Source organism: Solanum dulcamara, chromosome 6 (genome assembly GCF_947179165.1).
Source record: "Solanum dulcamara chromosome 6, daSolDulc1.2, whole genome shotgun sequence".
Classification (NCBI taxonomy): Eukaryota; Viridiplantae; Streptophyta; class Magnoliopsida; order Solanales; family Solanaceae; genus Solanum; species Solanum dulcamara.
Window position 1 is genome coordinate 49,171,723 of NC_077242.1, and position 72,089 is coordinate 49,243,811.

Genomic DNA, 72,089 nt, shown 5'->3' on the forward strand with positions numbered 1-72,089 from the left:
CTCTTTTCTTTTGGGCATGTCTTAGATTTAAGTGACAAATGATATGTGTATGAAGCCTAGGGTAATTATATTCATAAACTCTAAACATGATTCGTGATTCATAATTCGTGCTCACTTCTGAATGTTAAGACTCTTAAAGTAGTTAAGCTCCCATCCCTCAAGTCATCTATATGCTGAAAAGTAGTGTATATAAAGCTAACGTTTCTTTCTTTTGGCATGTCTTCGAGTGAAATAGAGAATGATATAAACTTGAGGGTAAATATACTCATAAATTCCAAGTGTAATTCACAGTTCTTATGTACTCTATAATGAAAGCACTCTTACAGTAATTGAACTAGGGCTTCTCAAGCCTTCCATATGTTAGAAAGGGATGAGTATGTGAAGCTACCTTTTATTCTCTTTTGGCATGACTTAGATGTAAGTATAATGTATAGGAAATTTGGAGTTATTCCACTCTTAAAACTCTTAGTGTGAGTTAAGGCTCTTGTTCACTTCCTACTGGTTAGAACTCCTGTAACAAGTTGAGTCAATACTTTTCAAGTCTTCCATGTGATAGAAAGTGGTACATGTAAAGCTTGTCTTTTCCTACTTCTAGGAAGACTGGACTATAGGTACTATAGAACATGGATTTGGAGATAGCTCCATTTATAAATTCTGGATGTAGCTCATGACTTATACCCACTTTTGAATAATAAGGGCCTTGAAGTGGTTGAACTACGACCCTTGAGCCTACTATAGGTTGAATAGTATTGGGTTGTGTAAGCTCCTATAACTAGGGGCTCTTGAATATGCTTTATGGTGATATCTAAGGGATGTTTGATATGTTGCAGAGTTTTATGTGCAAGTATATGCATTATGATATATATGGATCAGGCCGAACGTACCTCAACATATCTTGCTATGTAAGGATCGGGTTGTACGTTCCATGGCATGTTGTGCTATTTACAAATTAGGCCATCATACCTCAGCATTATTACATAATATAAAGATCAGGCTGTTATTCCTTGGCATTATTATACGATATATGGATTAGGCCGTCATTCCTCAGCATTTTTATAAGATATGTGGATCGAGGCGTCATTCCTCGGCATGTACTTTATATATACATGGATCGGGCTATACATTCCATAGGGCTAATGGTATATATGTTCTTATGATGACAAAAGGATGTAGTTATTACACAAGTCCCCGAACGGTCCGTATACAATACATGATGATAGCACATATGCCTTTTTTTAAAAATACAGGTACGGTAGATAGCTAAATGTTATACTTACCCCCTGTATCCCTATTTCAGTTGTTGTCTCAGTTATGATGTTTTATTCTTTATATACTCAGTACATATATCATACTGAACCCCCTTTCTTCGGAGGGCTGCATTTCATGCCCGCAGGTACAAATGCTCATTTTAGGGATCCGCCAGCTTAGGATTTCCACTCAACTATATCAGAAGTACTCCACTTTTCTAGAGCCTAACTTTTGGTGCTGATATTCTAATGTATATATTTGTTTATTCAGGGGTACGGTGGGGGCCCTGTCCCATTATATATTACTATTAATGTTCTTAGAGGTCTGTAGACATGTGTGTGGGTTATACGTGTAAGTTTTGTTAAGTTATGTCTACGTGATATATTGCAAATATCAAGATACTATGGTAGCCTTGTCGTCTTGCACGCCCTTTCATGACAAGACACAAATGAAAGAGGCTACAGGCATATGAAAATGCTATGACCCACTAGGGTTCTTATGTATAGTTCTTATATTGATTGTTACATCTGTTAATTAACTATACGGGAGTCCAGGTCGAACGTCAGTCGCTGCCTACGGGGTTGGGTCGTGACATCTTTCTCAAGTTTAAGGTTCCTCTTCTCTCTTTTTCTTTCTAGACTTTTCTTCTTTTTTCCTTTGCCTAGATATTGTTGTGGAAGAATGACTTTTTGTTTGGAGATAAGGATGACTTATAATATATATACATATATTCCACCTTATAGGGGGAGTGACATGTGTCAACCCCTAAGTGGTGACACGTGTCGATCCCTTATTTTCCTAATAGACCATGCCTTCCAACCACAGGCTGCCACATGGCAGGTGGGGTCCACCATCCTTACTCCTGCTGCTGCCACGTATCACTCTCTCATGTTGCTATGTGGAACTCTCTTTTCCCCCTCGTGGGTTCTTAATCTTGCCTTACCTTACGAACCTATGTAATCCTTGCTACGTAAGCTTGGTATGCACTCAAGTAGCTTAAGTATGTAAGATTTCTAAATTTTTAGCTTACTTAAATAAGTCTAGTCCTACGACTCATTATTCGGTCTCCAACTTCTTTCGGATTCTTATAACTCTATTTCCAATCTTCTCTACTATAGGGTATCTCATTCTCATTTCTTTAGAGTTGTTTAATAGCGGCATAGATTATCCGGCTCACATGGTAACTCTTAAGAAGCTTAAGAGTTCTTAAGAAGGCTTAAGAAGATTTAAAAAGCTTTAAGAAACTTTAGGAAACCTTAAGAAACTTAAGAGGCTTACGATCCTTCCAAGAACTTAAGAGACTTTTAAGAGACTTAAGAACGCGTTCCAAAGTACAAAAGTACAGGGTGTAACACCATATCATAGAATTTCCGAACCCCTCCACCTCTAAAAGATTTTAGAAGGGAAGCAGCACATCGAGAATGCCCTATTAATACTACTGATCAAGATTTAAAGAATACAGTCTAATTATTGACACATATAGTTATTGGTTAAGGCCAAAGGAAAGAAGGTACGGTTAAAGGAACTAGTGGTGCAGATAGGGCAGCTAGCACGCAGATACGTGATTTTCTTAATTTGGATCCCCTATCATTCACCGAGTCAGATCCTAAGGAAAATTCACAAGACTTTATTGATCAAATCCAATGGACTTTGGACGTTATGTATGTAAGTTGTAGAGAAACAGTTGAGCTAGCAACATATAGATTAAAGGGTGTTGATATATTGTGTTAGAAAGCATGGAAGCAATCTAGGGGTACAAATGCACCTTCAGCTAATTAGGAAGCATTCAGAAAGGCATTCTGAGAGGCTCATATTGATCAGTTCTTAAATCTCTACCAAGGGAATATGAACTTGAGAGAGTATAGTCTTCAATTTAATTTATTGGCTAGGTATGCTCCTAATAAAGTAGCTACTATGGAGGATAGAGTGCATCGATACCTGGACAAATTGGATTCATATCTGGTTAGAGATTATACCATTTCTTCGTTGAATAAAGACATGGATATAGCAAGGATGTAAGCTTTTTCACAAAAGCTAGCATCAAAGGCAAAGAAGAAGGACACAAGAGTCAGTAACTGGGCAGTCCAAGAGGGCCAGATCTATGGGGTAGTTTTCACCATCCCAAGGTGAGTTTATGCCTCGAGTTTTTAATATACCACCTAGGACATCATTTTCCTACTCTATAGCTAGGGATGAAAGAGAAGGTTCATGAATAGTGGGACAACAAGAGTAGGGAAGTATGATCCAGCAAAGACCTCCTCGGCAATCTTGTAAACAATATGGAAGGAATCATCTAGGTGCATGTTGGTTTGAGATAGATGCTTGTTTTTGGTGTGGTAGAATGAGACATATGATGAGAAATTACCCACAAAGGTCCATGGGTGGTATGGCACAGCCTACGAGATCATTTGTTGCATCATCATCATCATCAGTGCCTTTTTTAGGTAGGGGTCTACAAATGCCTATAGGTCATGGTAGGGGTTTTATAAGAGCATCTAGTTCTATGACCCATAGAACTTTCTATCAATTATAGATAGGGTTCCGTAGAAACTAAGCCCTTTTTAGTCAAATTCTATGATTGGTATTCTATGACTCATAGAAGACTCTATGACTCATAGAAATGACCTGTAAACGACCAAAGCCATTTTAATAAAGGGTAGTTTGGTGTTTTCCCACTACTCCTAAACCAAAACCCTAACATTTTAGGACTATTTTGAGTCTCTTATCAGTACCTATATGCTTAAACTCTCACTAACACTTAGAATTATTTGGGAGCAAAGATTGGAGAGGAGAAAGAGCTAGTGTTCAAGGTTTTCAGGTGACGTCTTCTAGTTTCAATCTTTTGTTTTTGATTTCCTAGTATGTAAGGCAACCTATAATATGGATTAAGTTCATCCACGTATCCTATATCTTTAGTTCTTCTAGTTGAGTTGAGTTTTGAGGTTCCATGAATTCAGTTCTTGAGAGTTAAGTTGAGTTTTTAGGTCCCATAAATTGAGCTCTTGAGTTAATGATAATTCCTATTGAGTTTGTACATAAATTACATTGTGTTCTTGCATATATTTCCATATTCCTTGATGAGTTTCTTGAGTTGAATCTTGTTGAGAGTGTGGATTCATGTGTGCATTCACAAGAATCTTAATTGTGATTTCAATTGTATTTTTGGCATTGATGGAGTTTTAAAGAATGATTTGTGAAAGTTTTTAATTAATCATGTTATGCACTATTTTGAGTTTTAATAGTGACCATTTTTATCTTTGATAGATAAACAGTTGAGCAAGTGATGATTTTGAGAAATCTCTTAATTACTATTTGATTATAAATGCGTTTATTGTTACATTAAAACATCTATTGTGAGGTTGAGTGGAGGAGTTAATTTATGCTTTAAATGTATTATGTGAGTTTACATGAGTTGAGTTTGGAGCTAAATCCAAAAAGAGGCAAAATGAGTTAATTAAGTATTTTATTTATTATATGAGAATAATAAAGTATTTTTGAAAGTAGTATTGAGCACCGATTTGGGTAACAGTAGAGGTAAATCAAACCCTATAAACTACATAGCCATCCTAAGATAGAAGTTATGCCTCTCTAAGTCCCCAAATGATGGACTTTGAGTAATTTGGATCTAGTGAGATTTTGCGTCCTTTACCCTGGCAAAGTATTGGATAGTTGTGGCAATGGCAGTTTTAAGCATTGTATCATCACTAGCTCATAAGTGATGGTTGCCGATTACAGAAACTTCCCAAGAGTAAAATATATTTTTCATACATTAAATTGCATCCCTTATTGCATATTATTTAAAGCACTGAATTATTTTACATCATTCTTTATTGAGCTAACTTACTTCATAGTGAGTCCCTTGAGTTGAGTTGCATGAGGTTTATTATTGTTGAATGTGTTCCTTTCCAGTTATTTTACATAATCGTACACTCCATGTACTGACGCCATTTGGACTGAATCATTTTATGATACAAATACATACTCTATAAATCATTAACAGGCTCTCCATTTATGATCTATTTCCCTTCCTCTGTTAGTGGTGAGATCTCCTTGATTTAGGAGGAATCGCATTTACTTAATTTATTACATATGAGTATTTCTTTTTTGAGGTAGTTGTGGGCTTGTTTCATCACCTTCTTTATTGGTTTGATAGAGGCTTCATGGACATAGTCATAGTTGAGTAGATGTTTATTTCTAGTTTCTCTTTAAAAACAATCATACTTTGATATTGAGATATGAGAATTGAGTTCAATCTTAATATTTTGTATTTAAATTATTCTTTTATTACGTTGTTGAGTTGTTATCCCACTTGAGTATCTTATCTCATTTGATATATCCAAGTCTTCCCTGATTAGTTTGAATGAGTGAATAGAACAAATGGTTCGCTCGAAGACAGGAATGTTCTTCGAGAGACAACTACGCTGAGGGTACCCTCTCGGGGCGGCGCAAACTTGGTATCAGAATATAGAGTTCAAGATCCCTAGTGTGTTTATCAAGCCGTTTTTAGTAGAGTCTTGCTTATGGGTGTGTTTTGCACCATACTTATAATCAGGAGGCTATAGGACATTAGGAAATTATTTCACTTCTTCATATTCTGATTCATGCGAATGAGTTTAATTCTAAAAGTTACTTCCTAATTTTTTCATCTACGCATTTGTAGATAATGCCTCCATAACGTATCGACAGCCAGAGGAATGCCTCCAGCACTAAGGTTCCACAATCGGAGATACCCCCACCTTCTAGAGTGGGAAGCAGGGGTTGACCTACCTAATCTATAGAGGAAACCCAGATGCCTACTACTCAGTTAGCTCCGACTTTAAAGGCTGAATTTAGAAGTCCTATTTCTATTCTCATTCAATTGGTAGCTGCCTAAAGGGGTAACTAGAGTTCACCATCTCCTAGCTCTAGCTCTCAAGAACCATCAGCTTCTGTGCGGATCCGAGATTTCTTGAGGATGAACCCACTAGTCTTCATGGGTTCTAGGGTTGAGGAGGACCCCCAGAACTTCATTGACAAAATGTGGAAGATTCTAAAAACAATGCATGTTACTGAGATTAAAGTGGTTGAGTTGGTGTCTTATCATCTCAAGGACATTAAGAATGTTTGGTATAACTAGTAGGAGAAAGGTAGAGGTAAGGATGCTGAGCCTGCTATTTGGTATAAATTCGAGGGTGCTTTCCTTGACAACTTCTTTCCCAGAGATTTGAGGGAAGCAAAGGTAGAGGAGTTTGTGAATCTAAAACAAGAGGGGTTGACTGTGAAGGAACACATCCTTAAGTTCTTTCAGCTATCTAGATATGCTCTTGAAATGGTTTCAAACATTAGGTCTAAGATGAGGAAGTTTGTCTACAAATTAGGCACACATATAAAGGAGTAAAAGGCATCATTTTTGATTTATGACATGGATATTTCTAGGCTTGTATATGCTCAATAGGTTAAGGATGATAAGATGAAAGATAGAGAGGAGCACTTGAGCAAGAAATCCAAGTCAGTGGGGCATGAGAATGAGTAGAAACAAGATACAAGCAATAAGTCATTCTTTCTAAAGAGGTCATCTAACTATTTTCCATCATCGACAAATGCACCTACGCACAGCTACAAGTATGATCAGAATTTCCAAAGTCACCAGAATTTCAAATCTCAAGATTCCTAATCCCAAAGAAGTATAGTTGAAGGTCCAAAGAGGAAACCGCCCTGCAGCAAGTGTGGTACACTGTATTTAGAAGAGTGCTGAGAGGGCACCATGGGTCGCTATAACTATGGTAAATTGGGTCATCTTCATAGAGAGTATCCGATGTTGTGCAGGACCAATCTTTTTCTATGGCACAATAAGGTCGAGGTAATCAGATGGTTACTACTTCAGGTGTAGGAGGAGGTTCAAATGTCTGTATACTATGGCGAGTCGCCAAGAGTAGGAGAACTCACCAAATATTGTCACTAGTATTCTTCGAGTCTTTTCTTATGATAATTATTGTTTTCCTAATCTGGGTTCCGACTTGTCTTTTGTGACCCTTTGTGTGGCTATTAAGTTTGACATCCTTCCATTGCGTCTTCTTGAGCCTTTCAGTATTTCTACACCTATTGATCAGTCTATTCTAGCAGAGAGGATCTATAGAGATTGCCCTGTGTCCATCTATCACAGATAAACCATGGCTGACTTAGTTGTCATACACATGGTTAATTTTGATGTTATTATTCGCATGGACTGGCTTTATGCCTGTTATGCCTAAATAGATTGTAGAACTCGAGTTTTCAAGTTCTAGTTTTCTAAAGAATATGTCATAGAGTGGAAGGGTAGTCTAGAAATGCCTAAGATAATCTTATTTCAAACCTTAGAGATAGGAACTTAATCTCTAAGGGTTGCATCTATCATATAGTTTGAGTTAGATATGATAGTTTAATGGCTTTATCCATTAAGTCTTTCTCATTATTAATGAGTTTCTTGAAGTCTTTCCTAAGGATCTTTCTGGAGTCCCTCCTGATTGGGACATTGATTTTAGGATTGATGTTCTTCCTGATAAACAATCTATATCTATTACTCCATATAGAATGGCTCCTACTAAGTTGAAAGAGTTGAAAGAGCAGGTAACAGATCTCTTAGATAAAGGATTTATTAGGCCGAGTGTCTCACTGTAGGGTACTTCTGTCTTATTTATGCGGAAGAAAAGTGGATTATTGAGAATGTGCATTGACTATCTTCAACTAAATAAGGTTACCATCAAGAAAAAGTATCCCCTTCCCAAGATATATGACCTATTTGACAAACTTCAGGGTGCCACTTGTTTCTCAAAGATAGACCTCAAATCAGGCTATCATCACTTGAAAGTGAGAGAGTGTGACAACCAAAAGGCCGTTTTATGGATTTGATATGGTCACTTTGAATTTATTGTTATGTCATTTGGCTTGACTAATACTACTGCAACATTTATGGAATTATGATAGTATTTATCAACGACATACTAATCTATTCAAGGAATGAGGAAGAGTATGCTAATCATCTAAGAATTATTCTTCAAACTCTTAAGAAGAAGAAGTTATATGTTAAACTTTCCAAGTTTGAGTTCTAGATTGCGTCTCTAGCATTCTTAGGCCATATTATTTCCGGAGATGGTATCCGAGTTGACTCACAGAAGATTAAAGCGGTCCCTGACTAACATAAGAATCTTCTTGGGTTTGGCTGGATATTGCAGAAGATTTGTTATGGAGTTTTCATGTATATCTTTTCCATTGACTAAATTTACTCAAAATAAGACTAAGTTTCAATGGTATGATTCTTGTGAGAAGAGTTTTAAAGAGTTGAAAACAAGATTCACTAATGCTCTAGTTTTTTTCCTACAAGAGGGAACTGATGGTTTTGTTATTTATTGTGATGCGTTCATCGGTTTATTGGGTTGTGTATTGATGAAAGGGTAAGTTTATTGCATATATTTCCATAAAACATAAGATTTATGAGAGGAACTACCCAAATCACGACCTTGAGTTGGCAGCCATATATTCGCTACAAGATTTGGTGCCATTATGTCTATGGCATGCATGTTGATGTATTTACTAACCACAAGAGCTTGGAGTATGTGTTTACCAAGAATGAGTTGAACCTTAGGTAGATGATATGGCTTGAGCTGCTTAAGGACTATGATATGAACATTCTCTACCATCCAAGTAAGGCTAATATTGTAGCTAACGCTCTTAGTAGGTTATCTGTGGGGAGCACTATCCATTTAAAGAAGGGAAAGAAAGAGTTGGCTAAAAAGGTACATAGGAATGCATGTTTGGGAGTTCAACTTATTGAATCTAGTAAGGGTGGCGCTATTGTTCAGAATGGGGATGAATCATGTCTAGTTGCATAGGTGAAGGAAAAGCAAGATCAAGATCCCATTCTCCTCCAACTAAAAGATGATGTTCACAAGAAAAAGTAATGACTTTTGCCAAAGGGGGAGATGGAGTGTTAAAGTATCACGAGAGATTGTGTGTTCCAAATGTTATAGCATTTGATAAAGAATCATGGTCGAGGCCCATAACTCCAGGTATTCCATTTATCTAGGTTCTACAAAGATATATCACAACTTGAGAGAAGTATATTGGTTGAGTGGAATGATGAGAGATATAGCAGAGTTTGTATCACAGTGATCGAACTACCAACAAGTCAAAGTTGGGCACCAAAGGCCTTGTAGAGTTGCTTAGAACATTGAGATTCTAGAATAGAAGTGGGAGATTGCAAGTTGACTCTTTTGGGTGATTGTGAATAGGATGACCAAATTATCCCATTTCTTATCGGTTAAAACTACAGACACCACAGAGGACTATGCCATATTATATCTTTATGAAATTGTCAGACTTCATGGGGTTCCTTTCTCCATCGTCTTAAATAGGGGAGCATAATTTGCTGATCAGTTTTGAAAGTCATTCCAGAAAGGTTTGGGTTCAAAAGTGAACCTTAGCACTTCTTTCCATTAGCAGATAGATGTCCAGGCAGAGTATACAATTCATACTTTGGAGGATATGTTGTGAGCCTGTTTCATCGACTTCAAAGGTAACTTGGATGATCATTTGCCTCTTATTAAGTTTGAGTATAATAATAGCTTCTATTCGAGTATTCGAATGGCTTCTTATGAATATATGTATGGGAGGAGATATAGATCCCCAATAGATTGGTTCGAAGTTGATGAAGCTGAGTTGATTGGATCAAACTTAGTTCACCAGGCCATGGAAAGGTGAAAATCATCCAAGAGAGGTTGAGGACTTTTCAGAGTCGCCAGAAATCCTACACTAATATTATGTTATCTAAAAAAACCTTTCTGGTTTTTTTTCCTTAGATTAATAATGGTACAAATGTTGTCATTTTGATAATTGTACATGGCCATTGCATTGTTTGCTAGATGATACATCACAATCCTTAATTACTACCTTGAACTTTTTTTCTTCTTTGATCTTTATTTCAAATTTTAAAATTGCATTTATACTTCATGTTGGCAGAAAATTGTTACATCTCTACATGTGAATTTCAATCAATATTTTCTAAATTTGTTCGCTTTATAATTATCTCTTGTATTGTAATAAAAAATAAAAAGGTCTACTTTCGTTTGTTACAAACATGCAACTAGTTTACATGGTAAACAACTTCCAATAACATGTTCATCTATTTCATCTTTCTCCAGAGTAAAAAACATACACAATTTTCTAATTTGGGGTTTATTTTGGGAAGTAACTTACATTTATATTATGATATTAATCCATTGATCTTTTAGTCCATAATATTCCACATAGAAGAGCCAGAAAATTTTATTAGATTTCTTAGAATTCTCCTATGACGATAAATTGTCTATCAGGTCAAAATCTTTGGTTCAATTTAGTACACTAACTCCAATAGTAATATTTTTCCTTCCACTCTCTCTTGAGACTTCCTTGCTTCAATAAACAACAAAAACTTATCATCTATATATAGGAAAACTGAAAAGTCTAAAGTAATCCATCATTGTGGGAGTTGCTTACTTTTTGTTCCTAGTTGGTGTGCAGGGTAATGAAAAGAAGAGACAACACTTGTACTAGGAGTGCAAAAGTAATACCCATCCATAATACCTATTTTTAATTTGAAATAAAAGGTAATATTAATCAAATATTCATGATATTGAAGTAATAAACAAAAGTTATATGCACGAAAAGCATAAATAATAATAGCACATGTTCATGACCCGCCTAGTGGGGTAGAGTCTACATCGGCAACTAGATTCTCCTTTCTTCCGTTGTATGGGGAGACATCGAGATTCTATATTATAACTCTCATGGTCTTATTTTCGATTATGGTTTTATCCCACATATTTATACTCTCTTTATGTACTCTTATGATCTCATGTATGTCTTTCAAATTCTTTTATCAACTATGGTTTTATCATGACTCTACTTATCATCTTATATGGTATGTATATAATTTGATCAATGAATATTATATTTATATTGCATAGTATACCCACATACTTAGTACAATCAAACTTACTAACACATACTTTATTGCCTATATTGTATCAAAATATAGGAGTTGACTATCATATTCATTCTCCACGTGGCTAGATTGAGTTTCTATGCTCCATCATTGGTAAGTCCTCATCTATTCAAGGGCAAGATTGTGAGTTCTTCTCATTTGTTTTATTTTGAAAGACTTGTTTATGTTACATTGAGGGAGATCTAAGTATATGTCTTATGCCCCACCCCTATTAACTAGTAGAGGCTTGTTGGACACAAATGTAGAGTCTATATTTTCATATTTTTGTACTTCATATGATACATTTTGTTGAGACTTTCATATGTTGTTTCAACTTTATTACACCTTATGCATACTTACAATATGTCAAGAGGATTAGTTGGAGCCCTTGAGGGTTTCAATTATTGTGTCACGCCTAGGACCTATCTTGGGTCATGACAAACTTGGTATCAGAGAACAAGGTTTAAGAGTGTCCTAGGGAGTCCAATATTTCGTATCAAGTAGAGTGTTATTCATGGGTGTGAAATATTCCACATCAATGAATAGGAGGCTATAAGGCATTTTAGGAAATCCTCACTTCTTTCATTATCTATGTCGTGCAATATAGTATACTCTAAGACTTTCCCTTCCTAACAATTGTTCTTTGAGATTTTTAGAAAATTCCTCAAAGAAAAGCACTTATGCAAAGAGGGGTCAATGCTAATGGAGACCAAGCTCCTCTGATCCCTCAAACAATGGTCTCCAACCCAATCAAGTGACTAATGCAGAGTTCTGAACTGTTATTACTATGCTAGCCCAAGTTGTGGCCAACTATAAGACCCCATAATTCGAAAATTCTAAACAAAGGAAAATCTTAAGAGCATTTGACTGACCTTGAGTTTAAGAGTTAGTCTATGCCATCTAGGAACTTTTACGAGTCATAGGACCGACTCATAAAAGGGATGGTTGAGGTAGAGAAGTTGGTTAATTCATGAATAGGGTTAACGAGTCATTGGCCAACCTGTAGAAGTGATGACGACTAATAGAAATAAGTCATCACTGCAGTATTTGAGTTCATGCATATGACAAGTCTCAGTTCCCACTCTACAACTCAACAAGATAATTCTTAATAAGAATGAAGACTCATAAGAATGAGTCAATGATAAACATCAAAGACTTAGTTCTCAGGGTTTTCTTAGACTTTGCAGGACAAGTTCTTTCTACAATTCGTATAAAAGGTCTATGATTCGTAAGGATGCTTTATAGGGTCTGTCCAACAAGTTTTTAAGTAGGGTATTTTGGTCCTTTCCTATGTTTTATCAGTAAAATGTGGGTATTTTGGGACAAAATCTACCCTATCTAATGTCCCTATGCCTTCCCAAACCCCTCATTCTCACATTAACTCCACTACACAAAACCCTTTCCTATCAATATTTTCTCAAGGCTTCCTCCATCACCAATATGATATCTAGGGTTCCTAAAGATGAATTTATCCTTTCAATCTCAAGTCAATTCTATCAAGGTATGTGGGTGCTTATCCATGGGTTTTTTACCCATAATGCCCAAAACCCCTTTCAAACTAAATCTTTAGATTTCAAATAAGAATTTCTTAGAGTTTACTCTACCGTGTACTTAATAGCATAAATCATGATTAAACCATTGATTATTGGTGTAATTTGATGTAATGTGATTTCAAATGCATGTATTGATTGATTACAAGTGTCTTCTCTCTTTGGTTTCTTGAAATCTTTCTTGAGATTCATGGTGGGGTATACAAAGCATAATTTTAAATTGATGAATTCCTTAGTTTTTATGCATAATTTCCATTACTCGCATATTGAAAGTTGAATTGACTTGAACCCACATAGTTTCACTCTATTTTCATGAAAGTATGACTTTAAAGTTATGGACTCCATTTAAATATTTATGAAATCTAATGAGTTAGGTTATGGGAGTTGTTGAATGAAAGAATGAATGTTGGTGTGAGGCCTTCTCACCTAATTAATGGATTTTTTATGCGATAAGGACAATTCTTGCATACTTGAATCACTAAACGTTTTAAGGAGCTATTTTACCGAATGATAATTTGATATCTCAAAGTATATGTGTATATATATATATATATGTTTATGTTAATAATATATGATATTCTATGTGATTTGAGTTGGCACTGAATGAGGCTTGAGGTAGGCTTCAATAAGGGAATCCTAGTAGCAACCTCTAGTTTTTTGAACTACGTACCAACATAGGAGCCCTTGTAGGCTAGGCTAGTGGATCCACAAAAGTCCATTAAATGTTAAAGAAATGAATGTTGAAAAAGTTCTACTTGTCTAGTAGTCTCCCCTTCCAATGTAGGGGTTACGATGGATTCCATGTTATAGCTCACATGGTCTTAATGTCGGTTATAGTCATCTTCCCATAAATGAATGTTTCAAATGCTATTTAATTGATTACTCATACATGTACTCACTTATGTACTTTGCTTTATAAATGTCTTAATGTTTTCCATCATGTTGCATGCCTATATACTTAGTACATTCAAACTACTAAAGCATAATCTTTTGCCTACATAATATCACCCTGTAGAGACCAATGTTCCTCCTTTTTCTCCTCCATGTGGCTAGTTGGGATCATTGAAGGCTACTACTTGGTGAGTTCCCATGTTTCGAGAAAATATTCCTTCCTTTCTAGCTTATAATATGTAAAGACATTTGGATATCTTCATGGTACTTTATTTCCATTTATATTGAGGGTGAGATAGGGACATGCATTAGACCCTATCATGTCTAAAACTAGAGGTATTATTGGACAAATATAAGATTCATCATGACTTCTGATTGTTGCTATAATGTTTTTCTCATAGTCCCACTTTCCCATGTTTTTTCCACTCTATATCGCTTATCATTACCTATGAAAGGCTAAGTTAATGCTAAATGTCTTGGGAGAGGTATGTTCGAGTCCCTCATTAGCCATGTCACATCTAGGCCCTCGGCTTGGGTCGTGAAAAACATAGTAATAGAGCTTCAGATTTTGAATGATCCTTGGAGTCCAACATACTGCGTCGAATATGGTCTTATTGAAGCTTGTGATATGCGCCACAATAATGAATAGGAGATTATAAGGCATTTAGGAAACTTTCCCTTCTTTCATGATTCATATCGTGACCTATAGCTATTTTAAGACTCTCTCTAACTAACAAATAATTTTATGTTCTCTAGACAATGCTTCCAAGAAGGGTACCTCCACCTTGAGCAATGGATGCTAACAAGCACCAAGATCCTTCAGTTCCCAAGGATCCACATAATAAGGAAGGAGTTACACGTGCAGAGTTTTGGAATATCATCACCTTATTGACCCAAGCCATAGCCAACTAAATAAATCAAGGAATTTCTCATCCTTCTTCTCAAATGCCTACTTCTCCTTCTATGTTTTAGGACTTCAAGAGGATGAATCCACCTAAATTAGATAGTTCTAAGGTAGATGAAGACCCAATGTAGTTTATTGAGGAAGTCTATGAGATTGTGGCTATTATGGGGGTACCTCCAAATGAAAAGGTCGAGCTAGTAGCCTATTAACTCAAAGGTATAACAAAGGTTTGGTATGAGCAATGGGCTTTTGAGAGGGGTGATGATATGGAACCCATAGAATAGGAAGAGTTCAAGGGTGCCTTCCTAGATCTCTTCTTTCTTTTGGAGCTAAGGGAGGCAAAGATTCAAGAGTTCATCAATCTTCATCAAGATAGCATGAGTGTGAGAGAGTATACCATCAAATTTACCAAATTATCTAAGTATGCTCTGTTCATAGTGTCCGACCCAAGGGCAAGAATGAGCAAATTCATATTTGGTATTTCTAGTTTGGTGTCCAAAGAATGTAAGATGGCCATATTGGTCAAAGAGATGGACATCTCTCGACTTATGACTTATGCAAAACAAATTGAGGAGGAGAAGTTGAGGGGGAGATCAATAGGGTTTAAGAAGGCTAGAGTTGATGGTGGAGGGTTCAATTACCAAAGGTTCGGTTATAGTGGTTGTGGAAAGGGCCAAAGTGGGCAACAATTCATGGGGCAAGGTCCCACCAACACTCCTCCTCCAAGGTTCAATAAGGACAAGGGTGCTAATTTGATGGTTTCAAGAGAGAATGCAGGTGCTCAAGCTTTCCTAGATTGCAAAAATTATGGGGGAAATCACAAAGGAGAATGCTTTGCCGGCTCTAATGCATGCTTCAAGTATGGTAAACCAAGTCACCAAGCTAGAGATGTTATAGGTGGTAGTGGTATGCTTCAAGGAAAAATTATCCATGGTCAACAAGCTCAAGGGAGTGTCCAACACACTAACCGATTTTAGGCCTTGCATGGAAGATAAGAAGTTGAGGAAGCGCCCAATGTTGTTACCCGTATGTTAAATGTCTTTGATTTTGACATGTATGCATTATTAGACCCGGGTGCCAATTTTTTGTTTATTACTCCATTCCTTTCTAATAGATTTTATGTGTTACCTGAAATGTTGTTAGAACCCTATTTGGTATCTACCCCTATTGGTGAGTCACTTGTTGCAACAAAGGTCTATAAGGGTTTTCCCATGTCTTTCTTGCACAAAGTTGTTCCTTGTGATCTCACTGAGCTTGACATGGTAGATTTTGATGTTATTCTTGGGATGGATTGGTTGCATGTGTCTTATGCTTCTATAGATTGTAGAACTCGTAGTGTCAAGTTTCAATTTCCAAGTTAGCCTATTCTTCAATGGAAGGGTCATGATTCAGTAGTTAAGGGTAGATTCATTTCTTATCTTAGGGCCCAAAAGGTTATTTCTCTATCAATCTCCCCCCCCCCAATACCTAACCGATCTGTATTCCTTCCTACCGAATTAAAGGAGTTAAAGGAAAAATTAAAGGACTTGTTGGAAAAAGGATTTATAAGGCCAATCATTTTACTAGGGGGTGCTCCCGTGTTGTTTAGGATAAAGAAGGATATGTCACTTCGAATGTGCATAGACTATCATTAATTGAATAAGGTGACCATTAAGAAGAAATATCTGATTCCTAGGATAGATGACCTATTTGACCAATTGCAATGGGAAAGTCATTTCTCAAAGATTGATCTCCGGCTCAGCTATCACCAATTAAGGATAAGGGAGTGTGACATTCCAAAGATGGCATTTCAAATAATGTATGGTCACTTAGAGTTTTTTGTGATATCATTAGGATTGATGAATACATCGGCAGTGTTCATGGATCTAATGAATCGGGTGTTCAAACCCTACCTTGATACTTTTATGGGTGTGTTCATTTGATATTTTGATTTACTCTCATGGTGGGGAAGAACATAAGATTCATTTGAGAATAAACTTTGAGGGATAGGCAATTGTTTGCCAACTTTAGTAAGTGCGAATTTTAGTTGAAAGAGGTGTCTTTCCTTGGTGACATAGTGTCCTGAAAGGGAATTAAGGTTGATCCTAAGAAGATGGAGGTGGTAAGAAATTGGCATAGACCATTGTCTACTTAGGACATTAAGAGCTTTTTGGATCTAGTCGGTTACTATAGAAGGTTTGTTGAAGCGTTCTCTTTCATTTCATCTCTAATGATGAAATTGACCTAAAAGAAGCAAGGTTCCTATGGATGGATGACTTTGGAAACAGTTTCCAAACATTGAAATATTGACTTACTTCCTCTACTATGTTGACTCTATCTGGAAGGATTAGAAGGGTTTGTGGTGTATTGTGGTGCTTCATGGTTTGGTTTGTGTTGTGTCTTGATACAAAATAGCAAGTATATAGCATATGCTTCTAGGCAATTGAATATGCACGAGCGTAACTACCCTACCCATGACCTTGAGTTAACAACCATAGTATTTTCTCTAAAGATTTGGAGGCATTACCTCTATTGGGTACATATAGATGTATTTACCGACCACAAAAGTCTTCAATATGTGTTCACCCAAAGAGACCTCAATCTAAGGCAAAAAAGTGGATTAACTCTTCAAGGACTATGATATGAGTGTGAATTATCACTTGATTAAAGCCAATGTTAGTGCCGATACACTTTGTAGGGTGGCTATGGGGAGTGTGGCTCATGTTGATAAAGGGAAAAGGGAGTTGGTAAGGGATGTTCATCGGTTGGCTAGATTGGGGGTGAAGTTGAGTGGTTCTGATAATGGTGGTGTATTTGTGAAAAATGGGTATGAATCATCTTTGATAGTAGATGTTAATTCAAAACAAGACCTTAACTCGACATTGGTGGAGTTAAAGAAACTCGTGAAAGAAAAGAAAGTAGAATTCTTTCCACAAGAGAGAGATGGGGTACCTCACTATCAAGGTTGATTATGTGTTCCGGATGTGGATGGCCTAAGGGTTTGATCTTGAAGGAGGCTCATAATTCTTCATATTCTATTTACCCCAGTTTGACTAAAATGTAACAAGACATAAAGGAGATTTATTGGTGGGGTGGCATAAAAAGGGAAATAGCAAGGTTTGTGGCCGAATGCCCAAATTGTAAATATGTCAAGGCCATACACCAAACTCTAGGTAGCAAAAAATACATTGAAATCCCCACTTGGAAGTGGAAGGATGTGAACATGGACTTTGTAGTAGGTTTGCCTCAAACTCAGAAACATCACGACTCAATTTTGGTGATTGTTGATACAATGATGAAGTCGGCTCACTTTTTATTAATCAAGACTTCTGATAGAGCTGAGGATTATGCTAAATTGTATATTTGGGAATTCTTAAGGTTGCATGGTATTCCTCTATCAAATATTTCAGATCATGGTACCCAATTCACTTATTATTTTTGGAAATCATTCTAAAGGGGGCTTGCTACCAAAGTGAAGCTAAGTACCACATTCCATCCTCAAACCAATGGACAACACAATCAGACAATTCAAACACTAGAGGATATGTTTAGGGCTTGTGTGTTGGAGTTCAAAGGGGTTTGGGATTACCATCTACCGTTTATTGAGTTCACATACAATAATAGCTACCACTCAAGCATCGAGATGGCATTACCTATGAAAGGCCAAAAGAATGATAAGAGGCTTGTTTGAGGTACTTTCGGGTTCCTCATTTTCCAAGTCACGTCTAGGCCCTAGACTTGGGTCATGACATTATCAAAGGAAATCAAAATGAGAAGTCCACTCCCAAGCTTCCTCCAAACGAAGGAGGTAACTCTTCTAAACCTCTTTAATGTTATAAATGTAAAGGATTTGGCCATAGAATATGTGAGTGTCCCAACCGGACGACATTCATTAGGTTGAATCTATTTCTAGTGTTGATGATGTGAATCTTCTTGAGGGGGTTGATAATGAGGGTTCTTAATAGGGTGAGGTAGATGATACGGAGGAGAGTGAGTACTATGGGGATGTTGTCGTTCCTTGTGGGTTAGCTCAAAGGGCCTTGGTAATCAATTATATGCCTCAGGGAGGGGAGCTCACCATTCCAAACTATGTAGTGAGGAGGACTATGATAAGCAAGGCTATGGATGATCCAAGTCAACGGGAAAATCTCTTCCATTCTAAGTGCCTCATCAAGGAAAATGTATATTCTTTGATTATTGATGGAGGGAGTTGTGCCAATGTTACAAGTACTTCCTTAGTCGAATTTGTTCACCTTCCCACCACCAAAAACTCTTCCCCTTACAAACTTCAATGGTTGATTGAATTTGGGAAATTGCGAGTCAATAGACAAGTTGTGATCAATTTTAAGGTTGAAACATACCAAGATGAAGTCTTATGTGATGTGGTACCGATGCAAGCTTGTCACCTCTTACATGGGATGCCTTGGCAACATGATCAAGAGAAAAACCATAATGGTCTCACCAATTGATACTTATTTGAGAATGAAGGGCACAAACATATTCTATACCCTATGACACCGGTGCAAGTTAGTGATATATTGTCATGACCCAACATAGGATCTAGTCATAACACGATGATTGAAACTCCGAGGGGATCCAACCAAGTCTCTTGTACATATCATAAGCATACATAAGGTAGTGAAAAAGCAGAAATATCATAAGAGAGTCTAAACTTTGAATAAAAATTTAAGAATGTCATATGACAACATAAACTCGAAATATTTGTCCAACTAGATGCCTCTACTCATGAATATGGGCGGGGGCTATGACATGTATCTATATCACTCTCAATATGAAACATACCAAAGGTCTTTGAAAATAATAACTAACTCTATAACTAGTTCCCGATAAATAAGGACTCACCACAAACACCGTTGTATAGGAAAGCTTAGCTAGCCACGTAGATGAGTATGATCTTCAACCTCAACCCCAACATTATGAGACAATGTAGGCAAAAAGTATGTATTAGTATATTGGAATGTACAAAGAATGAGGGCATGACATGCAACATAAATCAGGGAATGCAATGGTCAAGTAAATCACATGATAAGATGAGGTAAGTAATGTCATGAGAAAATCATATTGACCAAAGCATTTAAAAATCATAATTTAAAATCATAGCATATATAAGAGATCATACATATGTAGGATAGGAACCATAACCGACAATAAGACCATATGAGCTATAATATGGAATCCCATTGTCTCCCCATACAATGAAGAAAAAGAGGAATCTACTTGCCAAGGTAGACTCTACCCCGCTAGGTGGGTCATACATACGCTATATGTGGATCCAATCGCTAGGCCACGAAGGAAACCTATGGTGGGGAATAGTTTATGGGATATGAAGCTGCTACTAAGTGTTTTCGTAGGGCCCCCACCTCAAGTCTACTCAGTGCTAAGTCAAATCCCATGGAATACATGCATAGCATAGAAATCAAAATTACATATATCATAGCCATGATTATAGATCTGAAATCATAGAGTAGCTTATTTTCATAACATACTTGTAATGTGAAAATTGTCCTTTCATCATTACAATCATATTTGTATAATTCATATTGTTAGGCCTTAGGTTACCACATAGGGCCCTAAGTCACCTTACTTCATAACTTGCATAAAATTTATACCTTGAACTTAGAGCAGAACTCAATTACATAATCAATTGATTTTGAAAGTCATGTAATTGACTTGAAAACATGCATGATCATAAACTTTATGTCATCCCATACATAATTCATATAGATAATATCCATTGGAAGTATAATTTAAAATATTCATAATTTACATCATGAACCCTAGAGAATAAATTGGAGAATTCATGGAAAAACTATTCAATAACCATCAATTTATATCAAAATAGAATCATGCTCATACTTTGAATCATAATTCATGCAATAGGAATAGAGATCATAAAATCCATAAAATATCATACTTTAATTTGATAGTAAACCTTGAATAATTGATTGGGCTTCATGGATGAAAGAATCCATAAATCAATACCCACATATGTTAAGTGAGAAAATCAAATAATTTTGAAGAACTTGAGTGTTTTGATGGAGAGCTTGAGTGAATTTACTTCAAGTCTTCAATGGAGCCCTTGAGAGTCTTTTGTAGAAAGAGAAATATTTGAGTAGGTAAATTGTAAAAGAATGAATAGAGTTAGAGGTTTTATGTCAATTTATAGAGCTGAATTAGGTCCTAAAAATGTCTAGGTTCATTAGCTAACAATTAGAGAAAAGTCTAAAAATGCCCTTACTAAAAGCTAAATTCGGCCAGAAAACCATTGTCAGGTTTGCAAATGTGGACTTTCCGCGCTCCTTACTGGTTTGCACAGTTCCTTTGAAAAATATATCTTTTGATCTATGGGTCCTAAAAATCCACTAAGACTATTTTATGAAGGTTTTGACCCCCTAATCGATATTCTGAACTCAAATTTTCTAGAAAGGTTAAGGATAATGCATTAAATGAGCGGCCAATTCTCAAGGTATTCTTAAGGAAGTTAAGAGCATTTTGAGAAAATTGGTCCTCGAATGAGATTCAACTAATATATAAAGGACATAGAAAAAGTACTAGCAACCTAACATGATTATGGAGACACTTTTAAATAAAAAATGCATAGAACATGTAAACTTCATACTTAACATAAAACATAGTCCTTGAGAAAAATCATTTTCATGAATCATGCATGCATATGAATGACATATGGAACGAAAATGTAGAAGTTTAATCGATTTGATCATGAACAACTTAGTACCTTTAGGCTCGAGTGAAAGGAAAGAGATACGGACAACGATTCATCATTTCTGATTCTTCTTCCCACGTAGCGCTCTCTACTTCTTGATTCCTCCATAAAACTTTGACGGATGCAACATCTTTATTTCTTAACCTCTTAACTTGCTGGTCTAAAATCTCAATAGGGACATCCTCATAAGTCAAATTCTCTTCAATACTTACATTCTCCATTGGCATAATAGAATTTGGATCACCCACAAACTTCCTCAATGTTGATACATGAAATACCGAATGAACAAAAGCCAACTCAAGTGGAAAGTCTAACTCATATGCTACTTTGCCAATGCGCTTCAATATCCTATAGGGTCCTATATATCTAGGTATCAACTTCCCTTTCTTACCAAACTGCATTACCCCTTTCATAGGTGAAATCTGCAAATATACCATATCATCGATATCAAATTCAAGCTTTCTCCTCCTAATGTCCGAATAAGACTTTTGATGATTTTAAGCTATTTTCAATATTTATCTTATGAGCCTTACTTTATCAATTGCATAAACTACCAAATATCGACCAATCAATGCCATCTTATCTACTTCAAACCACCCCACCAGAGACCTACATCTTCTCACGTATAAGGCTTCAAAAGGAGCCATTTGGATATTAGATAATAACTATTATTATAGGCAAACTCAATCAATGGAAAATGGTCATCCCAACTTCCTCTAAGATCAATAACACATGCCCTTAACATATCCTCCAAGGTTTGAATTGTTCTTTCGGCTTGTCCATCGATTTGAGGATTGAAAGCGGTACTTAGTTTGACTTTAGTGCCAAGACCTTTCTAAAATGACTTCGAAAAATGTGAACTAAATTGAGTAACTATATCCAATATAATCGACAAAGGAACACCATGAAGTTTCACAAGTTCAAGAATATACAACTTAGCATAGTCTTCGTCACCATAAAAAGTCTTGATCGGTGGAAAATGTGCCGATTTGGTCATTCGGTCCACAATGGCCCAAATATAATCATGTTGTCTTCCAGTACGAGGAAAATCCATGACAAAGTTCATATTCACATCTTCCCACTTCCATGTAGGAATTTCCATTTCTTGAGCTAGACCTCCCGGCCTTTGATGTTCAATTTTCACTTGTTGACAATTAGGAAACTTAGCCATGAACTTCGCTATGTCCTCTTCATGCCATTCCACCAATACACCTTAGGACCCTCTACCTCTATAGGAAATTCTATCCCAAGAGTACTAACCCTTACTACCATATTCAACAAACCTCGAGACCTAATAAAAAAACCCAATACATCGTACATTCACCCCTATGCCATCAACACTATGTTCAAGCCTAGTTCTATAACCACTCTAATACAATCACTTGAAACCCTTAACAAAAATCTTCAATAGCCTACTACAATCACTCACATATCTACAACTACGCATTCAAGCCTACCATTCTAACCACTTTATGGGTCCCTTGAAGTCAACATCACTTATTAATTGTTGTGTCTACCTTAGTATCTCTATATCCTCACTGGTATTCACTCCTACCAAAGGTCACACTAATATACTCTTACGTATCTATTGCACACAATGAGATCTCATCTAGCTCTTCCTCCATGTTTATAACCTTAAATGGACCAAGCATACCACTCTTCCCCCAATCTTCCCTAACTCATCCATCGAGAGCTATGAACTTTACTCAATATCATTTCTCTTAGTCCATCTACATTGGGACACATAAGCAATATTAGTAATGAAATACTCCATCTCCCCCTTGTGAGAGAACCCCGATGTTCTCATAAACCATCAATTTCTCATGCATTACAATCATAATTTTGGACCATTTCAAACAAAAACACCACACTCAATAAAATCACTCAATCTTACCCCCAAACAAGCCAATCAGTGAACATCTCTAACAAACTTTCTTGTCATCTTCCCCACGAATAACATTATTCATAAATAAGCAACTAAGAGCATCGGCTACAACATTTGCCTTATCCGGATGGTACAATACACTCATGTCATAGTCTCTTACGAGTTAAAGCCACCTTCTTTGCCTAAGGTTCAAGTTCCATTGACTAAACACATATTGCAAGCTTTTTTGGTCAGTAAGCACATCAACATGCACCCTATAAAGATAATAGTGCAAAATTTTCAAAGCAAATACAACCACCGCAAGTTCAAGATTATGGGTTGGATAGTTCCTTTCATGCACATTAAGATGCCTAGAGGCATAGGCTATAACCTTACAATATTGTATCAAGACACAACCCATACCAATACACGAAGCATCAGAATAAACAACAAACCCATCCGAACCTTCGAGCAATGTCAAAGTAGGAGCCGACGTTAGACGATCCTTTAATATTTGGAAACTTTTATCACATTCTTCCGACCATTGGAATTTTGTCTTGTTTTGTGTCAACTTAGTTAAAGGCGAAGCAATAGATGAGAACCCTTCGACAAACCTTCTGTAGTATGTAGCTAGCCTAAAAAGATTCTAATGTCCGAAGAAGATAATGGCCTGGGGTAATTCTTAACCGCCCCTATTTTCTTTGGATCTACTTTAATCCCATCACTAAACGCCACATGGACATGAAATGCAACTTTCCTCAGCTAAAACTCAGACATACTAAATTTAGCAAATAATTGTTTTTCTCTCAATATTTGCAACACAATCCTCAAGTGAACCATATGATCTTTCTCATTTCGAGAATAAATCAAGATATCATCACTGAATACCACTACAAACATGTCCAAATATGGCTTAAAAATATGATTCATCAATTCCATGAATATAGCAGAAGCATTAGTCAAACCAAACAATATTACTACAAATTCAAAATGACCATACCTTGTCTGGAAAGACTTTTTGGGAATATCACACTCCCTTACCCTCAATTGATGATAATCAGAATGGAGGTCAAACTTAGAAAAGTAGCTTGCTCCTTGTAATTGATCAAACAAGTCATCTATCCTTGGAATTGGATATTTGTTCTTTATAGGGACCTTATTCAATTGCCGGTAGTCTACACATATTTGAAGTAACCCATCTTTCTTTCTAACAAATAACACGGGAGCACCCCATGGTGAAATACTCAGTCTTATAAAACCTTTATCCAACAAGTCCTTTAATTGTTCTTTCAAATCCTTAAGTTCCGCTGGAGCCATACGGTAAGAAGGAATAGAAATAGGTTGGGTATCGGAAAAGATATCTATGCCAAAGTCAATTTCCCTTTTGGGAGGAAAAATCGGGAAAATCATCACGAAACACATCAAAGAACTCATTAACTATAGGAAAAGACTGAAGAGTAAGAGTTTTGTAATCCATGTCCTTAACTCGCACAATATGATAAATGCACCTTTTGGAAATCATTTTTCTGGCCTTAATACATGAGATGAATCGACCCTTAATGACTGAATCAATACCCTTCCATTCATGAATAGGCTCATTAGGAAAGTAAAACTTAACCATATAAGTCCTACAACATATAGATGCGTAAGCGGCATACAACCAATCCATACCAAGAATGATGTCAAAATCAATCATATCAAATTCAACAAGGTCACATGGAATAACTCTATGCAAGACCCATATGGGATAATTTTTATAAGCTCTCTTAGCTAATACCAAATCAAAAATGGGAGTATAGAATCGATTGTTGCATTAGCCACCCTTAGGTTGAGCTTGGGTACCTTGTTGTACTTGGCCTCCTAGAGAATGACCTTCTCCACCCTTGTTGGCAACAAAAGGGCACTTGGATCACTTATGACCCATCTTTCCACATCCATAGAAAGCACCCGTGCCCACCAATCACTTTCCTCCATGATTCTTTCCCCACTTTGAACACTTAGAAAAAGAAGGGTTACTAGAATTTACACCTACTTCTCCTTGAGCTTTAGGGTATGGTATCCTATCCTTAGAAAACTTCTTCCTTGAGCTTTAGCCTTATTGAGAGTATCCACTACTACAAACGGTCCTAGCATTGACCTACACTCATACTAGGCCCTCTCAGAATCCCTCATACTCATTTGCTTGAGCTTTACTCATTCAATTTGTTCAGAAAAAGTCATGAGCCGAGATATGTCCATCTTCTTAACAAGCATAGCGATATGACATTCCTTAGAAACCAAGTTGGATACCCCCGATATGAATTTACTCATTCGAGCATATGGATCGGCAACCAATAAAGGAGCATAATTAGATAGCTTAGTAAAGTTGAGGGCATAGTCCCTCATCCCCATATTACCTTGTCGAAGATTTATGAACTTCAACAGTTTAGCCTACCTTAACTCAAGACGGAAAAAATGATCAAGGAAAGAATGTTTGAAAGCTTCCCATTCAATAGGACCTTCATCCACACTCTCCAACTTCCATTAAGTGTACTATGTTTGAGCAACACCCTTACGTTGGTAAGATGCCAACTCTGCTTTTTCTTTCAAAGTCACCCTCATAATACTGACTATCTTATAGACCTTATTAATGATCTCTTGAGGATGCTCATCAACTTTTGAGCCATGAAACTTTGGAGGATTCATTCGTGCAAAGTCCCTTACTCTTAAGGCTAGAGTAGGAACATTAGGAGGAGTCAAAACACCTTAGTTGGTCACCACTCTGGCTAGCATAGAAATGGTGGTTCAGAACTCTACATTAGTCACGTGGTCCAGTATGGGACTATTGTGTTGAGGAGCTAGGGGATCTTGGGCTTCATTAGCATTATTTCCCCTTGAAAATAGTTGTCTTCTTGGAGCCATCTTTCTAAAAATCACAATGAAAGACCATTAGGGAAAAGAAGTCTTACGGTAAAGTCTATATCACAACATGGATAATAAAAGAAGTGAGAATTCCTAAAATGTCTCATAGCCTCCTACTCATAAGTGTGGCCTACTTCACACCCATGAATAAGATTCTACTTGACGCGGCATGTTTGATACCTTAGGAAACTTGATAAACCTTGTACTCTGATACCAAGTATTTCACGACTCAACCTAGGGCCTAGTCATAACATAGAAATTGAAACCCCAAGGGGCTCTAACCAAGCCTCATATATATATCGGAAGTATACATAAGGTAAATAAAAAAAAGAAACATCATAACAGATTCTAAACTATGAATAAAAATTTAAGAATGTTACATAACAACATAAACTCAAAAACAATTTCCAACTAGATGTCTCTACTCATGAATATGGGTGGGAGATAAGACATTGTTATACCCTGCACTTTTGTACCTTGAAACGTGTTCCTAACCTTCTTGAAAAATAGCCATGTGACCCCTACTCTCCACACACATCAAATACCTCTAAGGAAGGTAGGAGGTGATGCTCCATAATAGGAAAGGTTGGAAATAGGTTATAAGAATTCGAAAGGAATTAGAAGCCAAGAAATGGGTCGTAGGACTCGACTTACTTATGGAAGTTACCAACTCGGAAGTATTATAAAGCTAAACTACTTGAATTCAAGTCGAGCTTATGTAGAAAGGAGTACATGGGTTCTTAAAGTAAGACAAGATCACGAACCCACGAAGAGGGAGAAGAGCAACATGTGGCAGCAAGAGGAGGCGCCACATGGCAGCGTGGGGAAGTGACATGTGGAAGCAGGTGACCCACCTACTTAGGGTCAAGTAGGTGACCCACCTTCTTAGAGGTGGGCCCCACTAAGGACATGTGGCAGCATGAGATTGGTTGTATAAGATGACGTGGTTGCCTAAGGGCATGACATGTGTCACTCTTAGGGGTTACCATGTGTCACTATCCAAAAATGGATATAAATATGTGTTGATGACTAATTCCTCATTTCATCAACTTAAACTTAGCCAAAGTTGAGAGAAAACCCCAAGGAACTAGAGATAGAGCTACGACCAAGGCCAATTTGAGGTAAGTCTCCATTTTTTCTCCATGAATTAATTATCTAAGGTATTCCTCACTCACGTAGAGGTTTATATAGGTACCTTATGATGACTAAGGAGTCATTTCTTCAGCTTTACACTTACAAAAATAAGAGAAAGTTGAGAGAAAAATGTTAGGAGCAAGAAGATGAGGGCTACGGATTTTGTTCCAAAAAGGTAAGCCTCCGACTTTCATTTCGTGAATTAATTATTTAAGGTATCCCAAGGTTACAAAATGGTGTTTAATAGAATAAAATCACTATTTGTGGTAGCGAAGAAGTGATACAAATAGTCCACTTCATTTCAACACATCAACAGATTTCTTAGGCGGGTTTTGGCGAGTTTTGGCCAATTTCGGGTAAGGTAATGTCTTTGTTATCAATTTGGAGTTTATTGTGTTTTTATAAAGTGTATTACACGTATTTTATGTGGATGGAAATATGAAAATTTCATAAATATGCTTGACATTAGAAATAATCTAAATTGAAGTCGTTATAGTTAAATTGAAGTCGAGTAGGGTATTGTGTTTGTGGTGCTGTGGCTGTAGGTGGTATGGTTGTGTGTTGTAGGGATGTAAAGTATTCTAAAAGAGGTGTGGGATATTCTAGTTTTATCCACATGACCCTCCATTATGTATGGTTAAAATTTTTGTGAAATAGAGACTAGAAACCCTATTTTGTGTATCGTAATTTTGAGCGAGTCATTTGGAGTTTGTATTATGTAATGTTGATGTGAATTTCTTGTATATATGCTGAAGGTTGTTTTTGTTTGTTTTGTTTAATAATTAGGGATGTAATTGTAAATTCGGATAGGGCATATTATAGGGGAGGTACTGCCTGATTTCCTTTAACTCCTTAACTAATTAAAGAACTAGTCGAGGAGACGAGCGAGGAAATGAATTCTATGAATACTCATGTGCAACTTAAGATTATGAAAATTCAAGAGTTTTTGATATTCGTATTACTTCCCTTTTGAATAGGTTCAAAGAACTACGAGGCAAACGTGACAAAGAGTAACGCATAAGAGGTATGTAAAGTTATCTCTCTTTCCTTTTGGCATTTCAGAGCCTTAAGTGAGTTGTATGTGAAATGTGGGGATAATTCCATTCCCAAAACTCCAAGTACGCCTCATAATCCCTACCCACTGCTTGATGTTGGAACCCCTGCAAGAATTGAGTATTGCCTTTCAAGGCTTTTACGTGTTAAAAAGTAGTGTATGCAAAGTTATCCCTTCTTTCTCTTTATATGTACTTGGCATGAATATGATGTTATGATGCCATGGTTGTTCACCAAGCCCCATGATAGGCCGGTTACAAAATATGTATATGATGACTACGTGAAGGAAGGCACAAACTATGTAAAACATATTTTTTTCTTCTTTGGGCATGTTTTAGACGTAAGAAGAACATGATACAACCTCTAGGTAATTCGATTCTTAAGCATCTCCTATTTACTTCTGGATATCAAACTCTCATAATAGTCCCACTTCCCCTGAAACTCCTTTATGTTAAAGAGGTAACAAATGTACATGCCCTTAGTCTTAAAGACTATATGATAACAAGTGGTTCTGGTTCTACCAGCGATTAGGCTTACTTTAATAGTGGTCTAGGATCCCCGAGATTCTAAGTGATATACCCCCTAATGGAATTTAGAGAGAACTTAAGAGGACTACACTACTACTCGGGTTCTCAGACGATAACTTAATTTGCTTATACGATCGAGTCTCTGATAATTATTTAAATTGCATATAGTTACTCACTACTCTACTCGTGTATACTGTAACACTTCTTTTACTGAGTTCCAGGCTAGGTATGTAATCATGCACAGTTCACTACATTATCAACTAAGTCTCTCACTAAAGGGTCGGGTATACTATATGAAGACATGATATTGCAGTGACATGAACAACTCACTGAGTCCCTCACTAGAAGGCTGGGTACGTATGTATATATATGATGATGTGATGTGATAAGGTGGTGATGGCACTGGGCCCTATGATGGTCCTATAGATATGATTCACCGTGTCCCTGAAATGGCCGGTTATATTGTATAATTTGAGCATGCATACTTTTATGATTCACAGGGTACAGGTACAGAGGTTTTTTATATGATATTTTATCCCCTGCTTCTCTTTTTCAGATATGCTTCCCATTGTACTATATTATGTTTTACATACTAAGTACATATGTTGTACTGACTCCCTTTCTTTGGGGGGTTGTATTTCATATCCGCACATACAAATATAGGTTTTGGGAGTCCATCAGCTTAGGATGCCGTTCAGCTTAGCTAGAAGCGGCTCCATTGTATTGGAGCCTAGTTTTTGGTACTGACCGCTGATGTATATAATTGTTTTTATTTACTCAGGGGTACGGCGGAGGCCCTGTCTTGCCATGTGTTGTCGTTAAATTTTTTAGAGGTCTACAGATATGTATATGTGGGTTGTGTATGTTATTTTTGTTCAGCTGGGTCTACATGATATATGGTACATGTTATTATGTTATGGCAGCCTTGTCGACTTGCGTTCCCTATCATGATGTGATACAAATTGAAGAGGCTATAAGTTTATTAAAATATTATAACCCATTACGGTTCTGATGTATGGTATTATGTTGCCTATAGTTTGACTTGACCACAGCTGATAGATATGTATACAGGGGTCTAGGTTGGACCCCAGTCGCGGCCTACAGGGTTGGGTCATGATAGAAGTGGTATTAGAGAAGTTCATCCTTGGAGTGTCTACAGACCAAGTCTAGTAGAGTCTTGATTATCGATGTGTTGCACACCACATCTATAAATAGGAGGATATAAGACATTTAGGATATTACCTTTCCTTCACATATGAGATCATGCTATAGACCTGAGTCATAGGAAACCTCCTTATACTAACCTTGGATCTTAATAGAAGGACAACATCAACGGAAGGAAGTGACTGACGATATTGGAAGTCACAAAGCACGTGATAAGTATAGGAATGAAAGATATCTGTTGGGTAAGGTATTGAAGTACAATTGAAATATAAAGTCGAAAACTGAAGGGAAAAGTAGACAGGGAAGTGCAACAGATGCAGTTCAAAGTTAGACATACGAGGTAAGTCCATTATTTTTATATTATTATTGATATTAAAAGCCCTGTGTGGCTGCGATAAGAGATAATATTAAAAGCCCTGTGTGGCTGTGATATGATATGAATATATATATATTGTCCCTGTGAGGCATTGTTGATATTTTCTGCGTGTAAGTTTTGGGATAGTAAGAAGTATAAAGGAAACTCTGCCAAAATTTTCCCAGAATAAGAAAAAGGGAATGAAACATAGATTCTTAATATGTCTTGGAAGTTGATACCGAGTACCCCTATCATGTTTAACTGAAGTTGTAGGAGGTACTCTCCATGTCGTCGATAAGGGGCACCCTTTTTACTCGAGGAATTTTTATTTCGGAAAAACAAAAGCCTATCTAAGAAGTAAAGTTCAGACCATGGTATCTCCAGCCGTATTTGTGCTGTAGGAAACAAAAAGGCTCCAGTTGAAGGGTAAGATGTCCAGCAATTTAGTTTCACTTTTCTTAAAAAGTACCAAGCCCCCAACTCCTAGTTGTAAATTAGATAAGTTGTTCATGACTCGAGGATAAACTCAGAGGGAGAACATGTGGGTCAAGTGTTAAGAAGTACTATGGTGTTTAAGAGATTCTAGTTTTCTTCTAACGATGGTTGGAAAGTGCTCTATGATAACAGTTTATTAGTTCTCCACCGACTAATTGGAGAAAGAAATTTTAATAAAAGCACCCCAGGGAGATGTCATGAACTAAATATGAGTATGAACTAAAAAAGGGATATGTAAGTATGAATTTAAAGGTGTGGTACAATAATACGGGGATAGAGTAAGACCGCTAGTAAAGCGCAATTGGTATATATTGACTAAGTTAAAAGTCTATATTGGGTACACAGTAAGGACAAGGGGAATAAGGTATAAAGGAATGATGCGTGTACACAACACCGCCCCGAAAATAATGGAACCCTTAAAAGACAAAGGCGGTAAACTTAAGGAATAATGGGCGCAACTTCCATTCACCCCAAGAAATAAAGGATATAGGTGGGGATAAATCTACTACTCCGAGAGAACCTTGGACAATCATCGTCGGAATACAAGTGTTGCCTAGTTAAAATTGGAACGACTACAAGTGTGTATTAACCTTTCATAAAGATAAGTAGAATATGGCCTTGGATGAGTTGTTTCCTGGGTCACATTATTCAAGTACAGCTTAGGAGATGAGATATTACATTATGTATGGGAAGTCTCTCATCGCTTTATGATTTAGCCAAGGTTCCATACATGGATAATCAGGTTAAAAAAATATACAGAAAGATGGGGACATGATACAGTACCAAGTAATTTGGAAAGGAGGTTGGATGAATTTGAGACTGGACATAGATACATAGCGCAAGGTATAAGAAGATAACGATATAAGTACCCCCTAAAGGGGGGGAGCAAGTGGAAAAAAACTGCAAGGGTAAGGTGGAGGCAATTGATATAGCAACATGTTTGAGATAGATGTTTAAATTTCAATAAGAACCATGGCTGAACCAAGTTAGTAAGATCTGGAATCCAGCAATAATTGGATAGAAATCAGAATGTTATGTAAGGTAGTGTTAAGAAGTTTTTAACAAGACCTTGAATGACATAACGCTAGAAGGTGGGTGCGTATAAAAAGAAAAGGGTATAACAATGAAGGGATATCAAATAACTCAAGAGACACTACGAAGGATAACGACATCATGCTATACCAAAAGCCAAAATGTTGGCTATAGAGTTGGTCACAAATGATGTTGCGATAGATAAATAACCAAGGAAAAGGAATACAAAGCCTCATACAGTAGGAGATAAAAAGTGCAAAGAGTGAATAAGGGAAAAGAAAGAAGTGCGACAAGGTGGGATGAGCAAGTTTCAAAGTGAATAAAATAAATACAGCAAAATAAACCAGGAGACAAAAAGACTACATCCACCTCATACATGCTCTATTAGAATGGTTAGACAACCTATGATTGTATATGTTAAGTATAGGTCCAAGTAAGGAAGTGCATGATAGAAGAAGTTAGGATATTTTTTATATGTTGTAGAAAGGTGCAAAGACGGGTTAAGTCAACTACCAAGAGGGAACTAGTACTATGGGAAGAACAGGACATGGCCATGGTTGGACCAAAGTTCTATCCCGATACTGATTGTAGAATATGGGAGGATAAGGCAAGGTAAAACATGAGAACTAGAGAGACAATGCTAAGGTATTTCTTGCACCCTCTCATATTCTTGTAAAGGTAAAGAATGACACGAGATAACATGTCTATAGGGTTACAAGAGGGGGTAAGGAAAATTGTGAAATGGTTTAAGTAAGACGGGCAGAACTAGCTAGTTACTATACGATGGCGAGTTTATATGCCAAATTCCTTCGTAATTATGCCAGCTAATGATAGATATAACTCAAAGTAGCTATAAAGGTCAATGTATGACGAACTTTAGCTCTACTCAATAGCCAACCCTAAGGATAGGAAAAAAAAAGAAGAAACCCAAAGGGTAAAGTACCAGTTAAAGTCTTCTAAGGAAGTTGAGGAGTAATATATAAGGTCCCCACAGCTATTGTCTTGAGTAGAGAGGCTTAAAGTACAGCTAGCACTTGAATATCAGTCCAAGAAGAGATCGGGAACACAGATAGGTCTTAGTACCGCCTTTCACCCTCAAAACTGATAAACAGGCTAAGCATACAACTTAAACGCTAGAAGATATGTCGTGAGCTGGTGTTGTTAACTTTAAAGGTAGCTGGGAGGATTATCTATCACTTATCAAGTTGCCTACAATAATAACTACCACACCAGTATCCCAATGACCCTGTATAAGACTAGTAGGGCAGGCCGTGTAAGTCTCCTATTGGCTGGGTCAATGCTAAAATGACTAAGCTAGTAGGCCCAGACATGATTGAGCAAGCTATTGACTAGTAGCCTAGAGTCGGCAGAAATGATATACATATAATCGATATCGACATTCAGAGTTCAAATTGATGAGTGGGTATTCGTAACAGGGTCACCCAGGAAAGAAGTAATAAGATTCGGCGAGAAAAGGAAACTTAGCCCAAAATATATTAGACCTTATCAAGTTACTCATAAGATGGAAAAAGTTGTCTATAAGTTAAACTTACCACCTGATTTGGAAACTATACACCCAGTCCATCAGATAGGGATGCTTTTTAAGGGTACTAGTGATCCACCCAGAGTATGTCCCATAAATGATGTCCATGAATTGGAATCCTGCGAGGAACAACCTATCGCCACCTTGTATCTGAAAATTAGGACATTGCAAACTAAGGACGTAACTTTTGTCAAGATATTGTGGCAAAACCAAAACTAGAGAGTGATGACCTGGGGTGCCAAAAGAGAGGTAGAGAAGATATATCGTACTTGTTCCCCATACCCAAAGGTAATCTAAACTCCTAGATTGAGTGGATGGCAACTGTTATAAAGAACACCCGTAATCCTTGTAAAACCCTATGAGACAAGTTAACATTCGAGGAAGAATGTTCTAAAAGGGGGGAAGGATGTTATACCCCTCACTTTAATACCTTGAAATGTATTCCTAACCTTCTTGAAAATTTCCATGTGACCTCTACTCTCCACTCATATCAAATACCTCTAAGAAAGGGAGGAGGTGATGCTCTATAACATGGAAGGTTGGAAATAGGTTATAAGAATTCGAAAGGAATTGCAAGACAAGAAATAGGTTGTAGGACTCGAATTACTTATGGACGCTACCAACTTGGAAGTCTTAAAAAGTTAAGATACTTGAATGCAATTCGAGCTTAGGTAGCAAGGAGTACACGGGTTTTTAAAGTAAGACGAGATCATGAACCCATGAAGAGGGAGAAGAGCTACATGTGGCAGAAAGAGGAGGTGCCACATGGCAGCATAGGGAAATGACACATGGAAGAAGGTGACCCACCTTCTTGGGGGTGGTCCCCACCAAAGACACGTGGCAGTGTGTGATTGGTTGCATGAGATGACATGGCTGCCTAAGGGCGTGACACATGTCATCCTTAGAGATTAACATGTATCACTATCCAAAAAGGGATATAAGTATGTGTTGATGACTAATTCTGCATTTCATCAACTTAAACTTAGCCAAAGTTGAGAGAAAACCCTAAGGAACTAGAGAGAGAGCTACAGCAAAGGCCAATTTGAGGTAAGTCTATATTCTTTCTCCGTGAGTTAATTATCTAAGCTGTTACTCGATCATGTGGAGGTATATATAGGTACCTTATGATGACTAAGGAGTCATTTATTCATCTTTACACTTAGAAAAATAAGATAAAGTTGAGAGAAAAACGTTAGGAGCAAGAAAAAGAGGGCTACGGGTTTGGTCCCAAAAAGGTAAGCCTCCGACTTTCATTCTGTAAATTAATTATTTAAGGTATCCCATGGTTACATAAAGGTTTTTAATAGCATAAAATAACTATTTGGGGAAGCAAAGAAGTGACACAAATAGTCCACTTCATTTCAGCACATCAAGAGATTTTTGAGGTGGGTTTTGGCGTGTTTTGGCCAATTTCTGGTGAGGTAAGGTCTTTTCTCTCAATTTGGAGTTTATGGTACTGTTATGGAGTGTATTAAACGTCTTGTATGAGGTTGTAAATATGAAAATTTCATAAATATGCTTGACATTAGAAACAATCTAAATTAAAGTTGTTATAGTTAAAATGAAGTGGAGTAGGGTGTTGTGTTTGTGGTGCTGCGGCTATAGGTGGTTTGGTGGTGTGTTGCACTGATGAAAAGTATTCTAAAATAGGTTTGCGAGCTTCTGTTTTCATCCACATGACCCTCTATTTTGTATGGATAAAGGTTTTGCAAAATAGAGACTAGAAACCCTATTTTGGGTATCGTAATTTTGAGCAAGTCGTTTGGAGTTTGTATTGTGTAATGTTGATGTGAATTGCTTATATATATGATGCAGGTTGTTGTTTTTGGTTGTTTTTAATGATTAGAGATATAATTGGAAATTCGGATAGGGCATGTTATAGGAGAGGTGCTGCCCGATTTCCATTAACTCCTTAACTAACTAAAGAACTAGTCGAGGAGACGAGCGAGGAAATGAGTTCTATGAATACTCGTATGCAACTTAAGATGCTTAAATATCAAGGGTTTTTGATAGTCATATTTCTTCCATGTTGAATAGGTTCAAAGAACGATGAGGCAAACGTGACAAAGAGTAACCCGTAAGAAGTATGTAAAGCTATCTCTCTTTCCTTTAGGCAAGTCTTAGCCTTAAGTGAGTTCAATGTGAAATGTGGGGATAATTCAATTCCTAGAACTCCAATTACTCCTCATAATCCCTATATACTGATTGATGTTGGAACCTCTACAAGAATTGAGTATTGCCTTTCAAGGCTTCTGCATGTTAAAAAGTAGTCTATGTAAAGGTATCCCTCATTTTTTCTTGATATGTACTTGGCATGAATATGATATTATGATGTCATGGTTGTTCACCAAGCCCCATGATGTGCCGGGTAAGAAATATGTATATGATGACTACATGAAGAAAGGTACAGACTATGTAAAACTTATCCTCTTTCTTCTGTTGGCATGTCTTAGACGTAAGTAGAACAAAATACAGCCATGGGGTAATTCCATTCTTAAGCATCTCTTATTTACTTCTGGATATCGAACTCTCATACTAGTCCCATTTCCCCTGAAACTCTTGTGTGTTAAAGAGGTAATAAATGTACAGGCCCTTAGCCTTGAAGACTATAATAACAAGTGGTTCTAGTTCCACCAATGATTAGCCTTACTTTAATACATGTATAGGGTCCCCAAGATTCTAAGTGATATATCCCCTAATGGCATTTAGAGAGCACTTGAGAGGACTACACTACCACTCGGGTTCTCAGACGATAGCTTAATTTTCTTATACGGTCGAGTCTTTGATAATGATTTAAATTGCATATAGTTACTCACTACTCTACTCGTGTATACTGTAACACTTCTTTCACAGAGTCCTGAGCCAGGTATGTAATCGTGCACAGTTTACTGCATTATCAACCAAATCCCTTATTAAAGGGTCAGGTATAGTATATGAAGACATGATACTGCAGTGACATGAATAACTCACTGAGTCCCTCACTAGAAGGCCGGGTACATACGTATATATATGATATGATTTGATATATTGGTGATGGCATCGGGCCCTATAATGGTCCTACAGATATGATTCATTGGGTTCCTTAAAGGGTCGGCTATATTGTATAATTTGAGCATGCATGCTTTTATGATTCACAGGGTACAGGTACAGAGGTTTCTTATATGATATTTTATCCCCTGCTTATCTTTTTCAGATATGCTTCCCATTGTACTATGTTATGTTTTACATACTCAGTACATATGTGGTACTGACCCCCTTTCTTCGGGGGGCTGTATTTCATGCCCGTAGGTATAGATACAGGTTTTGGGAGTCCATCAGCTTAGGATTCCACTCAGCTCAGCTCAAAGGGGCTCTATTGTATTGAAGCCTAGTTTTTGGTACTGACCACTTATATATATAATTGCTTTTGCTTACTCAGGGGTACGGCGGGGGCCCTATCCCTCTATGTGTTATCGTTAATATTTTTAGAGGTCTGCAGATATGTATATGTGGGTTGTGTATGTTGGTTTGGTTCAGCTGGGTCTACATGATATATGGTATGTATTATTATGTTATGGTAGCCTTGTCGGCTTGTGTGCCTTTTCATGATGTGATACAAATAGAAGAGGCTACAGGTTTATAAAAATGTTATAACCCATTAGGGTTTTGATGCATGGTATTACGTTGTCCATAGTTTGACTTGAGTACAGCTGATAGATATGTATACGGGGGTCTAGGTTGGACCACAGTCGCGGCCTACAGGGTTGGGTCATGACAGACATGTCCCTAGCTCACCCTCAATATAAAACATAACAAAAGTCATTGAAAATAATAACTAACTCGATAACTAGTCCCAGATAAATGAGGACTCACCACAAACACTGTTGGGTAGGAAAACTTAACTACCCATGTAGATGAGTATGATCTTCAACCTTAATTCCTACATTATGAGATAATATAGGCAAAAAGTATGCACTAGTATGTTGAAATTTACTAAGTATGAGGGTGTGACATGCAACGTAAATCATAGAATGCTATGGTAAAGTAAATCACATGATAATACTCGTAAGTAAAGTCATGAGAAAATCATATTGACCAAAGCATTTAAAAAGCATAATTTAAAATCATAGCATACATAAGAGATCATACATATGTGGGATAGAAACCATAACCGACAATAAGACCATGCGAGCTATAATATGGAATCCCGTTATCTCCCCATACAATGAAGAAAAAGGAGAATCTACTTGCCAAGGTAGACTCTACCCCGCTAGGCGGGTTATACATATGCTATATGTGGATCCAATAGCTAGGCCATGAAGGCAACCTACGATCGTACGTAGTTTATGGGACATGAGGTTGCTACTAAAGCTTTTGGTAGGGCCCCCACCTCAAGTCCACTCGATGCTAAGTTAAATATCGTGGAATAAATGCATAGCATAAAAATCATAATTATATATATCATAGTTATGATCATAGGTTTGAAATCATAGAATAGCTCATTTTCATAACATACTTATAATGTGAGAATTGTTCTTTCATCATTACAATTATATTTGCATAATTCATATTGTTAGGCCTTAGGTCACCACATAGGTACCTAAGTCACTTTTTAGGCCTTAGGTCACCACATAAGGCCCTAAGTCACCTTACTTTATAACTTGCATGAAATTCATATCTTGAACTTAGAGTAGAACTCAATTGCATAATAAATTAACTTTGAAATTCATGTAATTGACTTGAAAACATGCATGATCATAAACTTTATATAATCCCATACATAATTCATATAGATAATATCCTTTGGAAGTATAATTCTAAATACTCATAATTTACGTCATGAACCCTAGAGATTAAAATAGGAGAATTCATGGAAAAACTCTTCAATAACCATTAATTTATATCAAAATAGACTCATGATCATACTTTTGAATCATAATTCATGCAATAGAAATAGAGATCATAAAACCCATAAAATACCATATTTTAATTTGATAAAAAACCTTGAGAAATTGATTGGGGCTTCTTGGATGAATGAATCCATAAATCCATACCCACATATGTTAAGTGAGAAAACCAAATAATTTAGAAGAACGTGAGAGTTTTGATGAATACATTGAGTGAATTTACTTGAAACCTTCAATGGAGCCCTTGAGAGTATTTTGTAGAGAGAGAAATAATTGAGTAGGTGAATTATAGAAGAATGAATAAAGTTAGAGGTTTTAGGTCAATTTATAGAGCTGAATTAGATCCTAAAAATGTCTAGTTCATTAGCTAACAATTAGGTAAAAGTCTAAAGTGCCCTTACTAAAAACTAAATTCGTCCAGAAAACCATTGCTAGGTTCGCGACGCAGAGGCTAGCAAGTCCACGATGCAGACTTTCCGCACACCTTACTGGTTTGCGTAGTTCCTTTGAGAAATCTATATTTTGATCTACAATTCCTAAATATCCACCAAGACTACTTTCTGCAGGTTTTGACCCCCTATTGATATTCTGAACTCGAATTTTCTAAAAAAATTAAGGATAATGCATTACATGAGAGGCCTATTCCCAAGGCATTCTTAAGGAACTTATGAGCATTTTGAGGGATATTACATATATACCACTAGTTGAGAGAGTTGAAAGAGAAAATCAAGGGTGTGGATGCTAGAAATGGAGTCAATGGCACCATGCAGGATAGTGCAAGAGGAAATAATTCTAAAGGGAAAGAGAAGATGGCTCTTTTGGTAAGCTTTAAAGAAGTTATGGAGGAGTTGGAGGAGAGACATCTGGTGGTCCTTATCATGCATAGGGACTATTCTTTGCTTACTAATGAACTAACCTCTTCTTTTCCTAGTTCTATTTTTCCTCTTTGGTAGGACTATGAAGATTTATTTCCCCCAAAACTTCCAAAGGGATTACCCCCTTTAAGGGGAATTGAGCACCAAATTGATTTTATCCCAGGGTCTCAATTTCCAAACAAACCGGCCTATAGCTCCAACCCAGAGGACATCAAAGAACTTTAAAGGCAAGTGGATGAACTTCTTGAAAAAGGGATGCGGGAGAGCATGAGCCCATGTGTGGTTCTAGTGATCTTGGTTCCAAAGAAGTATGACACATGGTGCATGTGGGTAGATTGTTGAGCAACCAACAAAATAACGGCAAAGTATCGCCATCCCATTCCTTGACTTGATGATATGCTTGATGAATTGAGTGATTTTGTATATTCTCTAAAGTAGACCTTAGGAGTGGTTACCATCAAATTTGGATAAAATCTAGAGATGAGTGGAAAATGGAATTAAAGACCAAATTTGGTCTATATGAATGGTTGGTGATGCCTTTTGGTCTCACTAGTTCTCCTAGCACTTTCATGCGTTTAATGAATCATGTCATCAAACCTTTTATTGGTAAATTTGTTGTTGTATACTTTGATGATGTTTTGGTGTATAGAAAGACCATGGATGAACACATGGCTCATTTGAAATGTGTATTTAAAGTGATTAGGTAAGAACAACTTATGCTAATGTGTTTAAATGCTCTTTTGGTGTTGATGAAGTTGTTTTCTTGGGTTTTGTTGTGAGTTCAAGGGGTGTTGAGGTTGATGAATCCAAAATCGCCGCTATTAAGAATTGGACAACTCCTATATTTATTGGTGATGTATGTAGTTTTGATGGATTGGCTAGTTTTTATAGGAGGTTTGTTAAGGAATTTAGCACCATAGACGCCCCTTTGACAAAGGTAATCTGAAAGGATACACCTTTCTACTAGGGTAAAGAACAAGCAATGAATTTTGATACCTTGAAGCAAGATCTTAGTTCCGCATAATTATTGCAATTCCCTAATTTTGATAAGATCTTTGAAATTGAATGTCATGCTAGTAAAGTACATATTGGGGCTATTTTGATTCAAGACTCAAAACACATTGCTTACTTTAGTGAGAGGCTTAGAGGTGTGACATTGAATTACTCCACCTATGACCTTGAGATTTATGCTTTGATTAGGTCTTTGGATAATTGGAAACACTATGTGTGGCCTAAAGAGTTTGTTATTAGGACTGATCATGAGTCCTTGAAACATTTAGGGCTAAGTCAAGTTGAACAAGCGGCATGCCAAATAGGTTAAATACCTCGAAACTTTCCCCTATGTAATCCAATACAAAAGGGTTAAGGATAATGTTGTGGCAGATGCCTTGTCTAGAAAACATGTGTTAGGTACTACTTATCTTCCAAATTGTTGGGTTTTGAAAGCTTGAAATCATTGTATCCCGAGGACCCCAATTTTGCTCAAATCTATAAAGATTGTGAAGCATGGTAAAGGGACCTTAGGATTAAGGATAAATCTCATATTCCTTTTGCTAGATTTGATGGTTACTTTTTCAAGAACAAGCACCTATGTATGCCCATGAGCTCTTGGTGGGAACTTTTTGTGAGGGAGGCACATGATGGGGGTTTGATGTGGTATTTTTGTATTGATAAAACCTTGGGCATTATTGAATAATAATTTTATTAGCCTAAAATGCATAGTGATGTTGCCAAAGTTTGTGGCCAATGTGTTGAATGTGATAGTGCTAAATCTAGACTACTTCCCCATGGATTCTATACCCCTCTCCCCACTCATAAAAGACCTTGGTTTGACATTTCTATGGATTTTGTGTTGGGTTTGCCAAGGACTAGAAGGGTAAAGGATAGTACTTTCGTGGTTGTTGATAAATTCTCCAAAATAGCTCATTTTATTTCATGTCATAAGTGTGATGATGCTTCCTATGTTGCATATTTGTTTTTTGAGCATATGGTCATGTTGCATGGTATTCCTAAGTCCATAGTGAGTGATAGGGATCCTACATTCCTTAGCCACTTTTGGAGGAAATTGTGGGGTCGACTTGGAACAAAATTATTATTTTCTACATCTTGTCATCCTCAAACTGATCATCAAACCGAGGTTGTGAATCAAACTCTTGGTTCTATGGTTTGGTCTATGGTTAAAGGAAAAGTCATATCTTGGGAAGATTAGTTACCTTTAATTGAATTTGCATCTAATCAAGTTATCCATAGTCCTATTGGCTTATCTCCATTTGAGGTAGTTTATGGATTTAACCCCCTAACCCCTCTTGATCTAACCTCTTTGTCTCAAGATGTTGTTTTGAGTTTATATGGTTACAAAAGGTCTAAGACCATGAAGGTCTTGCATGAGAAAGTGAGACTTCAAATTAAGAAGAAGAATCAAGAAACGGCCAAGAAAGTCAATAAGGGCTGAAAAGGGAGGTGTTCGAACAGGGTGATTGGGTTTGGGTCCATTTCCAAAAAGAGAGGTTTCCCAACAAAAGAAAGACAAATCTAATGCCAAGAGGATATGTTCATTTGAGGTTCTTCAAAGGCTAAATGATAATGCATACAAAGTTGATCTTCCCCCGGAATACCTTGTTCAGAACACATTGAAGGTGTGTGATCTTTATCCTATGGTTGTACTTGATGGTGATTCTTTAAATTTGAGGACAAATTTTATTCATGAAGGGGAGAATGATGCAGCCCAAGGTGCCTCGAGGCCTTTCACAAGGAGACAAGCACGTGAGCTCCAAGTGTTACAAGGCTTATACATAAAAAGATATGTACTTGAGTGCATTATAGAACCATCCCGAGGATTCCATTTATTTATGATAGCTTGGAATGATGAACGAAAGGAGAAGGAACAAGTTGGCCATGATACTTTATGAATTTTAATTAATTTATCCCAAAGAAAGATAACCAAACTAGGCCTTTGCTTCATTAAGAGTAAAATTATAATAGCTATTATCTTTGTTTTTCTATCCTAGTATAAGTAGTAGTTCTTATTATTTGGAAGGGAGATTATCATCAAACATAAAGATTATTACACTTTGAGAGATTTGAGTGCTTTCTTTAAGCTATTGATTGTTTTAAAGATTAGAAAGAAGGGTTTCTTGGGAATTCTAGTTCCCTTGAGGTCTTTCTAATAGGTTAGGTGTTTTGATAGGATATTCAAAGGAGGTCATTTTGATATTGAATTTGTTGTCTTTGATTCCTTTCTTGTCTCTACCCTTCTATCTTATTTTCTTTTATTTTATTTTCTTCTTATTATTTTTAATTTTGTCCTTAGAGTTGCATAATACTTGATGCTGTGGAGAAGGTGAGGGTCATTAGAGAAAGATTGAAGACTTCTCAAAGTTGCCAAAAGTCCTATTCCGATACTAGAACAAAGGACCTTGAGTTTAGTGCTAGTGATTAGGTATACCTAAAGGTTTCACCCATGAAAGCATAAGTCAGTTTGGTAAAAAGGGAAAGTTAAGCCCTAGATATGTGTCCTTATAGAATCTTGAGACTGTTGGCAAAGTTTCTTATGAGTTGGATTGCCTTTGGAAATGGCTATAATTCATCCGGTATTCCATGCGTTTATGTTGAGAGAATGTGTAGGTGATCCAAGTTCCATTATGCCTTTGAAAGTAGTGAATGTTGAAGAAAAATTGACCTATGAAGAGGTCTCGATAGAAATCTTGGATCATCAATTCAAAAGATTGAGGAACAAGGAAGTTTCATCTATCAAATTCCTTTGGAGGAATCAATAAGTTGAAAGTCCTACATGGAAAATAGAAGCAGATATGATGAAGTGATATGCTCATCTTTTCACTCTACTCAATCTTAAGGTACTAAGTTATTCATGCTCAAATCATTTAATACTCGTACATTTTAGCTTTCAAAAGTCTTTAATATGCATGCATGTTCATGAAGTTGGTTTTAAAGTCACATTTTAAAGTATGAGAATCTCTTGGTTTATGCATTCTATGTGTCTTTGTTTTCATGTTGGGTTGCTAGTCCTCATTTTGTGTCCTTTCTATGCTAGTTGAATCTCATTTGAGGATGAATGTTCAAAAGGTGGAGATACTGTAAGACTCTAAAAGTCAAAAGGTCAAAATTAAGGAAACTCTCAAGAGAATTGGATTGACCCTAAGTTTACGAGTTGTTCTATGACTCGTAGGAACATTTATGAGTCGTAGGACTGACTCGTACAAGGAAAGGCTGAGGTAGAGAAATTAGTTAAGTCAAGAAGAGGGTTGACAAGTCATTGGAAGACTTATAAAAGTGATGAAGACTCTAGAAATAAGTAGTTGAAGTGTTTGAGTTCCTGAACATGACAAATCTCAGAACCCACTCTATGACTCAATAGGATGAGTCGTAGTGAGGATGATGACTCGTTAGAATGAGTCGTAGACAAATTTCATATACCTAGTTCTCAGGGTTTTCTCAGACCCTGTTGGATGAGTCCTTTCTATGAATTGTATAAAGGTCTATGATTTGTAAGGACAATTCGTAGGGTCTATCTAAAAAGTTTTTAACAAGGGCATTTTGTTCCTTTCCTATGTTTTATCTGTAAAAATATGGTTATTTTGGGACTAACTCAACCCTATATAATGAACCTAAGTCTTCCCAAACCTTTCATGCTCACATTAACTCCCCTACACAAAACTCTTTCCTCTCAAGATTTTCTCAAGGCTTCCTCCATCACCAAGTTGATATCTAGGGTTCTTCAAGATCAAGTTCTCCTTTCAATCTCAAGTCAATTCTATCAAGGTATGTGGGTCCTTTCTTATCCATGGGTTCTTTTATCCATGATGTCCAAAACCCTTTTCAAACTAATTTTTTTGATTTCAAGTAAGAATTTCTTAAAGTTTACTCTATCGTGTACTTAATAACATGAATCATGATTAAACTATTGATTATTGGAATAATTTGATGTAATGTGATTTCAAATGCATGGATTGATTGATTACAAGTGTCTTGTCTATTTGGTTTCTTGAAATATTTCTTGATATTCATGGTGGGGTATACAAAGCATGATTTTAAATTGATGAATTCCATAGTTTTTATGCATGATTTCATTACTCGCATATTGAAAGTTGAATTAACTTGAACCCACCTACTTTCACTATATTTTCATGAAAGTATGATTTTAAAGTTATGGACTCCATTTAAATATTTATGAAAGCTAATGACTAAGGTTATAGGAGTCTTTGAATGAAAGAATGAATGTTGGTGTGAGGCCTTCTCACCTAAATTAATGGATTTTTATGCGATAAGAATAATTCTTGCATACTTGAATCACTAAATGTTTTAAGGAGCTATTCTACCGAAAGATGATTTGATGTCTCAAAGTATATGTATATATATGTTTATGTTACTAATATAAGCTATTTCATGGGATTAGGATTAGCCCTGAATGTGGCTTGAGGTAGGGTTCGGTAAGATAATCCTAGTAGCAACCTCTAGTTTCTTGAACTATGCACCAACACAGGAGCCCCTGTAGGATAGGCTAGTGGATCCACAAATGGCCATTAAATGTTTAATAAATAAATGGTGATGGAGTTTTACTTGGAAAGTAGTCTCCCCTTCCAATGTAGAGGGTTATGTTGGATTCCATGTTATAGCTCACATGGTCTTAATGTCAGTTATAGTCATCTTCCCACAAAATAAATGTTTCAAATACTATTTACTTGATTACTCATGCGTGCACTCACTTATGTAATTTACTTCATAAATGTCTTAATTTTTTCCATCATGTTGCATGCCTATATACTTAGTACATTCAAAGTACTAACTCATATTCTTTTACATACATGATATGACCACGTAGAGACCGATATTTCTCCTTGTTCTCCTCCATGTGGCTAGTTAGGATCGTTGAAGGCTACTACTTGGTGAGTTCCCATGTTTTGGGAACAATATTCCTTTCCTTTATAGATTATAATATATAAAGACCTTTTGATATCTTCTTAGTACTTTATTTCCATTTTGATTGAGGGTGAGCTAGGGGCCATAGCCCCTGTCAAGTCTAAAACTAGAGGTATTATTGAACAAATGTAAGACAAACTGTTACTTTTGATATTTTCTATAATGTCTTTCCCATTGTCCCACCTTATCATTTTTCTTCTACTTGATATCACTTCTCATACGTATGAAAGGCTAAATAAATGTTAAAGAATCTTGGGTGAGATGTCTTCGGGTCCCTAATTCCCCATATTATATCTAGGTTCTAGGCTTGGGTTGTGACACCAACCAATGAGTTGTTGCTTCTCCTAATGCTCCTACTTCTGCTTTTAGAGTGAGAGATTTTGCAAGGATGAACCTTTTGAAATTCCATGGTTCAAGAGTTGATGGGGATCCCCAAGAGTTTATGAGGTATTGAAGGTGGTGGATAGTATAAGGGTGATTTCGGAGGAAAAAGAGGAATTGTTAGCCTACCAATTCAAGGGTATTTCCCAAGTATGGTACAACCAATGGAAGTCCGAAAGAGTTGACGAGGGTCCTATTGGTTGACAAGCTTTCAAGTTTGCCTTTATTGATGGTTTCTTCTTATTTGAGCTAAGAGAGGCAAAGGTGTTGGAGTTCATAAATCTCAAACAAGGCAACATGGGTATAAGGGATTATTCCCTCAAGTTCACCAAGCAATCGAAGTATGTTGCTTCTTTGGTTGCTGATCCACAAGCTCGAATGAGCTAATTCATATTAGGGGTGTCTTACTTGGTTGCAAAGGAATGTCGAACCTCCATTCTTGTTAAGGAAATGGACATAACTTGGCTCATGAAATTTGCCATACAAATTAAAGGAGAGAAACTCAAGGAGATGAGGATGAGAGACTCTAAGAGAGCTTGATTTGAAGGTGGGTTCTTGAATGCCAAGATCGGTGGTGGTAATAGTCATTTCCAACAAGTCTAGAGTTCACAAGGCCAAGGTTCTTCTAAAGATTTATGGAAGAGGTTTGACAAAAATAGGGTGGAATACCCTAAGGTTCAAGGTGGAGGTGTGAATACTAGTGGTACTACCTTTCCCATGTGTGCTAATTGTGGGAAAATCATAGAAGAAGGTGTTTGATGGGAACTGTTGCTTGCTATGGATGTGGTAATATGGACCCCAAATAATCTGAATTCTCAAATGTTGCTAATAGAAGTAGAGAAGGTCGTCCTCAAGGCCAAGTTGCTCAAGGAGGGAAAGTACAACAAGGTACCTAAACTCAACAAAAAGATAGTCAACGTAATAATTGACTCTATACTTTTCATGCTTGGCAAAATGTGGATGAGACAACAGATGTTGTTACAGCTATGTTACGGGTATTTAACTTTGATGTCTATGCATTGCTTGATTTGAGTGCCAACTTATCTTTTGTTACTATTTACCTTTCTATATGATTTGATGTGTGCCCCAAAATTTTTGGTGATTCAGTGCTAGCCAAAAGAGTTTATAAATATTTTCTTGTGTTAGTTTTGTAAAATGTTATTCCTTGTGATCTTGTTAAACTTAACATGACCGATTTTGACATTATTCTTGGTATGGACTGGTTGCATACCTCATCTTCATCTAGTGATTGTAGAACTCGTAGGTTCAAGTTTCAATTTCCTAATAAACCGATTCTTGAATAGAAGGGTAACAATTAGGTAGTTAAGAGTCGATTCATCTCATTTCTTAAGGCATGAAAAATGATTTCCAAAGGGTGCATCTATCATATAGTTCGGGTTAGGAATGTTGATTCCAAAACTCCTACTCTTGAGTCACTCCCTATTGTAAATGAATTTCCCTATGTGTTTCCCGATGATTTGTCCGGTATTCCTACCAAAAGGGAAATCAACTTTGGCATAGATCTTTTTTCTGATACTCAACCCATTTTTGTTCCTCCTTACCATATGGATCCAGCAGAACTTAAGGAGTTGAAGGAGAAATTAAAGGATATATAAGGTACGGGTTTCCTAAGGCCAAGTATTTCACCATGGGGTTCTCCCATACTATTTGTTAGGAAGAAGGATAGCTCACTCCGAATGTGTATAAACTACTGGCAATTGAATAAGGTCACCATAAAGAACAAGTATCGAATTCTGAGAATAGATGAATTGTTTGACCAATTTCAAGGGGAAAACTACTTCTCAAAGATTGATCTCCATTCTGATTATCACCAAGTAAGGGTAAAGGAGTGTGATATTCCCAAGATGGCCTTTTGAACAAGGTATGACCATTTTGAATTTCTAGTAATGTCATTTAGGTTGACTAATGCTACCGGTATCTTCACAGATTTAATAAATCAGATTTTTAGCCCACATGTAGATATGTTTGTGGTGGTGTTTATTGATGATATCTTGATTTACTCTCGAAATGAGAAAGATCATGTGGGTCACTTGAGGATTATGTTGCAAACTTTAAGGACAAGAAACTATTTTCAAAGTTTATTAAGTGCGAATTTGGCTAAGATAAGTTTTATTTCTTTTCCATGTGGTTTCCAGTGATGGAATTAAGGTTGATGTAATAAAAATAAAGGTGGTGAATAATTGGCCTAGACCATTGTCTCCTTCGGATATAAGAAGCTTGTTGAGCTTGGCTGGATACTATAGAAGGTTTGTTGAAGGATTCTCGTGTATTGCTTCACCTTTGACAAAGTTGACCCAAAAGAAAGTGAAATTTCAATGGTCAGACAAATATGAGAAGAGTTTCTAATTATTGAATGATCGTCTTATGTCGTCTCCTATTTAGACATTGCCCAAAGGTTCGAATGGGTTTGTTGTCTGTTGTGATGCCTCATGTATTGGTTTGGGTTCTGTCTTGTTGCAACATGGTAAGTTTATAGCATATGCCTCAATAAAACTCAAGGTGCATGAAAGAAACTATCCAATATATGATCTTGAACTTGTGGCGGTTGTGTTTGTATTAAAAATTTGGCTTCCTTATATGTATGGGGTGCATGTTGATGTGTTCACCGATCATAAAAGCTTGTAATATGTATTTAGCCAAGAGGATTCAAACATTAGGAAAAGAAGGTAGCTTGAGCTACTAAAAGACTATGATATGAGTGTGTTGTACCATCTAGGAAAAGAAAATATTGTAGACGATGCTCTTAGTCAGTTATGCATGAATAGTGTTTCCCATGTGGAGGAAGGTAAGAAAGAGTTGGTTAAATAGGTGCATAGATTGACTCGTTTAGGTGTGCATTTAGTTGATTCTTAGGATGGGGTGTTCTTGTGCATAATGGCTAACAATTGTCTCTTTAGAGGAAGTTAAGCCTAAACAAGAACATGATCTAGTTGTCGTTGAATTGAAGAAGTCAATTACCAAAAAAGCCATTGAGACTTTCTCCCAAGGGGGAAGATGGAGTACTTTGTTACCTAGGTCGTTTGTGTTTGTCTAATGTGGATGGTCTAAGGGAATTAATATTGGTTGAGTCCCATAGTTCTCGGTATTTGATTCATCTAGGATCCACCAAGATGTAATATGATGTGAGAGAAGTGTATTGGTAGAATGGCATGAAGAAGGACATAGCGGAGTTTGTGGTTGTGTCCAAATTGTCGACAAGTGAAAGTTCAGCATCAAAAACTGGGAGATTTAGCTCATGACATTTAAATTCCTCCTTGGAAGTAGAAAGACGTGAATATGGACTTTCTGATGGGTTTGCCTCATACTAGAAGGCAACATGATTCTATTTGGGTTGGTGTAGACCGAATGAATAAGTCGGCACATTTTCTACCATTTAAGACTTCTTATAATGCCAAAGACTATGCTAAGTTGTATATTAGTGATTTGGTAAAGCTTCATGGTGTTCCTATGCCTATTATATTGGATCGAGGTACTCAACTCACTTCATATTTTTGGAAGTCATTCCAAAAGGGTCTTAGTATGAAAGTTAAGTTAAATACTTGTTACACCCCACACTCTTGATCTTGAAATGTTTCTTAAGCTTCTTAGAAGTATCATGTGGTTCAGATAATCTACGATACTATCAAATAATTCTAAGGAAAGAAGAATGATATACCCCATAATAGGGAAGAGTGGAAATAGGGTTATAAGAATTTAGAAGGAGTTAGAGGCCAAGTAATGGGTCGTAGGACTCAACTTGCTTGCATAAGCTACTGACTTGGACATCATACATAACTAAGATACTTGAGTACACGTCGAGCTTAAGTAGCAAGGAATGTATAGGCTCTTGAAGTAAGACGAGATTACGAACTCACGAAAGAGAAAAAAGGAAATGACGCACCTACTCAAAGCAAGTAGGTGATGCACCTACTTGGAAAAGTAGGTGATGCACCTACTTAGGTTCAAGTAGGTGATGCAGCAGCTTAGGGTGGACCCCACTACCACATGGCAGCATGTGATTGGCCACATGGGTTAAGGTGGCAACTTAGGAGGCTTCCACGTGTCACCCCTATGGGGATACCATGTGTGACCTTCTAAAGAGGTATATATATGTTATGTGACTCTTAAGTTCAGTTTTTATCCAAAACATCAGCCAAAGGATAAGGAAAAAAATGTGGAGAACAAAAAAAGGAAGGCAGCCATGGTTTGGAAAAATTAAAGGTAAGTTCTTCAAATGTTCCTCCATGAATTAATTATCTATGGTGTTACTCAACCACATGGATGTGTATATTTTTACCTTATGATGTCTACGGAACCATATCTTCAGCTTTACACTTGGAACAAATAAGAGAAAGTTGAAGAAACACGTTAGATGCAAGAAGAAAGGGGCTACGGGTTTGGCCCTTTGGAGGTGAGCCTCCTACTTTAGTTTTGTGAATTAATTATTTAAGGTATCCCATGGTTATATAACGGTGTTTAATAGCATAAAATCACAATTTGGGGCAGCGAAGAAGTGTCACAAATAGTCCACTCCATTTCAGCACATCAAGAGATTTCCGGGTAAGGTAAGACCTTTCCTTTCAATTTGGAGTTTATGGTGTTGTTATGAAGTGTATTATATGTTGTTTAAGTGTCTGGAAATGCAAAAACATCATAGAGATGCTTGACTTTAGAAATAACCTAATTTAAAGTCGCTATAGTTAAATTGTAGTCGAAATAAGGTGTTGTCCGTGTGAGGTGCTGCTGCAGGTGTGTGGTGTTGTGTTACAGGGACTAAAAGTATTATAAAAGGGGTGTGGGAGCTTCTGGTTTCAGCAATCTGACCCTCCGTTTCATATAGTTAAAGGTTTTGCAAAATGGAAACTAGAAACCCTATTTTGGTATCGTGGTTTCGAGCGAGTCATTTGCAGTTTGTGTTGTATTATGTTGGTGTGAACTTCTTATACATGTGCTGCAGGTTGTTGTTGTTGGTTGTCTGTATTTATTAGGAGTGTAATTGGAAATTTGTATAGGGCATATTATAGGGGAGGTGCTTCCCGATTTCTGTTAACTCCTTAACTAGTTAAGGAATTAGTCAAGAAGGCGAGCGAGGGGTTGAGTTCTATGAATACTCATATGTATTCTAACATGATGGAAATATAAGGATTGTTGATAATTTTATTACTTTCATGTTACTTACGTTCAAGGAACGACGAGGCGAATGGGATAAAGAGTAACCCATAAGAGGTATGTAAAGCTAACGTTTCCTTCTTTTGGCATGTTTTGACATAAGTATGTAAAGCCTGTCTCTATTTTCTTTTGGGCATGTCTTAGATTTAAGTGAAAAATTATATGTGTATGAATCCTAGGGTAATTCTATTCATGAGCTCTGAACATGATTCATGATTCATAATTCGTGGTCACTTCTGAATGTTAAAACTCTTAAAGTAGTTAAGCTACCATCCCTCAAGTCTTCTATATGCTGGAAAGTAGTGTATGTAAATCTAACATTTCCTTCTTTGATAAATGCCAAGTGTAATTCACAATTCTTATGTACTCCTTGATGAAAGCACTCTTACAGTAATCGAACTAGGGCTTCTCAAGCCTTCCATACGTTAGAAAGGGATGAGTATGTGAAGCTACCCTTTCTTCTCTTTTGGCATGACTTAGATGTAAGTATTATGTATATGAAATTGGGAGTTATTCCACTCTTAAAACTCTGAGTGTGATTTAAGGCTCTTGTTCACTTCTTACTGATTAGAACTCCTGTAACAAGTTGAGTCATTACTTTTCAAGTCTTCTATATGATAGAAAGTGGTACATGTAAAGCTTGTATTTTCCTACTTCTAGAAAGACTGCACTATAGGTACTATAAGACATGGATTTGGAGATAGCTCCATTTATAGATTATGGATGTAGCTCATGACTTATACCCAACTTTGAATGATAAGGGCCTTGAAGTAGTTTAACTATGACTCTTGAGCCTACTATAGGTTGAATAGTATTGGGTTGTGTAAGCTCTTATACCTAGGGGCTCTTGAACATGCTTTATGGTGATATCTAAGGGATGTTTGATATATTGCAGAGTTTTGCGTGTAAGTATATGCATTATGATATAAATGGATCGAGCCGAACGTACCTCAACATATCTTGCTATGTAAGGATCAGGTCGTACGTTCTACGGTATGTTATGTTGTTTATGGATCAGGCCATCATACCTCGGCATTTTTACATGATATACGGATTGGGCTGTTGTACCTCGGCATTGTTATGTGATATACAAATTGGGCCATCATTCCTTGGCATTATTATATGATATACGGATTGGGTCATCATTCCTCAGCATTTATATAAGATATGTGGATCGGGCTGTCATTCCTCGACGTGTACTTTGTATATACACGGATCGGGTTGTACGTTCCATAGTGCTAATGGTATATATGCTCTTATGATGACAAAATGATATAGTTATTACACAAGTCCCCGAATGGTCTAGATACAGTACGTGATGATAGCATGTATGCCTTTATTTTTATAAAATGCAGGTATGGTAGATGGCTAAATGTTATACTTGCCCCATGCATCCCTATTTCAGTTGTTATCTCAGTTATGATATTTTATGCTTTATATACTCAGTACATATATCGTGCTGACCCCCCTTTCCTCGGAGGGCTGCGTTTTATGCCCATAGGTACACATGTTCATTTTAGGGATCCGCCAGCTTAGGGTTTCCACTCAGCTATGTCGGAAGTGCTCTATTGTTCTAGAGCCTAGATTTTGGTGCTGACCTTCTAATGTATATATTTGTTTCTTTAGGTTTACGGTGGGGTCCCTATCCCGCCATATGTTACTGTTAATATTCTTAGAGGGTATGGGTTACACATGTAAGTTCTGTTTAGTTATGTCTATGTGATGTATTATAAATATCAAGATACTATGGCAATGTTGTCGGCTTGCACGCCCTTTCATGATAAGATACAAATGAAAGAGGCTGCAGGCTATGAAAATGCTATGACCCACTGGGATTCTTATGTATAGTTCTTATATATTGATTGTTACATCTGATAATTAAGTATACGGGGTCCAGGTCAGACCCCAGTTGTGGCCTACGGGGTTGGGTCATTACAGTATTGCTTTCCAGCCTCAAACCAATGGATAAGCCAAAAGAATGATCCAATCTTTGGAGGATATGTTGAGGGTATGTGTCACTAATTTTAGAGATAGTTGGGATGATAATTTTCCAATGATTAAATTTGCCTACAATAATAGTCATCACTCTAGCATCCAAATGACTCCTTTTGAAGCTTTGTATAGGAAAAGGTGTAGGTCCCTGGTGAGATGGTTTGAAGTGGTTGAGATGGTATTTATTGGTTCCAAGTTGGTATTTGATGCAATGGAGAAAGTAAAGTCCAACAGAGAAAGATTGAAGATGGCTCAAACTCGCCAAAGTAATATTCAGACAAAAGAAGAAGAGACCTTGAATTTGATATGGATGATTGGGTTTATTTAAAGGTTTTACCAATGAAAGATGTAATAAATTTTGGTAAGAAAGGGAAGTTGAGTCCTAGATATGTGGGACCCTATATGATATTGAATCTTATTGGCAAAGTGGTGTATGAGTTACACTTGCAATTTGAGTTTGCTATCGTTCATCCGGTATTTTATGTATCGATGTTGAGGAAGTTTGTGGTTGATTCAAATTCTATTGTACTATTGAAAAATATGAATCTTGAAGAGAACTTGACCTATGAGGAGGGTCAGGTGGAAAGTTTAGACCGGAAAGTGAAGAGGTTAAGAAACAAAGAGGTTGCATCTGTTATGGTATTGTAGAGAAATCAACAAGCAGAGAGTGTTACATGGGAAGCAGAAGCGGACATGATGAAGTGATATTCGTATCTCTTTCCTTCCACTCAAGCCTAAGGTACTAAGTCATTCATGCTCATATCATTTAAACACCTACATTTCAGTTTTTCCTATGTCATTCATATGCATGCATATTTATGAAGTTGATTTTAAATTCATGGTTTATGTTGGGTTTGAAAATCTCATGGTTTATGCATCTCTATGTTTCATCGCATTCATGTTGGGTAGCTCGTCCTCTTTCCATATCGCTTCTATAATAGTTGAATCTTGTTCGAGGATGAATGTTCCCAAGGTGGAGATATTGTAAGACCCAAAAGTTGAAAAGTCGAAATAAAGGAAAAAAAATTGGGACAATGGACTAGTTAAGAGTCTACTACTTGACCTATGAGTCATAGGAACTCCTACGGATTGTACGAGTGACTCGTAGGGTTAGTAGGGAGGTTGAACATTTGATTAAGTCTTGAACTGGGTTTATGTGTCAATTTGATGACCAATAGGAATGGTGATGATTCATACGGTGAGTCGTGGAGTCGATCCCTGACTTTGTGAAATTGACAAGTTTCAGGACTCTTGCTACGACTAAACAGGACAAGTCATAGAATATTTTATGAGTCATAGGAAACTTTTAGAGGCTTAGGGTTTCTCAGACTCTACAGTTGAGTCATTTCTACAACTCATGGAAACGTCTAAGACTCGTATGGGGTGACTCGTAGGGTTCAAACAAGGTTTAATGAGGGGTATTTTGGGTCTTTCCCTATAAGTTTCTTAATGTATGTGGACGTTTTTGGGACTAGATTCTTATTTACTAACTAACCTATGTAATCGTAACTCTCTCATTCTCTCATTAATTCCCAAAACCACAAACCTTCTCTCCCAAGGTTCCTCCCAAAGGTCTTCTTCATCACCAAGCAATTTCTAGGGTTTTTTTCAAGATCAAGTTCCCTTTTTCAAATCTCAAAGCTATAATTCATTAAGGTAAGTGGGACTTCATCCATTGGTACCTTTAACCCATGTAACCCTATGTTTTCTTTCAAATATTTCTTATTATTTTCATTCAAAAAGCCCTAATTTCAATGATTTTGCATTAGGTCTTCTTATTCATAGAGTATTATATGATTATTGATTAAATTATGCATCTAATTGATACTATTTTCATAAATTATGTATGGGTTGGTATAAGGAATATGATCATGCATGTTTTCAATAAAATTTCTTGATTTCCAAAGAAAATTATTTATGTATTTAAGTTTCTACTCTAATTTCAAGTATAAGCTATGATTGTGGATCTTAATTTTCTTCAATATATGAATTTCATGAAAGTTATAGAAAGAGGTGACTTAATATCCCTAATTGGTAACCTAGGAACCAAATGCTATATATTATGCAAGTATGATTTATGATGTTGAAAGACTTTTACTCAAATCGCAATTATAATTTGAAACTGAGCTACTCTATTAGTTTTGAAACCTATGAACAAGTTTATGAATATATGTTAAGTATGATTACTATGTTATGTATTCCGTGGGATTTGAGTTAGCACCGAATGAGACTTGAGGTGAGGGATCGACCTATGAGGTCCTTATATAAAGTCTCTAGTCTCATAACTACGTGACATTGTAGGATTTTCTTTTATGGCCTGGCTAGTGGATCCACATATAGCGGATGTTCATGAACCTCCTAGCGGAGTAGAGTCTACCTTGGCAAGTAGACTCTTTCTTTAGTTGAATAGGGAAACATCGGGATTCCATATTATAGCTCTCATGGTCTTATTATTGGTTATGGTTCTATACTAGATATATATACTCTTTTTATGTACTCTTTATGATCTCATGTCTGTCTTTCAAATACTTTGATCAACTATGGTTTTCTCATGACTCTACTTATCATTTATATAGCATGTATATTATTTGACCATTATATCTCATGTTTATATTGCACAGCATGCCCACATACTTAGTATATTCAAACGTACTAACACATACTTTATTGCCTACATTGTATTAAAATATAGGGGTCGACGATCACATTCATTCTCCACAAGGCTAGATTGAGTTACTACACTCCGTTATCTATGAGTCCTCATCTATTTGAGGGCAAGATTATTAGTTCTCATTTCTTTTGTTTTGAAATTCTTTGTTATTCTACATTGAGGGTGAGCTAAGGACATGTCTTATCCCCCGCCCCTATTGACAAGTAGAGGCTAGATTGACACAAATGTACAATCTATGTTGTCGTATTTTCAAACTTCTTATGATACATTTTCTTAAGACTTTCTTAAGTTTTTTCCACTTTATTACCCCTTATTAATGCTTACAATATGTCAAGAGGATTGGTTGGAGCCCTTCGGAGTTTTGAGTGTCATTTCACACCTAGGACCTAGCTTGGGTCGTGATAATTCACTATAAGAAAGACCTCAACAGAATTAGATTCCCAAGGAACCCTTCTTTCTAATCTTAAACACAATTTAAGGCTTCAACAAGTACTCAAAACTATCAAATAGTATTTAGTTTTCATGTTCATAAAAATCTACCTTCCAAAATAATAAGAAACTATCACTTATACTAGGACAGAAGAGAAATATACTAGCTTTTTCAATTTTACCCTTAATAAAGTAAGGGCCTTGTTTGGTTGGCTTCCTTTAGGATGAATTTATAAAAATTCATCAATTAGCATGGCTAACTTGTGCTTTCTCCTTTTTTCTTCTTTCTTTCTTATACTTCAACTTTTGCATGTTCTTAAGCTTCAAGCCTTTATTCCAAATTCTTTTCAAGCCTCTAAAGTTTTGACTTGATGTCATGACCCAATCCCAGGGCCTAGGCGCAACACGGCAAGTGAGAAACCCGAAGGTACCTAACCCAAGTATATTAGCATTCATTTAGCTTTTCATAGGTAATAACAATCAATAACAAGAGGAAGAAAAGGGGGAATAAAGTATTAAGGGAGAACATCATAGAATAAGAGCCGTTATAAATCTCAAATCATCCTACATTTGTGTCCAAACATACCTCTACATATAGACTTGGCGGGGGCTAACACATGTCCCTAGCTCACCCTCAATCTATGTGGAAAATAAATACCATAAAAGGTATCCAAAAATCTTTACATAACATAAGCTAGAAGAGGGAAGGAATATTGTTCCCGAAACATGGGAACTTACCAAAATAGTAGCCTTCAACGTATCCAACTAGCCATGTGGAGGTAAGTGTGGAGCAACACCGGTCCCTACATAATGATATCATGTAGGCGAGAGAGTATGTATTACTACTTTAAATGTACTAAGTATGTAGACATGAAATTCCATGAAAACGTTAAAGCATTATAAGGTAAAGTACATAAATAGATGCATGCATAGGCAGTCAATATAAATAACATTGAAACATTCCTTTTGTGGGAAGATGACTATAACCGATAATTAAGACCATGCGAGCTATTAGATAGAATCTAACATAATATCCTAAGTTGGCACGGGGAGACTGCTTGTAGAGTAGAGCTCCATCAAGCTTCATTTATTTCTTTAAAATTTAGGGTTATTTGTAGATCCACTAGCCTAGCCTATAAGAGCTTCTACATTGGCACATAGTTCAAGAACCTATAGGTTATTACTAGGATTCCCTTACCGAATCCCACCTCAATCCTCATTTAGTGCTAAGTCAAATCACATGGAATAGCTTAAATAACATAAGAACATAATCATTAATATATCTTTAGATCATCAAAATATCATTTGATAGAATAGCTCATAAAAAACCTTTCATTTGATTCACACAAGTGAGAATTGGCCTTTTACAAGTAGAATACATCATTCATAATGTAAAGACCCTCCAGGTAATTTTTTAAATAAAGCATTCATTTCATCATTTAGCGCATTCCTGTAGAGACCCCAAGTCATTTAGGACTTCCAAGCACTAATTATTCTGTAGCTATTCGATTGAGGTAAAATTCTGATTTTAGATGCTTCATTAGGTAATTTTTTGAGTGAATTTTTGAAGAACTTTGAAAATTAATTTCTTGGGCTATATAAATCCAATTTTGGTGATTAAAATGTTGAAATTGAAGAAATTTTTCTGAGGAACATGGTGGTAAAATTGACAAGTTAATTGAAAGCTTCATTTGAGGTAAGATTCACGTTATATCTGCTTCCCTTTCATTTTCGAATTTGATATTTGGTAAATTTTGAGATTTGATATCTTGAGCATTTTCGATTCGTTTTCAGCAATTCTTGAGGAAAATTATGGGTTTTCGATAAGGAACATCGTGTGTGATTAGTTTCATCTGTCGAGATTTTGTTCTGGTAAATTTGTTGTTCAAAGTTGCTTCCCCTTAATGTGCTTAGTTTAAAATTTGAAATTCTTGTTGCATGATCATTTCTTGACATTTCCTAACCCTGTCTTGTGTTTTAAAATAGTTACATGAACTTGGGGTGTTGTTTAGGACAAACTTTTGGGGTTAATTTTGGAATTTAGAATGCGGATCCCATAATTCTTGATTTTGACTCCGAAATTGGCCTATCTTCAAATTTGATAATTTTAATGTCAAAGTGACTGTATTGACATTGTGATTCTATTATTGATAATGTGGCAGCATTCAGAGGTCGTTTGAAAAGGAAAAGTTCTAATTTCATGAGTTGTTGTGCGTGCGGTCGGCCTATAGGTAGGCTATGGTTTTCCTTTCTTTAGACTAGGCATGTTTAGGGATTTGTATACTGAATTGTATGAGCTTGGGCATTGAGTATGCTAAATTCCTAAAATTCATGTCCTAGGTATTATTATTGGGGAATTCTTGCACTATTAAAGCATGTCTCCTATTATTTTTGATCATCCATACCTTATGGTGTGTGTTGTTCCTTTGGTTTATGTCTTTGCAAGCATGTTTGTCATTAGTCTAGGCTTATATTAGTGTTTCTGTACACTTGCATAATTTTAGTGTCGTCATGCCTTGAAACTTCTCCAACGTCGTCTGGGATAGTTTAGGTCCCTGTAGACTGATACAACAGAATTGAGTCTGATAGTCTAAGTTTTAGCTAGGAAGTAACACAACTCTGAAACCTTACCTTCATAATTTCCTATTCTTCTATCAGACCCGTATAACTTGGTTTTTGGTTCTGGAAGTCTAATCATAGATTCTTATTGGAAATGGTTTGAGCTGGTGTGATTTATTGATTAAACTCAAATTGGGGGTACTCCTTGGGAAACTCAATTGGCCGTTGATCCTAAAGTTTATTAATTCAACTCTTTTATGGTTCAAGTCCCCAATTCACTCCACCAGGCAGGGTTCAAGTCCTTGCCTTTGTATTATTGCCTTGGTTTAAGTCCCTGGACTTACTTAGTCGTGGTTCAAGTCCACCTCCATTATCATCCTTGGTTCAAGTCCATTGCTACTTACTAGCTTTAGTTTGACCCCTTAGCCACTATTATCTTGGTTCAAGTCCTTGGTCTTTTTTGCATGTAGTTTGAGTCCACAATATCTATTACCTTGGTTCAAGTCCTTGGTCTCTTATGCATGTGGTTCGAGTCTAGGATTATCTATTACCTTGGTTCCAGTCTTTGGTCTCTTTTGCATGTGGTTCGACTCTATGATTATCTATACCTCGGTTCAACTCCTTGGTTGTTATCAAATATCAGTTCAAGTCCCTGATACTCTTATGATTCTTTGGTTCTAGTCCTTAACTCTTTTCAGCTTTGGTTAAAGTTTAAAGATTACAAAATGGTTTGGTTCAAGTCCATAGAAAGTTGTGGTTTTTTTGGAACTTCATCAGATTCTCTCACTTTACTTCAAATATCCTTGCTGCTGTCGAGCTTATTAAAGTCTATTCAGGTGAAGACTTTTAGACTGGTGCACAAGCACAGCCATTGGGCTTCTAGGAGCCCAACAAATTTAGCTAGTTTCTCTCTCTTTGTGTGTTTAGTACGCTCGTGTACATTTACTTTTTATTTTTTCTTTTATTGTGATTAGTTTCTCGCATTTTAGTGTACTTTTGCTTATCTTGCTCAGTAGGCCTGTGATGTCTACTGGGTACCTATTGTTTTTATACTCATACTACACTCTATATCTATTTTTGTGATGCAGGTCCAAGTACTAGCTGTCGACGTTGATTCTAGCTAGCTGATGTCTTGATCATAGGCGAAGGTGAGCACATAGCATTATGGATTTACCCTTCTCCCTATGTAAATATATTTTGCCTATGTTTTGATTTTTGAGAAAGCTTTGATTTTTTGATCCACTTTTTGGACTTATACTCATTTGTAAAGCTCTGTATATGTGACTTCTAGGTTTTGGGATAGTTCTTTTGGTTTGTATATATTTTATTTGCTTCCATCGTACATTTGTATTTCTATTATTTCATTACTTCTTTTAGTTTAAATTGTTGGTCTTCTACCCTGACATATCATTACTCATAATTCTGGAATATGGGTCATCTTGCCTACTGTGGGTTCATAATAGGTCCCGTTATGACCCGAGAAATTAGGTCATGATAAGTTGGTATCAGAGCCCCAAGTTCATCAGTCTCATTTGTACAAAGCTAACATCTAGCAGAGTCCTACAGATCAGTGCAGAGACGTCTCTGACTTATCTTCAGGAGGCTATAGGATGTCTTTAGGAACGTGTCTCTTTTATACCACTATCGTGCAGTGTGTATCTTATCAGTTTCTAGGAATCTCACTTGTTTTACTCTTTTATAGGATGGCTCACACGCGCTTTAAGGCTAGGGACCACCCCCAAGCTCATGCTAGGGCTGCATCTCTAGCCCAAGATAAAGAGTAGAGTCTGAAGCCCTTAGTTGATTCATCGCATTTTTTTATTCCGAAAGGTGATTCTTTAGTAATGGATCAAGTCTTTAGATCCTCTATGATTACTATTCAGGGCGAGATATTAGGTTTGACCTCATTTTGCTTGATATGGTGGATTTTGAATTGATTCTAGGCATGGAATGGTTATCCCCTCATCACACAGTCTTGGATTGCTATACCAATACTGTTACCTTATCCATGCCAGGTATTTCGCCGGTGGTGTGGCAGGCTCTTGCAGTCACACACTAGTTGGGGTGATCTCTTTTGTTCAAGCTTAGAGGTTTGTGGCTGGCGGATGCTTGGCATAGTTGGCTTGTGTTAGAGATGTGTGTAAGGAGGTCCCTACGATTAATTCAATACCTATAGTCCGAGAGTTTGCAGATGTGTTTCCAGCTAACTTGCCTGACCATCTTCCTGATCGCGATATGGACTTCGCCATTGATTTAGAGTTAGGTTCTCATCCTATTTACATCCCACCATACTGTATGGCCCCCGAATAACTCAAAGAGCTCAGTGTTAATTTGGCGTTTTTGCCTTTAAAAGTTTGCTTATGGTTGACTTTGGTCAACATTCATAGAAAATACGCTCAGATGAAAATTCTAATTGCACGGTTAGTTCTGGAATGCCGAGTTTGGTCTAGGATGACCCTTCATTTGCTTTTTAGGGCTTCCAATCTAATCTCGAGGCCCATTATGGAATTTAGCCTAAAATAACACTTGGATGTGGGACCCACTTTTCATTAAAATGACCTCATATGGGAATTTTGAGTGGGTCATTGAGTCTGGAACATCAAATTTGGTAGGGTATCATATCTCATTTGTGCTCACAGGGTTCTGTATGAATTTTAAGCACTCTTTCGGAGATTTTAGATTTTGCCAAAAAGAAATATTGCAGTAGGGTTGGTGCAAGCTTAAAATCCCCCATTTGGGTCATTTCTCCAAACTTCAATACCCTATATCTTGATTTATAGAGCTCCAAAATGGGTAATTCAATAAAACTTGTGAGATTTTTCGAGGTGAACACACTGGAGAGCTCGGAAAATGATTTGGGGTAATAGATTGAGGTAAAATCTTGATTTTAGCTGTTGCATTGGGTAATTTTCGGAGTGAATTTTGGAAATTAATTTCTTGGTCTATATAAATCCAATTTCAATGATTCAAATGTTGAAATTGAAAAAAAGTTCGAGAGGAAAATGGTCGTAAGATTGGAAAGTTAATTGAAAGCTTCATTTAAGGTAAGATTTGTGTTATAGTTGTTTCCCTTCCATTTTTGGATTTGATATTTGATAAATTTTGAGATTTGATATGTTGAGCATTTTGGGTTCATTTTAATTGATTCTTAAGGCTTAATTATGGGGCTTTCCACAAAGAACGTGGAGGTATAATTAGTTTTGTCTGTCGAGATTTCATTCTGGTAAATTTGTTGTTCTAAGTTATTATCCCCTTAATGTGCTTAGTTTAAACTTCAAGATTCTTGTTGCAGGATCATTTCTTGATGTTTCTCGACCCCGTATTATGTTTTAAATGGTTACAGGAACTTAGGGTGCTGTTTAGGACAAACTGTTAGGGTTAATTCCAGAATTCTAAACACGAGTCCCACTATTCATGATTTTAACTATCAAATTGGACCATTTCCATATGCGATAATTTTAATGACAAAGCGGTCATACTGATGTTATGATTCTATTCTTGATAACATGACAACGTTTGAAGGCCGTTCAGAATGAAAAAAACTCTAATTCTGTGAGTTATAGCGCGCGCAGTTGGCCAATAGGTAGGCTACGGTTTTCCCCTCTTTAGATTGACCATGTTTAGGAATTTATGCACTAAATTGTATGAGTTTGGAGAGGTTTGGGCGTCACGCATGCTAAATCTTAGAATTCATGTACTAGGCATTATATTCGGGGAATTTTCAAACTATTAAAGCATCTCTCCTGTTATTATTGATCATCCATACCTTGTGGTGTGTATTGTGCCTTTGGTTTATGTCTTTGGAAGTATGTTTCTCCTTAGTCTAGGCTTCTACTAGTGTTTCCTTAGACTTGCATGATTTTTGTGCCGTCAAGCCATCAAATTTCTCCGACGTCATTTCAGAAAGTTTAGCTCCCTGTAGATTGATATAGCAGACTTGACTCTGATAGTCTCAGCTTTATCTAGTCAGTAACGCAGCTATGGAACCTTACCTCCATAATGTCCTATTCTTCAATCGGTCCTGTATCACTTGGTTCTTGGTTCTAGAATTTTATTCATCAATTCTGGTTGGATGTGGTTCTGGCTAAAGTGATTTATTGATGGAACTCTGATTAGTGGTACTCTCTATGATACTCATTTCGTCGTTGACCCTAATTCTTACCGATTTACCTCTTTTTTGGTCAAGTCCTCAATTCACTCCACCGGGTAGGGTTCAAGTCCTTGCCTTGATATTATTGCCTCAGTTCGAGCCAGCTGCTGTATTGATCGGAGGCGAAGGTGAGCACATAGCATTTTGGATTTACTCATCTCCCTTTATACATATATTTTGGCTGTCTTTTGCCTTTAGAAAACTTTGTTTCTATGGTCCACTTTTAGGACTTGTTCTCATTTTGTAGTAGCTCTATACATGTGACTTTGAAGTTTTGGGTGGCATCTTTTGGTTTGTATATATTTTATTTGCTTTCGTCTTTTATTTGTGTTCCTATTATTTCATTACTGCTTTTAGTTTAAATTATTGGTCTTCTACCTTGATATCCAATTCCGGGATATGGGTCGGCTTACCTATTGGGGGTCATAGTAGCCGCCATCATGACCCGAGAAATTGGGTCATGACATATAATCATTTCATCATTAATTGATTTTTGTAAGACTCCCCTTGGATCATAAACCTTACTTTCGTAAAGATTCATTTGGAATCAAAAGCTTTCAAGCCAAACTTTATTGAAAACATAGTAAAACTAGGTGGGTTCTATTCAATCCAACTTTCAAATCATTAAAAATCAATGCTAGCATGCATGAGAGTAATAGAAGGCACCAATTAAAACAAACTTGAAACAACCCACAAATTCACTTTAAAACCTTTTCATGCCTTCAAATAAGGACATTTGATAAATCATCAATTCCATGCAATTAAGAGCCAATATGAGCTAAGATGGGTAAGTAAACTTCATACACTAAATAATATATGCATTTGGAATCATGATATGAAAATCCATAAAATTTGCAATTGAATTGAGCTGCTAAGTTAGAAAATACTTGGGCTCCATGGGTTGAAGAACCCATCAATAAAGACCCACATACCTTGGGGAATAGAGCCCTAATGAAAGCTTGAAAATGGAGACTTGAAGTCTTTGGAATGGAAACCTAGCTTTCCTTGGTGAAGAACAAGACCTTGAGAGGAGGAAAGGTTTTGTGTCTTAGAACTTAAGTGAGAATAATGACTTAGGAAAGGCTTAGGGTCATTTAGATATGGTAGGTTTAGTCCCAAAACGACCACACTTCATAAATAAACCATGGGGAAAAGACTAAAATACCCACCTTAAAAATAGTCAGATAGACCTTATGACTCACCCCTACGAATCGTAGGTCCTTCTACAACTCGTAAGAAGGACTCGTCCTGCAGGGCTTGAGAAAACCCTTAGGACTGAGCCTTTGAAGTTTCTTGACGAATCATTCTTAGGGGTCATCGACTTCATTACAAGTCATAGACTCGAGTCATTATGCAGGGTCTGAAGAACCTACAGGACTAGGTCTCTAAAGTTCCTTGACAAATCATTTTTACAACTCATCTAAACTTCTACTAGTCATAACCTCACCTATAAACATGCCCCTCACTTGGTCTAATTTCCAACATCAATATCTATTATATGAGTCAGTCCTATGAATCGTAGAAGTACCTATGACTCATCGCTTGAGTTGTAGAAGCCCATTCAGTCCATTTCCCAGATTTGTTCCTTGATTTTGACTTTCAACTTATGGGGTCTTACACTTGATGCATAACTCTTTAACTCTTTATATTGGCTTAGTATGCATGTATCATTTGATATCAATTGATGTAATATTGAATGCGGAAGAACAAACAAACAAGATAAACAAAATATGAAAGGATAAAAGGAAGACACGAGTAAGGAAATCAAAACCAACCAAAGGATATACTAAACCCTAAGACCTCAATTGATTGATCAAAATTTAGCACCTACATTATTAGAAAGACCTCAAAGGAAATAAGATTCCCAAGCAACCCTTCTTTCTAAGCTTAAACACAATTAAAGGCTTCCCAACGAGGAGTTCCTATGAATCGTAGAAAATCCTACGACCCATAGGAAGGACCCACAGATGAGGTTCAAATACTTAATTTTTGGTTTTGGAAAAAGCTAGCAGGATGAACGGGTTCTATGACTCGTTTGATGACTCATAAACTCGACTCCTAGAATGGTTCCTATGTTTGGAAAGTTTGTTAAGAGCTAGGGTGTTCAACGAACTGTTACTAGGACTTATAAGTCCATCGACGATATATAGACCCAAATCTGGTCTATAACAGGATTGTGGGACCCGCACTGGGAATCCTTAATTCAACTCTATGAAAAGGTTCATTTGAGCTTAATGAGATTGTGTTCCAAAATACAACACAATTCAAAACTGTCCATGTAATATTTTACAAATTAATGGACAACTCAAGAAGGAGGGAAGACCTTTGGGCATGGAATTACCTCAATATGACTCTTTTCAAAAATCCCCAAACACTCCCACATGTAGCCACAAACTTCACGAAGAACTAGCACTTGGAATCACTCCATTTGGAGCTTCCTAGCTCCCAAAATCACAAGAACACTAAAGATGGACGAACTGATTCACGAATTTTCTTTATTTAAAATACCAGTCCAACAAGTCAGCGCGATTGTGGAGCCCTAGGCTCGTGATTGCGTCTCACACAAAAAAAGAGTCATCACGATCACAGAGGAAAGCCTCACGAATGTGAAGGCCACTGAGCCAAGATCTTCTGATCGCGGACATAAACCTCATGAATGTAAGGTCTAAGAGACAAAGCTTCATGAATGCAACACATAGAGATCGCAAACAGGATGACCAATGATGTTTGCACCAGCAGATGCTGCACTAGGTTAAACTTGAGCTTTGAAAAAGCTCTGACAAGGTGCTTGGAATTCATTCAAAACCCCGTACGTGTAAATAAACTGTACTTCCCTACCAAATTCAACATTACAGACTTAATAATGCACTCAAAATTTCCATATGAGGTCATCTCGACAAAAAGTGAGTCCCACGCCCAAGCACCATTTTAAGCCAAAATCTACACAGAGGCTCAAAATGAGATCGAAAGCCTTGGGAACTGCATGAAAGGTCATTCTAGACCAAAATCGACATTCCAGATCTAACCACGCTAACAAAATTTCAATTCGAGCGTGTTTACCAAGAATGTTGACCAAAGTCAATCTTAGGCCAAATTTCAAAAGCTTAAGCGCCAAATGGCTCCAAACTCGCAATGGATGCCTCAATACTCTGGCCGACTATGCTACTAGCGTAATGTCTATCTTTCTGAGGGTTTGTAGACTAATGTCAATGTAAAGGTCAGTTGTGTCTTCTTTTCTAGTAATTAAGGAATCAACGTCAAAGTTATGTACATCTATTTTGTCCTATCTATATTTATCTTTAATTAGAGTATCTTACCTATACTCATCATATATTTATATTCTCATAGTTTCCTGTATGGTAAGAACAAGTGGTACGTTTGTTTTGTATGGCCTTTAGGGCATCGGATGCCTTTTCGTCTCAATGGGTCTTAGGGAATGACAACTTGGATTAATTTGGCTGATGTTTCTGAAATTGGGTTGTCTAGTTTAAGAAATTTTTAGGTCATTTTTGGTATAAGATATGGATGCTGATGGGTTATGACAATTAATTGGATGCAATACATGAGTTAGTTTTATTGATAGTCTTTTTCTTTCTTAAATTAATCCTTTTGAGCTTCTAAGTTTATAACTAGTACAAAATATGTAATCAATAAGTAAATATAAACTACTAATATTTCAACTTTTCGCTAATGACTTATATTAATTTAGTAAGTACAAAACACCAAATAAAGTGACAACAATAAATTATTTACAAACTGAACTGATAGTAGTAACTTTTTAAGAAATGGGTAGCTTAATTAGTAATTCTAAAAAATGTGATAATAATAATGATGATGATGATGATGATGATGATAATAATAATAATAATAATAATAATAATAATAATTTTAAAAAAAGGTTGGCACATAGAGGGGGTCGTTAATCTTCCGATAAACTTATAACTTTCATCTGATTCCTCTTTTAAATCGAAATTTTGATCATCTTTGAGTTTGAATATGGGGAGATTGATTTAGGTTGAATTGTTGCTCCGAATGTGCCCATTTTCAGGGAAACACATCATTCAGCTAGTTGAGACTTTATTGCAGAGTTGATTTTGTGATTCCGCACATGGGTCCCATGGTCATATTTTATCCGATTTACCCCTAAATAGCTCAAGGGATTTTCTTTATTTTATCAAAGTATTAATGCCTTTAATTTAGTTAAAATACATTTGATCTATTACTTTTCTTTAAATATATTTAAAATTCATTTATTTAGTCATTTAATAGAGTGTATTTTCTTGATAAATTATCTCAAGTATTTCAAGTTGATTTACTGCTCAAATAAATATATTTATCTTTAATGCTTACAAGTAATTTTCTCAAAGTTGATCAATTAATTTTCAAATCATCGGATAACCGTATGTTAGAGGCCATTTTGAGTGCTAACACCTTCTCAAAGTGGAAATGTGAACCCTTACCCATTTTCTCTAATTTTTAATACTTAAATCTGTTAGGGTCTTTTAAATTAAGTTTTCTTAATTTATTTTAAAAAAAATTAAGTGGCGACTCTCTTTTTAAATTGATTTTTTTTGTAGAAGTTAAAATTAATTTTAAATCATTTTTTCTCGACATAACAGAAATGACGACTCTACTGGGGATTTAATTAGGTTCTAACCATTAGATGTGATTGTTTATTTGACTAATTATTAGGGTTTGTAATAATTTGTAATTTTTTTTCTTAATTATGCAATTATGTGTTTAATTTATATATTAAACTGTTATTTGTATTTAATGGAATCTTTCGATTGTACATATAGTATATTAAAGAAGGGTTTTGCTGAACCGCAACCAGGCTTTTTTTATACTTAACCCTTTTTTGGAACAATCAGTAATTTATTGATACGCCATGCGTCCAAATGTTGTCTTAAGTTCCAGCCTAAGTGGTCCACTTGGGTTACCAGTCTTTCAAAGCCACTCTTAGTGAACCTAGCTTAGAGCGAAACCAAAATCCTAAATTTAGAGCATTGACCTAAGTTGAGTCAATACCTAAGGCGTGTTGGGCCCATTAAAAAAGCCACCTTGAGTCCAAAATGGCCCTCGGCCTAAATGGACGATCATACTTATGTGTTTAAATTTGAAAGGTTGTATGCGTCATTTGGAAAACCATTGTCCCTTGGGGTTGAGAGTTTATTTTAATAGCTTACTCTAGTCGAAGAAGGATCTTCACAGTTTGCTATATTTCACCCAAAAGACGTTGGCATTCGGAGATTTAATGAAGTCAAAAAATGAAGGATCTTCCATGGAGACATAGTATGGGAATGTGCCCCTGTATGGGACTGATTATTTATATATCATTTTCCCTATTATGTATCCCCATTCAATTTATTCATAAAGCTTGTACAAATATGGTTTTGGGGGCAATAGAATGTTTCAATCATAAAATTAAATGGGCCAATTTCAGTCCGTTTAGTCTTTCTTCACCCATGGATTAGTTTGTCTTCAAACAAAGCAACATTTATATATTTAGTTTTTTGTGTGATATTTTGCATTAATTATTACAAACACAAACTAATACTTTTGCTTTTTAGCTATTCTTTTTTTTCAGGAAGAGACTGATTTGTGTCAGAAACCAAACAGGCTTGCTTCTCAAAGATCGAGAGTTCAACAAAAATTGATTATTTTTTCCTTTGTAGAGGTTGTTATCAAAGGACATCATGCGATAAATGATTGGATCTCAATTCTGAGAGGTCAACACTCTCTCCCTCACTAAGAAGTTTTCTTTGTACGCATGAGAGACGATATTATTTCAAGAGAGGGAATCACGATAATCCAAAATCGACTGCAACATTCAACCACAAACTTTAACCCTAATCTCTTTCAATTCTTTCATCTAAGAAAAATCATAACCCTTTCTCTTATGGATCTTCTAGGGAAAAAGAATTTATGGGAAATAACAATGACCTTAAATTTCACAAGACACCAATACACAGTCTGAAAGATAAATCGAGGGAGTCTTTGACTATGAAGTCTTACTATTATATTTTGTTACTTATTTTTTTAAAATGGCCCCGCTCTCACACTTTTCTCATATATTTGTGGGAAAACCATCCTCGACAATAGTCGGGAATGATTATAACAATGTATGATTCTAGTGAATAGTTGAAATAATTTAAATCATAATAGACAATCCCAAAAAGAACACAACAACAAGTGATTCCTGTAGAAAATTGGAAGAATACACCAATGTATAATCTTTGAGGAATATCTGAAAAATAATACAACGATAGGTGTCCTCACTAATGGTTGAGAGGACACGAAACATGTTGGTGCAAATAGGCAAAAGACACTCCCAAACAGAAGATGTCAATGAGCACTAGACTTAAGAGACATCACTCTGAGTTTGTCTAAATCTTTAAATTATTTTATCTATCATATCTGTAAGAACTACGCACACCTGATTCTCATCTCGGTGAGATACATAGGTAGCCCTTCTTGGGTTCTGTATTTTCTTTTTCAATAAAAAAATAAAAAATAAAAAATAAATAAAATAATAAATTGTGTACATATTTAAGAGTCATATCATCTTGATTGGAACAAATATAGTTGGGAGCATGCGAAATATTCGGTATGATGAAAAGGATTGGCTTTGTGGTAAACCATAACTTTTGTTGGTATCTTTCATTTGTACTTTTGTAATGCTTGAAAATTCTATTGCGGGCATTCAAGGTAAGAATAAAATTAACCTCATGGCTTCATGTGCATTGTGTAGTGATCTTTAGAGTAAAATTTAATTGCATCGCACTGTTGATCTAGAACTTGGCTTGAATATTTGTTGAGGTAAAATCCTGAGTAATGTTTGGTTTGAGAAAGTATTGTAGGACTTTTATGACCCGATTGTGTCTTTCAAATCCTACCAAATAACATTAATCCCCAGTTTTCCCCACTTTAATCCTAAAGCCTTTTCTTTGGACAACCACATCTTATCCCTTTCCCTTTTGAGTGCTTACATGCACTATCCCTCTCTTGGACCAACCTTCTTGAGCGCACTGAAGACGTGAAAATCACAGAAGAAGATCCAAATTTGAAATTATCAAGGACAAAAAAGCAAAGTCTTCAAAGTCAAGAAAACGAAGATGAATTCAAAAAAAAAAAGAAATTGAAAGAAATATGAAAAGATAAAAATACCCTTACAAGGTCAATGAAAGATAAGAAAGAAAATACTCCAACAAAAGAGGTAAAACTTCAAAAGGAAGGGGTGAAAAAAGAAAAACTCTAACAAATAAGGATTCAAAGAAGTCGAGACAAAAGAAAAAGGTGAAAAGAGGAAAAGCTCTATCAAATAAGGACTCAAAGAAGTCGAGATAAAAAAAAGAGGATCATACATCAAAGGCGTATCAATCGTCAAAAGCACATAGTTAGTGTGACACTCAAGGAGAAATTAAGTCACTTTTATCCAAAATAAACATCCTACCTGTTCCTAAACCCACATTACAAGCCAATGACAAGCCATATATGATCTCATTCCAAATATTCTTACATTAGTAGAGAATTACATACAGGCCAAACATATGGTATCACAGTTGCATGCATTGAACATTCTTGAGAGTGTGAGTGTACTTTGAAAAATGTCCTTAAATCAAATACTTCAGATGTGTGTGAAATAAGACTTTTTTTATTGTGAGGGCATTTGAATCATGAGGATTGGTATAATTCTAAACCTTTGTTTGAAGTAAGATAAAAAAAATCTTATCGACACTTAAGTATGTTTGAGGTACTACTTGAATCTATAAGAATTATCTCGTAATCAATCTCAGTTATAAGAAAGGAAATGAGAAAAAATTTCTCTGCAATCCTAATTGTTGGTACCAATTATAGTCAAGATTTGACTATCTCCTTACATTAAAAAAACAAGAAGCCATGTTTTTTAATACATTCTAAAGAAACTTTGACATTAGGCTAATCCCATCGGTGTGAGATGCCTATATTACTTCATTCGATCGTCCATATCAAAAGGGTGGCATATCTCTTGTTTTTAAGTTGAAAATATTGTAAGTAATACATTTTTCGATTTCATTATGCTCATATTACACATGCATTTACTGATGGTCTTGTCTCAGATTTTGTAGTATTCATCATCCACAGGATTGGAACTATATTTGACCTGATTCCTGCACCAACAGGATATGTAGGTGCCACAATGGATCGGTTAGATTTCCCATAAAATTTTCATTTCTCCCTTACAATGAAAACTGGGACAGGATTTTTGAGAAGATCTCAAAAATTCTACAAGAATGTCAAAATTCTTTTTTCAGCAGTTCGAGATTTATCAAGAGATCTAACTCAGATAGAATTTTTAAGAAAGATCTCAAAAATTCTGACAAAAATTATTAGAAGTTCGAAGTCAACTTCAATGATCTCCAACATTGCTAGAATGGAGCGAACACAAATTAAAGATACGAGCCACCGATGCCTCATATAAACTTCCATCAAAGACATGAGTCCCGATGAACACAAATTGTTCAAGAGAAAAAATAAAGGAACATGTGAAAGCATCAAGAGGATTACACTTTCACAATCATCGAGCCATCTATCTCGTTACAGTGAATAATCATCGAGCCATCTACCTCGTTACAGTGGACTAACATCGAGTCATCTACCTTATTACAATGGACAATCATTCAACTCATTCAAGTGGATGACATTTGCATTTTTATTTTCCAAGAGGGCCATCATCATATCATTTCCGAGAGGACTATCACCATTATCATATCATTGCCAATAGGTCCATCATCATTACCATATCATTGTCGAGAGGTCCATCATCATATTATTGCTGAGAAGGCCATTTCATTATATTGCATTGTCGAGAGGGTCATTTCATTACATTGCATTGCCAAGAGGATCATTCATCATTCAAATCATCCAAGAGGATGACATTGCATATTCATTACCAAGAGGGCCATTTCATTTTCATTGCATTACTAAGAGGGACATGCATCATTCAAATCATCCAAGAGAATGACATTGCAATATCATTTCCAAGAGGTACATTATCATATCATTTCTGAGAGGGCCATTATCATATCATTTTTAAGAGGGACATTACCATTATCATATCATTGCCGAGAGATCCATCATCATATCATTGCTGAGAGGGCCATCATCATTATCATATCATTGCCAAAAGGGCTATTATCATATCATTACCGAAAGGGCCATCATCATATCATTTCCCAGAGGGCCATCATCATTACCATATCATTGCTGAGAAGGCCATCATCATATTATTGTCGAAAGGGCCATTTTATTACATTGCATTGTCGAGAGATCCATTTTATTACATTGCATTGCCGAGAGGGTCGTTCATCTTTTAAATTATCCAAGAGGATGACATTTGCATATTTATTTGCCAAGAGGGCCATTTTATTTTTATTACATTACCAAGAGGGTCATACATCATTTAAATCATCTAAGAGGATGACATTTGCATAATTATTTACCGAGAGGGCAATTGTATATCGATCTCATCGAAGAGAAACATCAGCATTTTCAAGCATTATAAATGCTTAAAGGGCATACGTAAGACGCATCAAATATCAGAGAAGATTTGAAGTGCAATTTGCAAATGGATCATTATCCTATCGATGGAGCAACATATATCCTACCGATGAATCACCTTCATTCGTCCTATCGATGG